Below are 69,737 nucleotides of genomic sequence, written 5' to 3'. Positions count from 1 at the left end.
GATGAACTGTGCCACCTGTGATTAGTTGGACAAGCTTTTTCGCCAGGCACGTGGTCTACTGGAAAGCGTGAGTGGCTGTATGTGAGAATATGCGCTTGCTCCTTTGCAAAGGGAACGTTCCATTTATGTAGGTAAATCCTATGAAGGATGGAGGGCATCTCTTAAACAGAAGCTTTGATCTGTAGAGTTCTGCTAGAAGCAGATGTATTTACTCCAAAGGTTGCCTGTCTATTTGCTTGTCATTTTTCTCTTGGTCCTCCTCAGCTGGACCTCGCTTTCTTGAGGGACTGCTTGGGATCTGTGGGTTGCAGTGATGCCTAAGTCAGGCCACTGTGCACCTTTTGCAAGAATCTTCTCGGCACCTCTGGTGCTGCACTTCCATCTCTGTTGCAATGTGAAAATTAACTTTTAAACTTTGAATTTTGTGTATGAGGGAATGAATTTAACCTACAGACAGAAACAAACAAAACAAAAAAGCTGCTTTCTGGTGGTGATCTAGGGCCAGAAATGGGCCAGTGAGCATTGCCAAATATGAGACAGTCTCCTGGAGAAGGGGTGATGTTCATATCAGGCTGTCAGTTACCATGCAGTGTCATGAGCTGCTTTGTGCTGGCTGAGCACTGTGGTGTTGACAGCTATAGAACCTTGAAGAAATGTCTCCCTGAAACTGATTTCTCCTTTCAGGCTGCTTCCTGTTAAACAGGATAGTTACAACTCCTATTTCAGTTTGCCTGGCGAAGCACTCTGTAAGTGAATGTGTGGAATTTGAATATGAGAATTTGAATATCAAATATAGGGTGGTACAGCAGAGATCCTGGACTGAATGAGCTACTGGAGATCTGCAGATCTGCATGGGTTGGGGAGTGAAACCCTGGCACCTGGGCACTAGGTGCTGATTTAGGTGAGTCACTGACTCTTGCACTGGAGAGATGAGTATCATGTTAGAGCACTGGGAGTACAGGAGCCCTTCATCAGAAGGATGTCTGCTTGTCAGACTTGCAGTTGTAGCAGCAGGAGGGCTCAGCAGAAATAAAAACAATTAACAGAGCCAGACAGCAACCCCTAGCCCAGACTTCTCTGTGTGTGCAGCCCATGTGGTTTCAGTTTGATTGTGGACCTGGACTGAACTCTTGGATGGTAGAGAGCAAGTTTTCATAAAAACTTGTTTCAATCTGGAGCCTCCAAGAATAAATCCTAAGTACATGTAACACGTACAAAGATTGGCGAGTCTGGTTTCCTCAGCTTTGCATTGCTCTGGGTGGTTCAAGTAAAACCACTAAATCAAAGCTGTTTGAAATAGGGAGTGAGTAAGTACTTGAGATGACTTGAATTCAGGCCAGTCTCTTCTGGATCCATGCTTTCAGGGTGCATAAAGATAAAAAAACATAGGGAGGACAGAGGTCTGTATGTTGTATTCTTTGAGATATCAAATTAATTCTGTCCAAATCCTATTGAAAAAGTGCTCCAACCGAAGTGCACTAGATGACATGCTTTTTAGCACCTTTAAGTGCAAAACATCATGGCTGAACAAACTAACTTCTGAAATGTGAGTTACGGTTATTATCTGACTCGCGCTCTACTTCATTCCTGTGCAGCCAGAGTAGCAATTTGATGTTGCCTGGGAGAGCGTTACTTGTTCCCTACTCTTCTCTTGCTTCCTTTTTAAGTGGTGTAGGGGATGATTTTTAGCCCTGTTTTCTGTGAACTCCCACTTTTTCTTTTTTTAGAGTAAAGTTAAACATGCAGCTGCTGTGCTGTGTGCAAGGCAAGAGTTCTTCAGGAGAAACCCTCACCTTTTGGGGGGTGGAGAGCACATTTTTCCACATGTGTTTTGGCTGTAGACATTTCTTTCTCATTGCTTCTAATGCCTGGTAAGCAGTTCTGTATAGCGTGCTGTCTGCGAAGTGGTCAGAGTAGTGAGTGGGGTGTTTGGGTATTTCTAGCCCTGGGGCTACGTACTTCCTTCATATGTGATGTAAGGCCTCTGTGTAGCTGCCTCAAACTCCGGTTCCAAATGTGGTGTTTCAGTGAAAGACTAGTCCAAATTGCTCTCTGTTCTTGCACCTTGTCTTGAATTTCTGTTTCCAAGATGTTTCCCGCTGCATGCTGAGCTCTTTTTCACTCAGTATGCATGCTCCATTTGTTTAAGTATTTAACCTTGTAACAACTAGATACTACCAAAACAAGAATCTGAGCTTCTTTCAGTGGAAAAATAGTGCAGACCTACACATATCAACAGTGGGGTAAAGAATAAAATTCCAAATCTGTTTCTACGTTTCGCCTCTGAAACCACCGCGGGTGTAATACCGGGAGCCAGGTGAATGCTTATGTGAAAATACGCCCTTTTGTTATGTTCCAGGTGCAGGTTTTATGTAACGCTTGGGGTTGGCATAGTTTGATATCACCAAAGATGTGGTTAGATCTCCTGCTCTGCATTCTAGAAGCTCAGCTTCTAGGAAGAGCTAAGTGCTTTGCCTGTCTGATTTAGTGGAAGAGATGGGAATAGCTGGGCTCAACTTAGAGGCTTGATTAGATGAACTTTTGAGTCCTGCATGGTGTTTGATATCCACCACCTCGAGAGGAGGGTTCTCCCCTTCGATCAGGACCAGTTATGGGCTGTTTGTGGGATGAGGTGTTCCTTCTAACCCTTAAAGGAGGGTTCAAACCCTAAATTGTGAGGTAGGCCTATATTTTTTTTTAAATGCTGTTAGCACCAAATGTTGTAACTCTAGGTAATTTATCTGCCCTCTCTTGAATTCTGTTGGGTTTTAACGACCTCACGTCTTTTTTTTTTTTTAGTTCCAGTTACACTTCTACATCTCTGCCTCTTAAAAATGCTTGTTTAACTTCTAATAGAGAAACTGGCAAAGGGCAGAGAAAAGCCAGATATTTGAGCCTGACAGGAAAGTTTAGGTTGTTTAGTGAGCTAAATGTGTATAAATAGTGAAGTCCTATATCTGATAATCAAGAATGTAGGAAGCAATTAGGATCACTGCACTTGTGGAAGAAATCACTCAGGATTTAGATTTCAGTCTAAACCCAAGTATTCTTATATGACTCTGTAGAAGAGCAAGGTCTGTTAAGGATATTATTGGTTTATGTAGCGTCAGGAAATCACGAAATATTGTGCCCACGCTTGAGAAAAAAAAATGGATGGATTGAAATGTTCATAAAGAACATATCGCAGAATAAAGCTCCGGCATGCAACCTTTGTCGTGAGGGCAGGCTAAATCAAGTATAAGGTAATTTGTATTTCGAAGTAGTAACAGGGAGAGAAAGCTTTTGAAAAATACACCCTACTCTGGAGGAAGGTGTGGCTTGAAAGTAAACTTGCTTTTGAGCAAACTCAGTTTAAGAAGTTAGGCTGCATATTTTAACAGAGAACTGCCTGACTAGCAGTTGGGAATCCCTGCTGTATTAGTAACCATCACACTAGTTTCTACAGCTTCTTATGGAAGTTGAGTTTTCTACAGCTTTAGGAAAACCATTGCATCTAAGAAAGGTATCTTCAGTTATTAGAAATAGAACAGCAGCAACAGTGACCAGAGGTGAGGATTACTTTCCATACAAAGAGCAACTGGATAAACTGTGACTCTTCCACCTGGAAAGCGATGAGTGATAGTTACCTTCAAATCCTGAATGGCATGGAAAGGTTAGAGGAGGAGCAACCTTTTTTTTGACTCTTCCCTTACAAGTATGAATAGGTTTTGAATGGAGCCAGCAGGTAGTAAGCTTAAAAACAAATAATGACTTAGTCCTTGATGTGTGCAGTTAGCCTGGGAAGCTTCTTGCCACAAGATGCTGTGAATTCCAAGCATCTCTGTGTATTTGAGGACACAAGGCAGCTCCATAGAGGGAGCTATTGAAGGTTACTAAATGGATAGAAACCACCTCTATCCCAAGAAAGCCCTGAGCTGCACATTGTTGAAGCCTGGGAGAGTATTTGGGGAAGTAAAGTGCTACTACGTGCTTACTTTCATACTTATGTTTCAGGCCATCACCAGAGCCAGACAACTACAACCTGTTTTGTCAGCACGGGAGCGGAAGGAGGGATACAAATAAAACTTGCAAAAAGACTGGCACAGCTTGTGTTCTAGGTTGGCTCTGTGCTGCTTGTGGGGTACTTCATGCACCTCTTACTTGCTGAAGGCATTGCCTGTGGGCTGTTGGAGTCTGCAGACTGTTGACTTGAGTTTGAAGAGAAATGGAGATTATTTCTGGAAACTACACATCTAGGAAGGGTGGTGTGAAGACAAATATTGTAAGCAGAGAAGCTGACTTTCTTCCTTTCTCTGTGGCATGTACTGTTCCTGCTGCTCTGAGATGGTACATGTTTTACTGAGTTACTGAGACTGTCTTACTGCTCATAGCCTAAGCCTTATTTGTGTGAATTTGCCCCCTTTAAAAGAGTGTTTCTTGCGTGGTAATGGACTGTAACTTAGTTTGAGCTAAAATGGGTGATAAGCAGATGTATAAACAGTACCATCTCTGTTCCAGAGCATTTTCAAACTAGAAATGTCATGGCCTACATGAGATTCATATTCTTCAGAAGTACTCAAAACACTAGTCTTATTTTAGGTCCTATCTAAACATTTAAAAATAACTCAAAAATAGGGCTCACTTCTAGATGCTTCACCCTTGAAAGTCTGGTCTTGCACTTGGTTTTAGATCCTTACCCAAATCTGCACAGGGCACAGTAAAAACAGCCCTAGTTGTTCCTTTGAACTTTTCCTTTCTCTTTCAGAAAGAGGAGAACAATGTAGGGCTATCTGTCTTTTTGTCCCTAGGGATGTGGTCTCTGCTGTTACTGTCCTTTTGTTTTGTTTTTAACCTTTTGTTGACTAACTTTGCTGCTTTGGGAACAGCTATGGAAAGGTGACCAGTAGCAGAGCTAAGATGACTTATATTCTTGGAGGCGTGCTCTTATGACTGAAAACAACTGAGTTGATGTATTTTGGGAAACTATAGTCCCTCTGCAAGGACACAGAAACTGACTTGTCTGCATTTCATATTCTATAGTGAAAGTCACTTCATGGACTTGTGGCCAGAGGTGCTCAGATCTCAGCTATGAGGAGTACAAACAGGCCTGGGGCTGAGACCAGAAGCTAGAGTGGAGTACGTACAGGGTTTGGACAAGGGTCATGTGGGGGAAGACTGGGGCTAGGTGGAGTGGGCTTAAGAAGTTCCCCTCTTGTTGGTTGCTCCCCTACCATCTTGATGTGTTGCACCTATTTAGTCAGCTGTTTGATGCAGGAAGAATTCTCTGTCCCAAACCAGAAGTCTCATCATTGCAGAGTACCAATGGACTCGGCTGTTACACCATTTAGAGAGCATCCTTCCTGCTTCACTCCCAATTTCTCACTTACTATTTTCATCAGCAGTTTTGTTCCAGCGATGCTTCTCTCTTAGCCTGTTCCTGTGAGTGCTGGACCTGTCTGCCATTCTCCAGGTAGTCTCTCCAGATTAGATTTAATTTGAAGCCATCTTTAGCCTGTATGATCTTTTCTAGTCCTAGCTGCTCCATGCTTTCAACTAGTGGCTTTCCCACTAAGCCCCAAGAAGGTTTAATTTAAAACATTTTTATGATGCTAAACTTGTCAGCCCCACTGTGGCCTCCTGGGTTGACATTAGATGGCCAATTGTTCAGTTTGGTCCACATATACATCTGAAGAGTGCTGTCTGAACCACATTTTTGTGGAGTTTTGATTAGTTACCTCTATTGTGGCAGAGTTGAACAGCTTCCTTTCCCAGAGGAAGGCACAGTCTGTGCTGTGTGGAGTATATAGCTGAAAATGAGAGAGGAAGGGTGTCTGGAACAGGGACAGTCTGCAAACAGAACTGTGCTGACCACAGGCTACGGTTTATCCTTCCAGCACAGGTGTGCATACTTTTTCCTTGTTCGCCTTACCAGCCTCTCTGCTCTGTCTAGCTCTTTCTTCCAGTGGAACAGCCTGTAAACTGATGTAAAGCTTTCAGTGCTGTTCCTAGCAAACTACTGTAAATCTGGTTTTCCTGTCTCCTGGGCACTTTTGCCCAGGGGTGAACCTGGCAAGGTAGCATACTCTAGAAATGCCAATTATACTGGCTGAAATTCCTGCTCATAGCAGTTTGCATTTCAGACTAACACTGCAGTTTATGCAGCAGACCTGTTGGTGCATCTCTGTGGCCCTAGGGTGAAGGTCTGGGCTTCCCTGAAAGGCGAAGGGAAGAGCCAGTCAGTCCTGCTCAGCCAGTGGCTGTCAGACTCTGCAGGTGGGAGGGTACTAAATCAGATGGAGAACAATCTCAATCGAAAAGCCTTTAAAATTCATGGCTGCCATGAATATGTAGCCTGTTCTGAACCTTGGTGCCTTTAGAACAACACCAAAGAAGCTTTCTCAGCCCTGAACAGGACAGGGAGCTCAAATATTTTGCCAGAAAAAGTTAGGATCTCCTCAGTCTGAGTGTACAGCTAAGAACAGAAGCTCATATTGCAAAGCCACTTGATAGTGTTAAAATTTCTGATGGTGAATTTTGCCTTGTAATAAAACTCCTTGTTCTGAATAAGGTGTGACTAGATGTCTGCCTGTTAACAAAGTGACCCGACAACTCTTGCAACAGATGGTTTATTTCTCCGAGTACCAAATCTTGCAGTGTCCTAGCTTCTGCTTCTGTTGCTGCTTAATTTTCGTGTTGCTCATTTTCAGTCCTCCAGCTTGTGGACCTGCAGTGGTATGAATGAAGTGCGTTGCCCGATTGCCCATGCACAGTAGTGGTCCTCCTGCCCCCATCTGTATGCAGTCTGATGCTCTGAATTTTATCCTTGAAACATGAACTTCCAAGTGTGGACAATGTGTGGGATGGAAGGCTGTGATTCTAGGCTGGGAGAGTATGCTGCACCGCTGCTGTCAGCCTGTGATTCCTCGACCACACACATCCTGAGAGCCCTTCATGGATGGTTCCTATGCCACCATTCTATGTTGGACTATGTTTGGAAGCACTGGATATCAAAGATCCCAGCCTGTGTGGGAGGGTCATTGCTTGGGGCTGTTGAGACTGGTGTGAAGTTGATCCTGGCTCTCAAGTCTGCACCCGGCCTGTTCAGTCTTCTGCAGTAGCACAGTGGGAGCTATTGTGTATTAATACACGTTTTGAGCAACTTGGGAAGGTCTCCAGGCTTTTTGAACAACATGGTGTGTTGCTGTCTGTTCTTGGCCTTATGAAAGCCTTGGAGTTGGTTTGCAGAGGTGGAAGAAAATGTCTGGCCACCTCAACCTGGATTGTTATCTAGCAGACCTGTGTAACCTAATTACCAGAATATTGAGCCTAATAGTTTGTAGCTGACTACTAATAGCCTTCCAGGCTTAGGCACTAATTTATGGAAGATTAATTGATCAAAGCTTCATTTCTGATAATGCTTTAAAATGAGTTGAGTAATACAAGATAGAATATACCCCAGCTTGGTTTGAAGGCAAACCACAAGCAGATTGTGGTAGTGATGTGGAATTCTGTTGATTTTTGCTGTCTCTTCTGGGTGGGAGGGGATAGGTGCTACTCATGTGGTTGCGTTGCATTAAATTTATTTGCATGTTACTGCCTGTATTCATGGCTGTAGCCACAACTGCTGACACTGTTGGAGTGATAGGAGAAGGCTTTCAAGACTGCTGTCAGGCTTTATGGTTCTCCAGAAGATTACTGGGGAGGGCAGAAAAGTGAATTTTGTTTGAAATGAAGGAAAACCCCAAGGAGAAGATTCCTTCCTGTCCACTCAGGGTGTTTTAATTCTTCAAAGAGTTGTTGTGGTACTAAAATTGAAGATTTCTGGGGCGTTGAGGAAATGCTGGTCCTTAGCAGGCCGGGGCACCCCTGCACTGCTCAGTGTCTGCGGAGTAGAGGGATTTATTCAAGGCAGGCTCCAGTGTTTAACGGTTCCGATTTGCATCTTGACAACTGGATGGTGGAGCTCAGGATGTGGTCCTTGTGTGTCTGCTTGTGGTCTCTAACACTGCTAGTGTGAACTCCTTTTGTGGTACGTTTCTTTGTTCTCCCTTCCACTGTGCAGTCCTGCAGGGCTGATGCCAACATAGAGACCGTGGTTTCCTCTTAGGGTGCAAGTGTAGGACTGCCTTCCTCTTATGGGAGTTTCGTGGGATGTTTGAAGCTCCTTTCCTTGCTTGGTTACTGTAAGGCCAGGCTAGATACAAAAGGACTTGCCTTAGGCATGTGGCCTTTGCCTTACAGACATGAGAGCTTGGTCAGGGGTCACGGTGCCATCCTCTGGGAAGCATGTGCTCGTTGCAGGAGGTCTCCTCCCTCCTTCTGGAGGGCGCTCTGCCAAGGAACATAGACTCTTAAGGCAGAAGTGATTACATTTAGAAGATCATGTGCTGTCCTGGCTGTTTCTGGATGAAACAGTTGGGCATTCCTGCTTTATAGAAATCAGCACAGAATATCTAAGGCAGCTAATGCAGAGCAGGACTCTGGCTTTCGTAGCCTGTAGAGCCAAAGCTGAGAACAGGAGGATCCTGGCTGAGGCTGGGGAGAGGTGCCCCTAATGATAGGGAGGGCAGTGTGGTTGGGAAGGCGTGCCCTGTTTGAGGTGGAGGCTGGTAAAATATGAATCACATCTGTTTGAAGTAGTGATGAAATCCCAGATGAAGGTTTTCTGTAATACCTGGCCAAATAGCCTAGTGTGCTTTAGCTTTCCTTTCTGCCTGGTTAGAACGGACAGTCCTGACCTACTTTTAGCAACAGCAGTTCTGTTGAATGCTGCCCAGTGCTTAGCTGTACGTACAGCAAACACGTTATCTGTTTTGTTCAGTCAGCGTCTGAGTGAGAAGTTTCCATCAAACATTTAGCAGACAGGGAAGAGCTGTTCCTGGAAGAGGGACTGTTGGTGCGTTAAACTCAATTCTGCCACTTGTATTCACCGTGGCTCTGGGCTTTGCTTTGCTTTCCCAGTCTGCTGAGGGTGATGCTTGCTTGCTTCACTGCTGTGTTGTGCATTAACTGTGGTGCTGTGCTGTCAGGATTCGGTTAGATGGTATCTAAATGTTAGCATGATAGATAATGCCTTTAGAAATAGTCAATGAGGTTAGGTTTCCAGCTTCCTAAATACGCAATTAGGCAGGGCTAAAGTTACATTCTTAATATTTAAAAATAAATAAAATCTATAAATGTGCCATAAAATAAGAAGTTTAAATAGAAGCATCATCCAGAGGCAAATTGCAAAGTTCTGTGTAGCTCAGTATCCTGTCTTTGACAAGACCCAGAAGCAGATGCTTAATGAGGGCTGTAAGAAACAGGGCATGTATAATGTGGTGGGTTTGTTTTGTTTTTTTTTTCTCCCCCGCCTCATTTGACTTATGACCATCATTAGGGCCCTCCTTGGCCAGAAGTTGTATCTAATCATCTGATCGCTACTACATCTATTCTCAGTTAATTTATATAATCCCTCTTCTAACTTGTTTATGTTTCTAGTCTCCATGACATCCTACAGCAGCGAGCCCTATGCTTTAATTATGCATTTAAAATGCATTACTTAAAATATTCTACATCCAGTGACAATGTCCTTGAACTGGCTTAGCGAAGTTGTCTAACTTTGGTGAGTGGTCTTTTTTTTCTGCATTTTAAGACATGGTAGTTGATTATTCCATGTTTTTCATCTTGACACTAGGTGATGTTTTGGATGTCTCAAATTTTCTGTATCTTCCCCATGGTTGTTTCTTTGTCCATCCGAAGTCCTGCTCTGCTCAGTCTCTCCTTATATGGAAGCTGCTCCATGCTTTTGATCATCTCGGTTGTCCTTTTTGTCATTCTGTCTCCTTTTTCAGATGTGGGAATCGGAACGGCCTGCAGCATTCAACAACGTAATGGTGATGCGTGTTTTCTTTCCTAATCGCTCCAAAGGTTGTATTTGCCTTTTTGCTTGATACTAAATACTGAACTGACCTGCCAAGTTTCTAAAGTTTTCCTGAGCAGTAGCAGCTAATTTGGGTCCTGTTGTGTTTATGTAATTAGAATATTTTGCATTGGTTTTGGTATTTATTGACATCTAAGATACTGTGTAGTTACTTAGGAACACATGAGTTCTGTTACTTTTTGCAGGCTTTTCTGAAGTTGTCATTTTTTTTTTTTATTAATAAACTTTGCCACTTCTGGACATATTCCTCTTCATAGATCATAGATCTTATGTGAACATATTGAACAGCACAGGCTACAGAATGAATTCTTGGCAGATCTCGCTGATAACCTTCCTCTGATGGGAAACACTTCCACTTTTGGTTTCCTGTCCTTTAACTACTTATTAAATCATGATAGGGACTGTAACTTTTATTCCACAATAGCTTAAATTTTTTTTCAAGAACCTTAGTTGACAGTGCTTTTAAAATCATTTTAGTTCATATTAAACACATTAAAAACCAGCTCTTGTGTCTCAGTTAACTGGAAATGGGAAATCTGGTCTTGGAGTCTCCTGGGTACTGCAGGGATTTCTCTCTGCTCCAATGTTAGTTCGTATTTTGATCAATGATTGGGTTCTTTAAGTGCTGCAAGCAAATTTCTTTCCACAAGGGGTGATGGGCTTAGATTTATGTAAATTTGTGTAGAAACAGTGGATTTGCTCAGCAGGGTGAATTAGATGGGTAAGTTTAGTGAGCTCCACTCTGCCAGCAGGGTTCTGTTACAGCTGGATTAAATCTGTCTAGATTCTCTGGATGTACTTTGCACATTAAAGGCTAAAGAAGGGGATTTTTTTGTTCTAACTAGTCTCCTGGAAGAATAATTGAATCACGTATAGTATTCGACTCGATACAAACTTGAGATGTAATGTGGCAGCTAGAAGAGCAGCAAGAGGTTCTCGGGCAAGTAAATGGAAGGCTGGTGGATTGAACTGGAGAAAGTAACGTTTGCTCTGTGTGCAGCCTTAGATAGCCTGTCCAGGTCAGGTGCTGTGAAAGGGGGATGCTCATCCAGGTCAGGTACTGATGCTGACAAACTGGAAAGGGGCTCAAAGAGCTACGACAAAAATTAATCATTTCTAAGTGAAGAAGCTCAGACCACCAGATGTGTCCATCTGAAGGATTACATGTGGCTGCAATCTGTGATTCAGGAATGCCCAAAGCTGCCAGGGTGTGTAGGGGAAGGATTGCCTTATGCTTGTCTGCCCTTATACTACTACTTAGGCATCTATTATTGTCTGTTGCTGGAGCCAGGGTTTCTGTGTAGGTGGACTTCTGAGTTAGAATAGCTGTCTTTATCTTCTTGCCCAAGGAGGATTAAGAAGGAGGATTAGTTTTCAAACTGTTCATGCAAAAAGTGACTAGACGCTTCTTTGACTTGGGAGATCCTGTGTCAAGCAGTTAGAGAAAATGACAAAGCATTTTACTTGCGGTAAATAACCCTCAGGGATCAGCTTGCTGGGTTGAGGTGGTAGTTTCTGTAATTTGGGAGTCCAAAGGAAAAAATCTGCTTTCACTGGGAGACTTTAGTCAGGAGCTTGTGGGCTAGAAGAAGAGATTGCTTAGTGGTGTTCTGTGGTTTGATTATGCAGAAAGTTGGACCAGATCCTAAAGGACTCTAATCTTCAAATGTATAACACTGGCAGAGAGTTATACTTTGGTTGTGTTAAGGTACTGAGAAACTTAATAGCTGACTTGATTTTCCTTTTTAAAAATGTATATACAATGTGGTACTTGAGTGCACATTTTGTTAGTGTTTGAGAAGATGGTAAAGTGAAAAGTCAACCCTCAATTTACAATGACAGAATATCTATGAAGAAAGCTTCTTTTAATAGCAAGCAGCTTGTGGTTGCTTTATATTCCTTGTAAATGTTTGTGTAGTTTGGCGTGATTTATAAAAAGTTCACTGTTTAACATTGTACCAATCATTAACTCTTCATTAACCATTTGTACTGGAAGCTTAAACTAATGTTTACAACACATTTTCATGTGTGCAAGAGAAAAGATCAGTTGTGGTAGAGCTGTTTAGGGGAAATACCTGCTCACTACCATCAATTAATTCCAGTATGGCTAAAATTACTGTTTAGGTAGGCCCGGGAGTATAGAAGCACTTTCTACAGTTTTTCCAAAGAACCCTAACGATGCACGAGCATCATTAAAATGGCAATAGTATCACAAAGTTGACAAAATATTTTGTGCAACATTATTTTAGTGTAAGTAATTCAACCCTCGTCCAGAAAAATATGTTCTAATGGTCAGCAGTAACTGTCAAGGGTTTAGAAAACATAATTTTCCCAAGTGTTTATCTAATAATGCTGTAGCCTGAAGGTACAGGTTTTCTGCCACCTTCCCTCACTGTTTCAGATTTGATATTTTGTCTTTAGAGGTCTTTTTTAAGTTATTTTGACATCAGCTTTGGTGTTACTCACATCTGGTATAACAGAGCTCCCTTGTCTGTGCCAGTCCTGCTCTGACAGGATGACTTGGACTTGGGATTCTCATTGGGATCAATTTTATTTGGAAAACAGAGGTTTGTGTTCATCTCTGCCAGAGCTGCTTGCTGCAAGTGTTCTTAAACAGCAGAGCAGGGAACTGGCCTGGTAGTAGTAAATAAGAGTCAAAAAAAGGTTTATTTATTTAACAGGAACGTCATCTTTCACAGCAGGAAACAGCAAGTCTCTGCTGAGCATAAGAAACTTAGAAGGGGGGCTGTAATTCAGGGCTTTTGTGCGGAAAACGCAGCAGTGGTCATCTTCCTACTGCTGGGTGATTTGAATGTGCTGGAGCACAAGGGTCATCGTGCAGCTGAAAGAATTATGCTTTCAATTTTAAAATCTTTTAGTTCTCTCGCTGTGGGTTGGCTCTGCAAATGATACAGTGGAAATTGCAGGTGCAAATTTCAGAGACCTACTTTCTTCCAAGAATGATTCTGCTGGGATTGGTGTTGAGAATGAAATGTAGCCTAGACGTTGGAACATTCTGACCTCTCCATGTTTGGGGGGTAGGATGTGGTATTAGGGAAATAATCTGTGAGGATTGACATAATCTTTGCCTGTTCGTATGCTGTTAAAATGTGTCCAAATGAGTTCTGAGTTTGTTTCTTTAATACATGAGTAAAGTCTCTGAGAGGGATATGTGAGGTCAGAGAGGTAAAAATAGTGCTACAGAAAACACGGTCTTATTTCAAATTCCGAGTAACAAAATAGTGCCATTGCTTCCATGTTATTGGTTGTTGTTTTGTGGATGTGATATAAATATTCTGTGGCAGAACTGACTAATCCTCTAGCCCTTCTGTTGTGATCCAGATTAAATAAATGAAACTCAGAAATATCTTTTGGATATTAATATTTTATAGTGTGTTAGGGACAATGTTCAGAGTATTGTCTAGAGCATTTTCCTATTTAATGGGAATTCATCAAAAAAATGGAATATTTAAAAAGAATCTTTAAGCCTTGGCGATTGCCTTCAGAATTAATTAAAGGCTACACACTTTTAGTGCAATCTGTCTGCAACAGCTGTGTTATACAGTGTGCACAGGAAGCAGAACGGTTCAGTAAATCCATAAAGAGCTCAGTAGTGTAGCCTGTCATGAAACCATCAGATTTAAATGTAGGTTATCCTCCTCCTTCCTGTCCTCCCGGAGAGGTTGTGATGGGCTTAACTGAAGAGCAAGAATAAAAAAAAGGCAGTGATGCCCATGTTTGAGAAACGACTTGGAAAATTGAATCAAAAGACACTGCTGCCTTTTTTTCCTCTTTTCATGTAGGATGTGAATGCTTCTAGCTACTGATAGACACACACTCTTGCTCTTTTCTAATGTGTGTTTGCTTACCTAGCAATAAGTGCAAGTTCATTTGCTAATGGCACTTCAGCGAAGAGCAACAAAAAGCGCTATGTTCGGTGTTTACCCATTGCACAGAGAGATTAGAACTAGCCTGCAGAACATGCTGTACTACCCTTTCTTCTTTTGTCTTCTCAGCTGCCCTCTGTTCTCCCAGGGTCGTGAGGACTAGATAGTAGTTTCTATCTGGAACACCTTTGAGCACTAGCTCTTATTGAAGTGACTTCTGGGGCGATGTTGGTAAGTGAAAGAATAGCTTCAGGTCAGAGCTTTGACCACAGTAAGATCTCCTTTTGATTACGGAATGAAGGGCCAGTTGCTTTTCCATCTCTTTCCAGGTGCTCCAATAGGTAAAGTGCTTTCAGTGAAACATTAGGGTTAGATTCAACTACAGATCAAAGAGCTTGTAAAAAAAAAAAAAAAAAAATATATATATATATCTGTGTTGCTAGAATAGTGTCATGCACGGGGTTTTAAGTTCAAGTACTGGTGGCATGTGTAAGTGTTAGTTCTGCCCCAGCAGTTGTCAGTGATGGTATGTGGTGGACAGAGCAGAGTCTTGCAGTTTGTAGGCATGACCCCCAGCCAGAAAGCCAGTGTTCAGAATTCATAAATCTGGAAGACACAAGCTGTGTAAGTGCTGGCATAGGAGGGTTGCATTGGCTAGAAAGAAGATTACAGATTCCTGTAAGTGGTGTAGTGTAATGATGTCTTGTGATCCTCAGCTGCTTCCAGATCAAAGACTCTCTTCTCCATGTCAGTGTGGCTCTGTCACTACATAGTCAAGCTCCCACTGTTGGATGGTCATCAGCCTATTGTTTTGTTTGCAGACATGTTAAGCTTTGAAACCGAGGAAACTCCAGACAGAGTTGCACAGCAAGCCATCATGACATCTGCATGATGGCTGTGCAGAGGTACCAAGGCAGTTGTGCAGTTAAGGAGTTCCTTGAATAAAATTTTCTCCAATAAAAATGGTGAGAATGCATAAAAAATAACTCGGATGTTGGAGTTGGGGCAAGGTATCCTCTACTGATATAAACCCAAGGTGATACAGTTGAGTTAGAGCTCCATCCTTCAGTCTACATGTATCTACTTGCTGGCTTTATAAATATCCCTTATCATGCTTCACAGATAACATCTCCTGCGTGATGAGGACATCTGTCAAGTGCTACAACGCACGCTCTCGCCGCCCTGGAAAGAGACTCGGAGGCTAGTTCAGTGCTGTTTGCAAATCTGAGTGAAGCAGAGCAGAAAACACTAAGTGTCCATTATCAGGACAAACAAAAGCCCTAGTGTGCACGTAACCTAAACGCAGTGCTGGTACGGTGTGAATTGGCGGCTGTATGCTCTGGGGGAAAGCTGCCAGCATAGAGACAGCATTCCTGCGTCCGGGTATATCCCGACAGTACTACTTACTTACCTATGATAACCATGTAAAGTGGAGCTTTTCCAGAGCTTCACAAAGCCTATATTTAATAATGTGTTGTATTTATAATACCTTCCATCCGCTGGATTTCACAAGTAAACTAATCCTCTCAACTGGTCTTTTGGTAGAGCAAAGATGCCAGTTTTACTGACAAAAGAGCTGGAAAGCAGATTTTTGTGAGGTTTGGTGGGGTTTCTTGCAAGAGCAATGAAATAAATAGTGGATCTAGAGTCTTACAGTTATTGTTCTCACCATTGCTGCTGTGTTTTCTGCACACTGTGTGCTGGATGTTGTACAGAACAAGTGGAAGGCCTAGTTTGTGTGGTGAGAACTTCGTGATCCAAGTTGGTTAAGTCCTGCAGTAAATGCTGGGGTAGTCTTATCTTGAAATGCTGCAGAGCTTTTTCCACTGCTGTGCTCTAAGCACTTCTGGGCTATTAGCACTTTGAGCTTACCAAGAAGATCCAGGAGGCATGATGCTGTAGAAGGGGAGTGATGATAGTTTTCTTAGCTTTAACTACAAAATTAACATCACCCCTGGGGAGCTGAGTTGCCAAAATGAGCACAGCAGATTACAGGGCAGTTCTGGAGGAGATGCTGTACCCATCAGCTCTGTTGAGCCCCCCGGCCCAGCTCGGCATCTGTGTAGATGTATGTAGCTTTGATACCTGGTCTGGCAAGAGGGAGGGAGGAAAGGGAATAGATTCACAGCTGTGTCACCACCTACTTCTCAATTCAAATAAGGTGGTACTTGTAGTAAATCATAAGTACTTGCAGCTGCTGCCCTTTCTCCATGGGGAAAGTGTTAATCAAAATATTGTGGGTACTTATTACCACATTTCCACCATGCCGTGGGACTCCCCATGCCATTCAGGACAGTTGTTCCCATCTGTGGCATGGCTTGGGTGCATCGTGGTGGATTTCAAGAGAAGTTGATCTAAAGATCCTCTGGAGAGGAGCAGAACAGGTCTGGTGGTTCCCTGGACCTCTCTAACACACACCCCAACTGGCCTTGCCTGCACTTTGGGGCTGTAAGAGACAGAGGCATGGGACAGGGAAGGAGTGGAGCACTGTCCACAGAGAAGGCATGTTTAGATCACCTTTGACAGTACTGGTAGAGGTGCTGTGGAGAGATGAGTACCAGCAAGAGACTTCTCCCCCAGAGTGCAATGACAGATGACCTGGATAAGGTGGTCTGTCCCTTGCCTGAATGTGCTGCATCTGCCCAAACAGATGAGGGCTCACCAGGGCTGGCTTGGCAGGACTCTGGGGCAGATGGGTGGCTCCAGGGGTGTGGCTGGGAGCTGCTATGACTGACTCTGGAGGTCTCATCCTGCTTGGGTGGATGATGCTCAGTGGCAGAGATGGAATGGGAAGGCTTCTTCTGAAGCACTAGTGGAAGAGTCTTAGACCCAAAAAAGGCTGTGATAATCATAAGTGATAAGAGAGGGAAGGATTAGTTATGGTATCTTGGTCAAATAGAGAGCAAAGGGGTTATGACTTTGCTCTGAATTGGATCCCAGCTACAGTTTATTTAAACAGTGGTCGTGCAGGTTGTCTTTGTCTTGGACGATCGTTTGTTTTACTGTGGTGTTGCTCGTAACAATGTATGTGATGTGCTGGCTGCCAGAGGAATGTGGTTCTGTCCTTGCAAACTTCCAATATACCATCACAGGAAAGAGTTGTGCAGGAGTCTGGTTAAACATGGCTTTTTCTGATGTTACAAGAATAGCGATAAACTTCGATGCCTGAAACACCTTCTGTCACAGCACAGATGGGACATTTCTCCTTAAGCTATGTGCCTGGATGGATGAATCTGTGTTTTGGATTGCTCATTCAGCAAGTTTAGTACAAGTCCTGGGCTTGTGAAGAGTAGCACCCAGCAGTCTCTGGAAAAGCCCTAAAAACATTAATTGTGGTATTCTAGCTTCTCCTGAATATGCTATGCCTGTCATCTTGATGTGGAGGTGATTGAGTGAAGTCTCAGATACTCCTAAAGGCTTATTTCTTTTAGTGTTTCTGCAAATGTCCGGTGTTGGCTCTTTGTGTCTAGCTCACTGCTTTCTGTGGTTATCCATGTCCTCTTTGCTTACCTCTCATAATAAGAGTGCTGTTGAAGGATTTTGATGAGTGTTAATCTGCATTCCCAGTTTATGAGGAGTTATAATAGCTTTTCCTTTCTTGCAGAGTGTTTACCATGCCTCTAGGAACGTTCCTCCTTCCTGTTCTCTGTTTCTTGGGAGCAGTGATTCCACGGGGACTACAGTATGTCACATTCTCACACAACGCTACAAAATTCCTCCACCTGTCTATGGACTTGGAATCTGGGACCATTTACTTGGGGGCCACAAACTTTCTCTTTCAGCTGACATCAGATCTGCTGATGAACAACGTGGTTCAGACTGGGCCAGTTCTGGACAGTAAAGATTGCCTCCCCCCGGTCTCAAAGCTGGAGTGCCCTCAGGCACACCACACCGACAATCACAACAAGCTGCTGCTAGTGAACACCGTGCAGAAGGAGCTCATTGTGTGTGGCAGTGTGCACCAGGGAATCTGTGAGAAGAGAAGTCTCACGTCCATCGACCATGTCCTCTTCCGACCAGAGAGCCCTGGTGACACTCAGTACGTTGCTGCCAATGATCCCAATATCACCACTGTGGGACTCATAGCCTACTCAAAGGATGAGGTCCCCTTGCTGTTCGTGGGACGAGGGTACACTAGCCGAGGAGTTGGAGGAGGGATTCCTCCCATCACTACCCGAAATCTCAGGGCCCACGGAGGGGACATTCAAGCAACAGACTCTCACTCCATTTTCTCCTATGAAGAAACAGCAAAACTGGCTGTGGGCCGGCTCTCTGAGTACAACCACCATTTCATTAAATCCTTCACTTACCGCTCGAGTGTCTATTTCCTATTCTACCGTCGGGACCTCAAGTCTCAGTCACGTGAGTACAAGACCTACATCTCACGAATCTGCCTGGATGACTCTCATTATTACTCATATGTGGAGTTACCTCTGCTCTGCCAGAGCAAAGCCAATACATACAGCCTCCTGCAAGCAGCCTATGTCACCCGGCCGGGAAAAGGCCTGGCCCAGGGGCAGCTGGACGCTGAGGGAGAAGTGCTGTTCGCAGCCTTCTCTGCCTGGCAGGCTTCTTCTGGCAGACTGAGTGAGGAGTCTGCACTCTGTGTCTATGCAATGGAGGAGGTGGATCGCCTGACCAACTGGACTAGGGATGTTTGCTACATGAGAGATGGGAAGTCGGAAGAAGGGACAGAAGTGGCGTATATTGAATACGATGTCAGTTCCAACTGTGTCCAGCTGCCAGCGGTAAGTAGCTTTGCACCTTTGCCAGGGTGAAGAGTAGTCTGCAGTGTGCTCTTGCGTTGCTTTGTGTCCCTGAAGTCAGCCTGTTTCCCGCAGATGGATGTTGAAATCTGTTTGGGTTAAAAGCCTTTGGGCTGAAGCTGTTTCTTTGCTGCTGCAGCAATGTGGTACAAGAACTGTTGCATCCTGTTTAAGTACAGTCTGTGTCCTTGCTGCTGCAGCTCTCTGTGCCACACGGGCAGGTTTCCTTGCAGAGGGAGATGGACTGTGTGTGGCAATGCGGAGGGTATCTGGTGTGACCTGGCCCTAAGGCATGTCTTATGGCAATACCAGGCAAGACCACTGAAGCTGCAGTTCAGGTTGTTCTTTATCAGTGTCTTTATTTCCCAGTCTGCACTGCAGGGAAGGAGAGAAGTGTGTGCATGTGCACCTGTGTGTTGGGAAGGGAATTTAAGGGGTGTGCTGGGTCCCTGTTGCTTATGGTGAGGTGCACCTCACAGCAACTTCCTGCAAGGGCACCCAGGAACAAAAAAAGAACATAACCAAAACAAAGGGCCACAAAAACCTGATTTCCTATTAGGCCTGCAAAATTTTGTGCCCAAGGAAGACCTCCTGACCTGGTAATTCTTTGTCTCCAGAGCTGTAAGAGGTGATAATCGTTCTTTAAATTCTATGGCAAAGGCATGATGGGACCTTGCAGGATGAAAATGTGAACTGAAGTGGCTGTGACCCTGAGTCCTTGCAGTCTGTCATCCACACTGGCTGGGTACTGTGATATCAGGAACAGTGCCACAAACACAGAGCAGCAGCGTTTTCCTGGGGTGGTGCTGGATGCAGTGTCCCAGCATGAGGCTCTGTGGTTGTGAGTAGCCTGTTTTCATCGAGGGCGTTGCTAGTCCTTAGCAGAACAGTGTGTTATCTTGTGTCTTCCTTCTGCAGAACAGACTGTCCAGATAATTGCTTCTTCCCAGCCTTGTGCTACAAAGAGCAAAGTGGTACCACAGAGCTTTGGAAGTCACTGAGTTTGGATGTGTGGTCCAAAACCAGTTTTAAAATAATGGGTTTTGTTTCAGTAGCTACAGCTGACTGTAGAATACTTGTGGGACAAGGGAAGGGTAAAGAGCAGACTTGAGCAGGACAAATGTAAGGTCAGGAGGAGTATGTAAGCATTGGGAAGCAAGAGACTGCCCAGCTTGATGTCCTGCTTTCACTGTATTTCTTAGTCATGCTCCATGTGTCCTTTGCACGTGGAAGGGATTACCACAAGTGATTTTTAGGGCAGCTCGAGGGAGTTAAATGTCAAACTGCTGCGAGCAGTTTAGAAAAATCCTTCAGTCAAAATGCTGTAGAGTCCCCCTGTACCATTTGATCCAGTGGAGAAGTGAGGGCACAGGGTGGGAGAAAAAGGCCGGTCTTTGCTGTGTGATTCCTGGCGCGTGATCCCAGTGTCCCAGCTGCAGAGTTTGGCACTATTGGGCTGACTAAAGTATGGCATCGTATTAACAAGTGTGTCCAACGATATGTAAATGTCCCAACAAACTTTGTCCTTCACCATTCAGTACGTGGTAGCGGTTGTCGTGAAGATTGTGTCTAACAACACGTAAGTGTCTGTGCCAGCTCCAGCCTGCGCCATTCAGTGCTGAGGGGAAGCGGCTGTCAATGAACATTTTATGCAGGAACAGTTTTAACTTGGTTTCAATGGTGGCAGCTTGTGCTGTATGTAAGAATAATGCTAATTAATTTCACATTTTTCTGCCTTCAAACCAGCCTGTGAGCAAGGTATGCCCTTTTCCCTAGTTAGCACTGCCTCCCATTTTTAGCCTATCAGGAGAGGCTGAGATTGAAATTTACGGTTCAATACAATCTCTTCAACTGGCTTGTTTTTTATAAGAATTTCAGAACCAGTTCGTTTGTTCAGTTTGCTGGAGATCCATTAGTCTTGAGATGCAGGAGACTCTGTAGATGCTGTTGGTGACTTGATAATTGGAAGTATGAAGTGTGTTTCTGCAAGGCCTGGGAAGGCTGCCTATCTTCTGTGGGTGTAATTTTCAAGGTACGCAACTTGTCCTTTTGCACCGAGCTTTTAGTCCTCTTCGTGCATAGACAGAGGCTTGTCCTATTGTTGCTTCCTACCTGTGCAGTGTAGGAAGCCACACCAGAATTTGAGGCAGCAGCTTCATCCAAACTTGCTGCGTCACAGTAGGACACTGGATGATCCCTGGAGTGTATTTTCTGCTATTCTATCAAGACGTTATTCACTGAAAACAGTTCAAACAGCTTCCTTGTAAATTTATATAAGCGCTTGATACAATTATCATGGCCTTAATCCTGTAGAATGGAACAAGTTTTCAACTCTTGACCGTGATTAACTGCGCTGCAGACAGTCCCTGTGAGGCCACAGGCAGGCTGTGGCAGTGCTGGGAGAGCTTGCGCAGGTCACGTTGGTTTATGATAGATAAACATTGTGTGTGAAGTGACTTGCCCTTGGCATCACATATAGGCAGCAGCAGTGCTGAGCACAACTGGGGTACAGCTATTTCTGACTTGTATGTGCTTTTTTTAAGTAAACTTTGAAAAGTCAGACTCGGTCGTGAGGTCATTAGGCTCCAACATTTTTTCTGAATTGATACAAAGGTTGCAAAAGATAGCTAGGATCCCATTCAAAATAAACACTTGAAGCTTTTGAGTATGGAAATTTGGCTGTGGCCCACTTCCTAATAAATGTTATAGCAACTGGACAGCTGGAGAAACAGAACTCTTTAAGTTACAAGAAGGTAGTTGGAAGAAGCTTAAGAATCAAGACAGCTGATGATAAAAACGTATCTGTGACTAAAAATGGATGATCGCTTAGAGGATGGTAAAAACTAGCAAATCATTAGAAGTTGTAACCTTCTCTGAGGCTTCAAGTCAGAGCCTTATGCCTAGTGTGCAGAAAATCAGTTACATTAGTATTTGAAAGGAAAACAATAAAGCATCAGAATTAAAGCAGTGTTAGTCTAATGGTCATAGTTTCTTGTGTGGAACTGGTGTGTCCAGCCTTGCTTCCCTCCTAAGATAGCCATACATTTGAGAAGTGAATAGAGGTCAGCAGGTTAAGTATATTTTCCCATGGCATTTCCGTGGACTTTGTCAAAAGCTCCTGATCATTTTCCGTTTCTCCAGGAAGAAATCAAGTGTTAAAAACAAACAAACAAAACTAAACAACCAAAAAACCACCAACAAAAAAACCCAGAGAAACATGAGGGGAGGGGGGAAAAAGGGCCAGGTTTTCCATGAGGTTGGTGAGATGTGGTGAGCAGATGCCTCAAGAATGCCACGCTGTGCTGTTATCACTGACTTCTGGTGGGGGCGGCTCCATTGCCTGGTGCTGGATGGTACCGTGCAGCTCAGTGCTGCCACACGCCAAGGCACGGACACCAGACAGAAGGAATATGTAACTCTGCTCACAAGGAGTCTAAATTCAGCCTTGTTGCCTGAGGCAAGAGAGGGAGCTGGGGTTGGTGTGGACTGCTCAGTTAATGCCTCTGCTCTGCACGCAGCTTTGTAAGAGTAATTAATAAGGGGCTGGTGAGGAAGGTAAAAATGTTATCCGTAAGGGATTTCATGATGAAAATCATTACTTTATGCAAGCCATATTGTTTGAAGACAAGCCACTGATCAATGAAAAGTGGTGGTTTTAATAGTAATTGTTGGGTGAACCAATCCTGCGTTCAGTCTCCAGAAGGATACTATAGAATTAAAGTGGACACAGAACAAGGTGTCAAGAAAGATATAAAGCAGCACAGAACTATCTTATATGCAAGATGAGTTTGTTACTTAGGAAAACGGTGAATCATAATGGAATATCTTCTCTCTACCCATACAAATGGTAAATAAGTTGGTGGTTCTCATTCTCTCTCCTTTAGAATTCAGTAAGTGAAGCTTTGGTGGGACTAGGAGGGATCTGACTGGAACGGAAGGGTGACTGTTTTTAAAAACACTGTGCTGTGGAGTTAATTTTCAGAAATCTCACAGGATTCAGATGAATTGAAGCGATGTGCAGAGATGGCTCTTGGTTTGACTTTTGTGGGTGTCTGGTGGTACATGCGCTACGATTTGTATGTGTAGTTAGTAAACTCTTTGGAGCACGCTGTGCTCCGCTCTGTGTTCATGTACATCCTGATACTTTGGGATTCCACTCAATCTTTGAATTTGTAAGTGACACAACAAAACCATGCTAATTGTTGGAGGCAATGCTTGTGACCAGGTGGTTTGCACTAGAAGCAGGAATTCTCATGTTTTTGTTTTGTTCTGAAAAATACAATGAATCTTCCCTAAAGCTGTGTCATGGCAGTGTATAGCTAGTAATGGGTTTTGGACAATTTAAGAGTTTAGTACATTCATTTAGTTGATTCATTTCATTACTGATGCTGAATGGGCTTGCTTAAATGTCTGCAGGATTCTGTCAGAGTACAAACAGCCAACATACCTAAACTATTATCAAAATTATCAAAAGCTGGTCTTTTAGTAAAACAGCTTAGAAGGGTTCAAAGCTGATTTAAGAGCTGTTTAACATCTTTGTTGGTAGTATGGACAGTGGGATTGAGTGCACCCTCAGGTGCACCTTTAAGGTCCTTTCCAACTCAAACCATTCTGTGATTCACTGCTGGGGCACCTGTTCAAGGAATTTGGGTGGAAGGGGTTAGTGGGAAATGTTAACGGTGCCAGTGTTCCTTGTATCCGTGGGGTTTTTTTTTATACTGATCTCCCTATTCTTTCCACTCCCCAAAAAAGGACACCCTGTATGCATACCCCTGTGGCTCTGACCACACTCCCAGCCCTATGGCCAGCCGGGTACCCTTGGAAGCAGCCCCCCTCCTGGAGAAAACAGAGGCCCGTCTGACAGCTGTGGCAGTGGATGTGGAAGATGGCCACACCATTGCTTTTCTGGGAGACAGCAGAGGGAGACTGCACAAGGTATGATCTGGGTGTGACAGGAAGCAAAGGGGATAAAATTAATCAGGGATGCTCAGGTGGAAGGGGAAAAAAGGCAATTTCTCTTGTCCCTTGGGAAGTCAGGTTCCTACTAGAGATCATTGCTGTCAGATGGTCTCTTCTCACACTGTACTGACTGTTGAGAATGTGAATGCCCCAAACAGTGGTCGTGTTGCCTTTGGTTACGTCTGCAGTGAGACAGCATCAGGGCTGGTGCATCCTACATAGCTTCTACAGCTATTGCTAGGCACATGCTCCATGTGGCTGAAGTCACTGCATTGAGATTTTGGTGGGAGGTTGAAATCCTCACACACAACAGTGGTTCCAGTTCGTTCCTGATGTAGGATGGGTGCCCCCAACTCCTGCTGTGATACTTTGCCTGCGTACGACTGTGACTCTCTTGCAGGTGTACTTAGGAGCAACGGGAGATGCACATATTTATGCTTCTTTAGCTATCCAGTTAAATAGCATGGTGAGCGGAGACCTGCTGTTTGACCAGTTGCAGGAGCACCTCTTTGTCATGACCCAGTCAATGGTAAGAGCAATAAAATCCCTTCCACAGAAGAGCTGAAAGCATTTGAGGTCCAGACAAACTGCTGAGGGGAGTGGGGGAGGCAGAGAAACAGTGTGTATAGCTAAGCCTGTGCTGGGCAGCAGCTGCCTGCCAGTCTGGCTTACAGGGATGGGGACTGGCCTTTCGCTAAAGCTGGAGGAAGCATGGAGGAAGTCGTGTTACCCTAATGTCCTGTTTGTGTGTGCGTTTCCCTCAGTGGGGCTGCATCAGCAGTGATGGAGGAATGTGAACTGCATGTCATAAAAGGCTGCTCTGTTGGCATGAAGACAGGGGACCGCAAATTCCTGGGTTCCTCTGTGTTGAGCAGGAACTGTTTGGACAACACTTTGCATCTCCATCTGAGCAGAAGAATGTGAGCCTTCTGGGTTCACAAGTAATGTGACCTGTCTCAGTTTTGCAAAAGATTAAAAAGAGAAAAGGGAGGTTTTGTGTAATTAAAACTGTGTCACTTCTCCTGTTTTTAATCAGTTAAAAGATTAAGCTGTTCTTCTGTAGGCATGTAATCTACAAAAAGCAGAAATGTGGGGGAAATATATTCAGATAGCAGAGGTGCGCTCTGACCGGGTATATAGTAACAGTCTTGCAATGAAAGGCGAGCTGTATGAGGAACTATGTGAGGCACCCTTCCCTCTTCTCCTGCTTTCTGTAATTCTGTCTGTGCCCAGTGGCAGCTGGAGGAGAGGAGACATTGTGATGCCTCCAGCTCATGGGATATTGGTGTCTGCTGAGTAAGAAATCCAGCCATGGGTACGTTATTTGAGAGATTTGTACACCACCACTCATATCGGCTCCTTGAGCTGGAAAGAAAAGGATCCTTCTAGCAAAGGGAAAAGCAGCCCTTGAGTTACTCTGAAGGAAAGAACAAGCAAAAAGTGAGAGCATGCTGGAAAACCACTGCTTCCCTTCACACCTCCCCCCCAGTGCACTTTGAGATGCTCAAATTTTGTAACACTTCAAAGGAGGAGTTGAAATCTGTGAGTGGAAGAAGATTAGGGAAATCTGAAATATATCCTTAACAGTAATTATTCCGTCAATTTAAAAATGTAAATTACATCATGTACTTAGCAAAAGCAATAGTTTGGGGATTAGAAGTTAGTATTTTAAAGTAACTGACAGTGTGGTAGCTGAAGCATAGTAGTGGATTAGAGAGGGCAAGAGGCTGAAATTAGCAAGGATAGTAAGTTAAAGCAGAAGTGTTTTGCAAGTAAAACTTACCCCTAGGTGGCAGAAGGTTTTTGTTCCACTTTGATCAAAGCTTCTTGGTCTACTCTCAATCAAAATAATAGTTCTGCCAGATAGAGCTGGGCAATAGTGCAGATGCGTTCAGAGGCCTCAGCTGGAGCTGCTGTCTCCAGCATCAGTCACCTACGTGCCAAGAGAGATCATCTCCCATGACAGAGTCCAGAAAAGCAAAAGAGCAGATGGTATTCAGTCTGCTATTCTTTGATCCATTTTGTTAAAATATAGTTTTATCACTAAATAAAGTCTCCTTCTTGCAAAAAGCGTCACAGATAACCCGTTAATAGCAGTACACTTTGCTTGCTTCAGTGCCTGTGTACAGCCTGATGCTTAGATGTCCTTCACCAATATGGAAATGGCCATTCAGATGGGCTCTGCAAACTTGTTCCTGTTTTTCTCTATATTTATGCCATACTGGGGATTAAGAAGTTCAGTGATCAATGTAGACAATGGGACTTGCTAGTTAAGCAGAAGAAGCCGTAGACCTGGGGCCTGTGTTGTGTGTGCTGTGTTTTCACTTGATTTCTTTCTCTGACAGGTGGTAAAGGTTCCCATACTGGAATGTTCCCTGTACTTGGACTGTGAATCTTGTCTGGCGCTGAAGGATCCTTACTGTGGCTGGTGTGTTCTTCGGGGACGGTAAGATAGATCCCTGTTCACCTGCAAGGATTTTGAAGGGATAGTGCTTAGGAATTGTCTCCACTCACTCTCTTCCTTGTGTCTCTGTATGTCTGTGTGTTTGGATTTAGTTTATTTTTAGTTCCTTTATGGAATACTCTTTCTAACTTATCATTCCTCTGTCTGCCTCCCTAAAACATCGCCAGCAGTCACAGCTGCACACAAGGGTGTCTTTCCATCACTTTTTGGATCTTTGGTCACCACTCCCAATGCTCCTGTCCAGTGGATTTCAGCCTGGTTTTAATCTGACTACGGCTCAAACTGCTTCATTTCAAATGTAGAGGAACTATCTTATCTCTTCTTCTGGTGTCACTCTCTTATTTAGCACTCCTTTTCACTTCTTGCTCCCTTACCAATGTTGTTTAATGAGACATGGTTTATTCCACATGTGTGTCTGCTTGCTGACTGTCTCCCTGTAGAATGCCATAGGAACTAGTTTATGACCCTTGAAGTGCCAAAAAGTGCCTACTCATCTGTATTTTGGCAACAGTTCATAGTATTATTGAAGGTGGTGGGAGGCTGGGACTTCCATGGCTTGTGTAGCAGCTTTCCCAAGACTCCACAAGGCTTCAGATAGCCAGTGTCAGCTTGGAAGCCAAACATGTCCTGCCTGCTAGGGCTGCACAGATCTCTCATAGGGCTTCTTGCTATTTCCCTGCAGGTGCAGCCGTCGCTCTGAGTGCTTGCGGTCCAGGTTGAGTGAGCAGTGGCTCTGGAGCTTTAACTCTACACAGCAGTGTCTGTCTGTCCAGTCGCTAACTCCAGCCAATATCAGCAGAGAGGAAAAGAGAAATGTGAGTGGTGATGATCCTCTGATGCTCAAGCACGTAGAAAGTTCCCTGCAAACTGAGGAGTCACAAGTCTTCTTGTTGCTTTCAGTGGGGTACAGAATAATGGAGCCTTCAAGCACATGTCTGCCTCACGTGAGGGATTTAACAACTTGGCTGTACTAGAAGATAATTTCATTGTTTTTTCCTATAAAATTAAATGTTCTTGCCTGCTAAGAGTTACTGGGTATTCTGGTATTTGAGTGGGGTCCCTCCTTGGCTTAGTATCTCTAAGGTGCCCATGTCTGTGGTTTCACAGTGTTTCTGACGCTTGCTGTCAGGAAGATTTGAAAGGAGCTACCCAAAATTACGTCTTCAGTCTGGCATCTGAGAGCTGGCAGAAAAGCTAAGAAGGTGCTGCAGTGTTTTGAAGTCTATAATTGTGTCAGGAGGTGGCAGGAACCTGTCTTTTGCTAGAGACATGGGCAAAGGGGGAAGTTGCCGATTGCTTGGTGGATGCCAAGTTCAGTCTGGGCATGGCAAGAGATGATGAATGGAGCAGTCAGTCACAGGAGGCATTATAGGAAAATGGGTGTATATGTAGATAACTACTTTATGGGGCTCCTACTTTGAAAAGATAGAACCAGAAAATTAGGTGAAATAAAGAATGTATTAGAGGGAAAATTATTTACTGGATATTATTGAATTGATAGATATTCCTGGCTATCTCGGACTTACCTTCTCTGCGTGAGGAAGAATTTTACTCATGTTACTTTGAAGATTATGAAAGCCCAGCAGTTCTGACAGAATCAGGAATCATGTGTCCTTCTCCAGATCCCAGCCAAGCGCCAGCTTTGCCAACAGGAGCAGGTCAGTGAAATGCTTTAAATGGAGCATGATAGCTTTGATAACATTGTTGGGAGAAAGTACATTGTAGGTCCATCCGATTGCCAGGATTAACAGCCATGAATGTATGTGGTCTGTCAGCAGGTGTTCATTTAATTCTGTCATAATATCTGTTTGCTTTCTACTTGTGTCACGCACATCCTGTGCTATTTTGGGCTGTTGCCAAATTCCAATGCCAAATTCTGGTAGTTGGAAAGGAGATCCTGCTTGAAGGGCTGTATGCAAATCTGAATATGATTTGAAATGCAGTCTAGAGTGGTGGCTGGTTTGGCAGCTTTGTCATAAATCTGGAGAAAGAACTCTCTTAAATACTGCTTTATTATTTAAATCAAACAAAATGCAAACCTTCTCAACATCTGTGTAGTAATGGGAGAGGGAAGTACGTGTAAAGAAAGGCAAGAAGAGACCCATAGTCCTTAAAGTTACAGATGAATCCACAATGCGGCATAACCTCAGAAAAGACGCAGTCAGCCTTGTGTTACTATGAAAAATAACTGTCTGACTATTGCTAATTGGCCACTCTAAAGAACCTGGAAAGTTCTCAGTTTATAGTCTTTGCATTGGATTTTACCCAACCTGTCAGTGTGAGCTCTGATGAGCTGATCTCTTCTAAGAGCTTGTTCATCTGAAGTAAAAGGCAGGTGCCAGTTGGGAAGCGTTCCACACAGTTCACCTAAATGGCTGAACAGATTTTCTGTGCAAGTATGCAGCTGGCTAATCGGTCTAAAGCAATCTCCATGAACATAACATGACAGCAGAACCCAGCTAACACACTCATTCAGCCTCAAACTCTTTCATTTTCAATATTGTTTACAATATTATTTTGTCTGGCTTTCACACTGCATTAGCCTGGAACAAACCAACCAGGTCTCCATTCAGGACAGTCAGGCACAGAGGGAAAGGGCTTCAAGCACTGCCACTACAGGCAGAGTGGGCAAGACTGGCTTCCCTGTTTAGTTCTGCAAATGTGGGCCTGAATTTAAGCACAGTTGTGAAAAATCAGTGTAGATAAAGCCACAGTCTAGTTCTTATTATTCCAGGCTTCAGATATTCTTACTGGCTCCTTTATAAGTCAGTCTTGCTTTTATTTCAAGACTCCATAGGTGCTTTACCTGTGCTACTTTCATATTGCATCTCTGAGGCTTACTTAACAAGTTGCTTCTGTTTTCCAGCCTGAACTTGCTAACGGGTGGTTTGCGTCCGTTTGATCTATTTGTGTTGTCCTTTTGCTTCCGCAGCTCTTCTCCCACTCAGTGAACTATGGCCAGGCATTCTTAGCACGGTTTTGCTGTGTTAACTGTGTCAACTTTTTTCTTCCTGTTCTTTTGTTACTTGGACTTCCTCTCCTTCACTATTTTGCTAGCCCTTCTTTGCACAGCTTCTGTGCTCTGTGAAGATGAATTTGAAGCTAGTAACCAGAATCATATGCTGTTTTCTAAATGAGGTCTCATCAGGGCCTTAGATACCAGCATTTTTCTATTCCTACTTAGAATACTATTCCCAGCTCACCAAAATATTTGCCTTTGTTTCAGCTTTGTTTTAAAGGTTGAATACCAGCTCATCTGTCACTTTAAGCTGTTGAGCTCCAAGTTGATAGCAGAAACTTTTACTCTCAGTTTGCAAGTGCTCAACCTCATCTTCTGTACTGTTGAACAGCATTATTGGCAGTCATGGGAAATCAGGGCCTTTTTGGAGAAAGAAGTATTTATAAATACGGTGTCATAGCCCTGAAATCCTGGGAAGTGTTAGCCCTTCCACCACTGCCAAATGCAATCACCTCTGTAATAGTGATGGCAGCTGACAGTACTGCAGTGACTCCTCCCTCCAGCTGCATAGGATACCCTTATTTTCTCCTAATCGTGGGTTTTCATACACTTCATCATTGGCTGTTTTACTGCTTCTCTTCTCATCCTATCAAGAACCCAGATTAGGCCTGACTGATCTTTCACCAGACATGTTAATTGCTTTGTTGTGAAGAGAGCTTGCTTGCAAGAGGAGGTCTGAGTTCTGTGAGAGGAACGATGGACAAGCTTCTTGTTACTTAATTTTATCGCAGACTGTCTTGGGAGAAGTGGCAGCACCTGGAGTTGAGCAGAGCATAGAATATGTTCCCATTATTTGGAGAACTAATACCTAACTCTAAGGTTGGGGGCATTCGTCTGGAACAAGATTAATTAGCTGTTCTAGTACTGTCATATGCAAAATATCTCCTTCAAGCTCATGCTGTCAGCTGCAGTAAGTTTTGACCATCTCTGCAGCTATTTGGTCCCTTAGAAAACAGTGATAGTCTCTTCCCAAAGAGAACTGGGCTGTCCTGAGGCTTGTAGTTGACATGAGACCTGCATTTAAAGCAGATAAGCCTTCAGTCATTGCAAGTGAGATTACAAGTCTTATAAACCTCTTCACTGACTCAGTCTGGACATAGAACAAAGCTCTCAAGGTGAGGGCAGTATATGAAGGGCATGTCAGTTCTAAGGGCTTGACAAGGAAGACAATTAGCTTTGAGCCTGGAATGGTATGTCTTCCTCAAATACGGAGATGATAGTGGAATTACAGCAGATAAAGATGGAGGGATCTTCAGACTAGTCTTTCTTCCCATGGGTTGGCAAGAATTGCCATAAACCACTCCTGACAAACTTGCCCAACGTGTTTTTAGTGTCCGTAGGATAATCCAGTGATTCAGATGCTAGAAGCATGGAAGAGAATCTGTCTCCATGTTTGACAGTCTTTCCTAAAACATGCTGTGTCTCTTAACAGTGTGGCAGACCTACAGTGGCTCCATTTCTAAGAAATTTTTATTTTCATTTTCAGATCATGTCACCATAAAGCTCGTAGTGCGTTTCCATGACATCTTCATTGCTTCTGTGGACTTCTCTTTCTATGACTGTGCTGCAGTGGCCCTGCTGTGGAAATCGGCACCGTGAGCACCTGCTTTTTCTTGCCTGTAGTTATAGTGAGGGTGGTTGTCCTTTCCTGGGTCATCTAGCAGCTGCTTTTCTATATTTGTTCCAGGTGCCAGAAGTGCGTGAGCAGTCTCTGGGGATGTAACTGGTGCATCCAGCAGCACCTCTGCACCCACAAAGCAGCCTGTGAGGAAGGAACCATTATCTACAATGAAAGGGTGCGTCTTCTGCTCAGTCCTAGTCCTATGTGCTATAACAGCCTCAGTGAGTTGCAGTGAGTCAGATCTCAGGTAAAAAAGCAGCTGTCAGTCACATCAAGCAAGGAGGTGAGCTGTTGAAGCATAGCCTCCCCTTGGAGCAACACAAGGCTCTGTGTTTCTGGGGAAATGCTATAAGATGAAGCAGATCACCCTTCTCCTGGGGTTCCCCAACCTGTGTTTTCAAAGAAAGGATCAAGAGCAAGCTGGCAGGGAGGCTGTGAGTGGGGAGGTGGAGCAGATGCCCAGTTTGTGGCAGCCACAGGTGGCCTTGCAGTTTCATGGGGGATAAAGACAGGCAGACCGCCCTCTGAGTGGGAAGAGGGAATGTTGCTGGATCTTCTGCACTGTGAGCGTTCCCCAGTCCCATCCCAAGAGAAGGTGGCATGAGATATGTAGCTCTCACTGAAATCCAGAGGGTGAAGCAGCCTCTTGTGAACACTGCTACAGGAAGTAATATGGAGTGGTTTTCTGCTTGGGCTTTATTGTTTCATTTCTTTCTCTCTTCTCACACCACCGTGTTGTTTTTCTCTAGGCTCAGATCCCAACCTCAAGTGTGTTTCCTTCTTCAGCAGCTCCCCTCACCAAGTCCTCTACCAAAGCCCCAACTGTGGCCACAAAACCTGTCACTCCCCCCGTGCGTGTGGTACTGAGCACTGTGCCCCCCACAGAGCCCAACCACGTCACGCTCTCCGCAGCCTCAGATATGAGGACTGAGCCTACAGAAACCCTGAGCTACACATACTTGACTCTCTCAACCGAAGCAGCCTCTCTCCAGGCCATCACAGAATCCCCTCTACCACCACCAGCAGACAAACCTGCTGTCACGCTGCCAGAGACAACATCTCCTGCTGCATCTGACCTCACCAGCCCATCCAAAAACATGGATCATGCAGCCTTGCCCACTGAAGGGCCAGCCACTGCCCCAGAGCCACGGAACACTGACCCACCCACCACCCTGGTGGGTAGCCCTCTGCACACATCTGCAGCAGCAGTAACACCTTCCCCTCATGCCACCAGTTTCAAGTGGCCTCTGAGTTCTTCTACCACAGAGGCACTGACATCTGCCATCCCATCTCCCCAAACCCCCAGCCAGGTGCCGGGGGGCCCTGCTGCCTCTGATGACTCTCTAGGACTGCTGGGAACTGAACTACCTGCTTCAGAGCTCCCACCATCAGCTCCCCCAGACTGGCTGCTGGAGGAGGGCCCGGAGCTCCAGGACACAGAGGACTGGATGGATTTGCTGCAGGCTGAGAATGACACATCTCCCTTCTCTGCTTCTACTCTTCTGTCGGGTGATGGTGATTCTTCAGAGAGGGATGTCCCTGACTTTCCCAGGATTCTCCACCCTGACCTTGACTATCAGTATGATGCCCCTGAGTTTTGGGAGGAGGTGAGTCCCTGGGCTTTAGAATTCACAGTCTGAGGCTGTAACACTTGGAAATTTTCATACAGTATGCTGGTCTAGTATTTCAGCACACAGAAGAAGTTGTGCTCTCTGTGGAAGCTGACTGCTGTAATGTGCAGAGTGACAGAGTGAGAAGTGGCAGCCTGAGGAAGAGAAATGTGTGTGAGATTCCCGGGTCTTGTAGAAATGCTGCTGGCTTGAAGGTGGCAGCTGCTGTGAGGTCCAGCATATTCACAGCTTTCTGCTGTTCACCTTGGGCTCTTGCATTGTTTTCTTGTAACTTCATAGTAAAGCAGCACAGCCACGCCTTTGTTCAGGCAGGGCTTGTTTCTCTGTTGGCACATTAGGCTTTGATTCCCTGTGTCAGAGCTGTGGGGGTCTCTTTTCTCTAAAGACCTGTGTTTGTTTTCAGAATGAAGAGCTTAGCTGGGGTCCAGATGCATGTCCCTGTGTGCAGGGTATCCAGGGATCTTCACTGTTTCCAGTCAACGTGGCAAGGAAGATAACCCTGCTGGGAAAGAACTTCCACCTCTATCAGGTAGTCAGCTCAACGCCCTCAGCATTGAGAAACTCTGTTAATGCAGAGCGCTGTTAGACAACCTGTTCACTGGTCTCCTAAAAGTACGTGTAAGATAGTTGTGGCTCTGCCTAGGTTTCTCCTGTTTGCAGAAACACCTAGAAGGCATGACCTACTTCTGTGAATAAAGAATTGCGTAGCTGTATGTATAGGTGGGTAGGAGGTCACCCAGAGAAAGGGAGAGTACAGGTGTGCACCAGCCTGCTGGAGAAGATCTGCACGTGTTTGGATTGTTGCACTTGTGCTGCACTATAGATGGTAGTTCTTGGAATAACTCCTTGCTGAATCTCTGCTGATTGTTTGTGTCTCCACAAGCTAAAGATAAATCATCTGTTCCCTTTCCTTTCTGGCATGCTCACATTAATGTGGCTATTGCTGTCGTACCTGAAACTTCTGCAATGGGGAAAACCACCCTTGAAAGCTGTGTTTCTTGAGTGTGCTTCTGATAAAAGTTCTCTTTGCTTCTCAATACAGAAGACTGATCTAGTAACCTCCTCGGAACATGCAGCCCAAAGACTAATTGTTACTTTATATGTTAAATCTGATATACTGCACTGCTCAGAGGGGCAGAGCTAGTTATAGATGCATAACCATCTTTTTTACAGGAAGTGTCTAAGCAATTCAGTGGAAGATTCAGGAGAGAGAGTGCACAAAAATACACTTAGTGTTTTTTGAGGTGCACTGCCCTAATCTGTGTACTCCAGTCTTAATTTCCGAGCTCGTGTTTCAGAGACACATAGAGGCGTAACTTCACAGACCCGCTGGTTTTCCTTTTAATTCCTCCTCCTATGCTGAGTTCTCCCTGCACTGACATACACATGCTCCCTTCTAGGTGTTTTGTTTTGTGTTGGTTTTCCTTTCATATATGGAGGCAGTGCTAGTATAGAGAACCCTTGAATATAGCATAGAGTTGGCATAACAAAGGGAAAGAGAGGAGCACACTGCCTGCCCAGTAAGTGGCTTGGTAAAAGGTACTGGATTGGAGAAGCAGGAGTACGCTGTCGTGTAGCAGGAAGCTCCGTGTAGCTGAGAAACAGTGTCATGCGTATCTCTTCTGCAGGACCAGCAGTGGGACTATGAGTGTGTCCTGAATTTGGAGGGGAGGACAGTGGTGATGGATGCTTACGTGGAAGGAGAAGAAACAAACCAGTCCCTCTGTTATATCACCTGCCAGATGAACCAGGTGAGTGCTTGGAATACGGTACCATTTCAGAGTTCACGCTGGTGCTGTTTCTGCTCAGCAAATCAGCAGGCTGGAAGGCAAGCTCTTTGGGGAAAAGAGCGTATTTTGCAAAAACATTTGTAGAATACTTAGCACTATGGGACCCTCATCTATGATGCTGCTGCCTGGCAGTACTGGTGTCTTCAACTTGGAGAAAGATTGTGCCATCTGAGCCGCACAACCTGTTGCTGTGTTTGCTGTAGTACAGGGTGATGCCATCTCTGAATCACCACTCGTTACAGCCTGCCAGGACAATGCCACTTCTACTTTAGCTTGAGGCACTGTTGTTCATGGTTTTCTGGATCGTGACTTCTTCTGTGATGGTGGTTCTTTTGTGAAAAGAAAAATGCTGTCAATACTAATTTTGTTCTTAGTGGTGGAAGCTAGTCTGAGAACTGTAAGAGTAACAGGCAAAATTAAAACAGCCGTATGTGTTTCTGGATGACGTGTGGATTTTACTTAGGGCAAGATTTGCAAGCAATGATGGTTTTAGTTCGCAAACTCATATAGTCAAGGGAGAGGAACAACGTAGGCTCTTGTGCACGAGCCCTGCGGACCAATTGTAATCCCACATCTTCAGCTCCACTGAAATTGCAGAAATGCCAGCCTGAGCAGTTTTCTGAGCAGGTGGCTTGTAGATAGGAATTAGCCGTTCAGGAATGCGGTTAGAAAGTTAGACAAGTATTGTTGTGAGCACACATTTGTTTTCAATGTTCATCCTAGTGAAGCAATGCCTGCTACTCCTTTCTAGAGCACAATTGCGACTCTGTGAGCTAGTGAGGACAGGCCTGTGCTCCCACTGCCCCAGCTAACGCGGCCTTGTCTGCATTCACGGGAAGCTCCGTACAGGCTGTAGTGCTGGTGCACTGTGCAGGGTGGATGCTGATGCTTTTTGCCTATTCAGCTGGCTCGTTTATGGCTCTATTAAGTCCTTTGTCTTGATGGTCTTTGTCTTTGCAGTACAGTTATACAGCGCCTCAACTCGAATTCAACGCTGTGGTGTTTGTGCAGAGGCGACGACACCTTCGAGTGGACAGTGCTGCAGATCTTCACGGTAGGAGTGCAACACCTTCCCAGCAAAAGACAGCAGATGAGGCGGAAGAGAACTGAGAAATCCTCCAACAAGGCTTTTTGCATCTGTACTAGTTCTACTGCAGGGAAACTAAGGGAAACGTACAGCCTCATTTCTGTTGCTTGTCACAGGGGAGGGAGGAGAGAGGGTTCTGTGCAAGGTGCCAGATTGCTGGATTATTCTGTGCCCTAGTGGATGTTTGCAGATGCCTCTGAATTTTTCTCCTTTGCAGTGACTTTTTACAACTGCTCTGTGGGACACACTGATTGTAGCCGCTGCCAAACAGCTGACTCAAAGTACAACTGTGTGTGGTGTGGAGGTGACAACCCCAGCTGTATCTTCAGGGGCTCCTGCAAGGAAAAGATAGAAGATATGTGTCCAGCACCTCTCATTCACTCTGTGAGTAGCTTCCCAGTACTGCACCGGGGACAAGGAGGGCTCCATTCTCTAGCTGAAATCAAAGGGCTGTGAACTCAGAGTGCTACTCTATAATACATTGGCCATCTGAAGAGCAAGTTAGTCCTATTGTACTGCGATCCTTTGGTGGCGTGAGGATGCAAGGGTTTTGTGCTGGGCTTTGTTTGCTGATAGAGAATAGTGGGGAAAGATGCATTTGTATCTCATGTGAGCTTAAACTGGCATGCCAGAAGGAGCAGAATCATTCAGGAGCTGGGAAAGGGTCCACAGATCGGATCCTCCAACTGTCCCGAGCCAGACCCTGAAGCAGGTTGGCCCAACTGAGCCTGAGGCAAAGGAGGGTGAAACCTAATGGCAATGGCACAAGGATGGGGAAAGGCATGACAGTTGCTGGAATTAATTATTTTTGTCTGTTTATTTTAAATGTTTCTTGCTAACTGCCACATGACAAGTGTCTGTAGCCATGTGTCCCTTTTGCTGTCAGCTTGTCCTCCCTCTGGTGGCACACAACATCCATGTGCTGCATCTTGTCTTAGTTTATCTTGGATGCTGCTCAGGGACAGAGCTTTGACGTTTGTGCAGCATGCAATTCATTGTCGTACTGATGCTGAGGGGGGAATGGTGCTTGCTGCTTCAATACTAGTAACATGTATTGGCTTGTGCATTCCCACTCTTCAGCAGAAATGCCCTGTGGAGTGGTCAGCGTGTTGATGAGAAGGCAAAGCAGGGCAGTCCTTGCATTAGAAGTCTATAGTGGATTATCACCCCGGGGGGGGACTGCTGGCAACAGTGAGGTATGGGAAAGAAGGCTCCAACTGTGGTGTTCTTTATGGCCTTTCATCCGATGAGGGTGCAACTGGTACTAGTCCAAGCCAGTAAAAGGAACCCATAGCAGTGACCTGACCAGGCAGAGTTTGTAATGGGGCAGCTGAAGGGCCCTGTGCTGTAGATCAGCTGCCAGACTGCAAAGGTCTGAGATACTGTGACATTTACACATGCGCGGATGTCTTTGCAGGTGTACCCCCTGTCTGGACCAGTGGAAGGTGGCACTAGAATCACCATCACTGGCTCAAACCTCGGGCAGAAACATCAAGACATTGCAGAAACTGTCACTGTTGCAGGAATTCCTTGTGCCGTAGATGCTCAAGAGTATGAGATCTCTAGCAGGTAGAGTATCTGTGAAACCTCCTCCCAGAGGCAGGCGCTGGCCTTTCCCTTAGCTGCTGACATGAGCCTGAGATGTCATTGCCTCTGCTGTAGCACGTATTGAGCCTTGCCCATTCCCCAGGGAGTGCCCCTGAGTAAGGTCACTGTCTGATTAGTTAGTCAAACGGTGACCTTAGAGAGATAAGGTTGTGTACAAGGTGATGACTAAACACTGCTGCCGTGTGCCGGCTATGCTACCAGTACAGAGCCCGCAGGCCAGCCAGATCAGGGAGTCAGACTTGGAACCATGCCATTTCATGGGTGTCTTTCCCAGCCACAGGGTGATTTCAATAAAGCAAAGGACATGGCTTGTCCAACTGTCACTGCTAGGAAAACATCCTGATCGTGTTAACACAGGGTGAGGATGGAAACATGTGGTTGGAGGCACGGCACAGATTCCTGCCTCTGCTTGAGTGGGCATGCCCCTAGACTGTCATTCTTCACTCACCAGCGAGACTTCCACCTCCCAGGAGCAAACCCAGTGAAAGGACTCTCTCAACCAGGGACAGAGGAGTCCTGGTGGGCCCTATGCCACTCTTCTGGTGGCTAGGAACACCTGGCATGTCAACCAATGCTTATAAAAGTAGTGGCTAGGAGGAGGATGGAAAGCAGGAAAGACCTGTCCTGCTGAATCCAGCTAATGTCAGTGATAGAGAACTGGGTAGCTGGTGTGTCTGGCCAGGGCAGGACCATGTAACAAGGCAGTGTAGTCAGGTGTTGAGAGGTGTGACTGGGGGGTACCTAGGAAGCAAGGAAAAAGGAATATTTGTGCAGTTGGCCTTTGGCAAGGCAGGTAGGTGGGAGCCTTGGACAAGGGAGAGAGAGGAGCCAAGCAACCAGCAGGAGAAGAGAAGAGCAATTGTGAGTAACCTTTCATCAGAGCTATCACAAACCCATTTTTCCATTCCATGGTACCAGTAGTTGTAGCACCCTTCCCTCTGGGAGCCAGGTAAGATCCTGCTGGGAAATGGTCTGCTGTGTTGAGCAGTGTTGTCCTGTCTGTGTGGCTTGTTTGTCTGGATCCATCTGCTTTCTGTTTTCATCCTAGAATTAGAGCGTAATCTTTCTGGGGTTAGCACTGTCTTTGTTCCGTATCTGTAAATCACCTGGCATCACAGGGTCCTGGCTTGGGACTGCACTGCCTAAGTTCAAATTCCTGAGCCTTTTTGGTTGAGGGAATATAGCTGTGAACCTGGAACCCACTCCTGAGCAAGGCTGAGATGAAATTAATCTCCTACTGTGTAGGAAGGCTGGGAAGTGTCCTGCAGGGTGCTTTTTCTGTTAGCAAATCAGTGCTGTAACATGGGATTCCTTGCTGCCCTGTTCTAAGCACAATCTGACTTTTCACCTCGTCAGCATCTCCCATACCAAATTATGGCTGGAAAAAGGGCTGGGAAGAATGGGTGGGTGCAGATCAGAGGAAGCGGTCTCAGAGGCCACTGGCTGAAGACCTGCCAGTAAACCTCCAGTCTTGAGTTTTCTTCTGCATCAGACACAGTGCTAATGTGTAGATTGACCACTGCTGGCCTGGGGTCACTCCAGATGTGACTGATTTGATCAGCTCTGGACCAACGGCAGAGTACTTGAACTGTTCATGTGTCTGTGATACAGTGGTCTTCAATCTTGCCTGTCCCAGAAGAAATAATCTTGGATAGGATGGGCCTGTTTGGAACCACCCCCTGCTTTTTTTTCTGCTGCACCTAATCCAGCTTTTAAAGGCGTTTCTCAATGTTCGGTTGTGTATTCTGAGCGTGTGATAGGCTGGAAGAAGGGAGCTGTGGTTGCTAGATGGTTTTAGGACATGATGCAATGGATACAGCTCATCTGCTCTTCCATGGTGTGACACTCTTCTTGGATTGTCCTGCAGTATCGTATGCGTCACTGGTGGGAGCTGGACAGAGAGATTTGGGCACATTGTGGTGGAAGTGCCTGGAGGAGGACGTGGAGTTTCTGGGCATATTTTCACCTATCAGGTAACGTAACTATTGCTTCTTTAATACCCCACCCTGTTCTTCCAGTATCTCTGATAAATGGCTGTCTATTGCATGAACTTACGGCACTGTACCGGGCACACTTCCTGCTCGTATTTTTATCTGATTTTTCTGATATTTGTGTGGTGTATTTTAGGGTTTTTTTTTCTCCCCCCTGCCCCCTCACGCACCCCCCTAAGAACAGCTGTACTGGGTAATACTAAAGATTCTGTAGTCTAGTGATTTTTTAAATTTTTTTTTTAATCAATGGCAAGTATTAAATGCTTAAAGAAAGAGGAAAAATACAGGGTACCTTTCTGATTGGAGATTTTTTTTATTGGTAGCATCTTACTAAGACTTCTGACTTTCCTTTTATTAATTTGCAAATTGCTGCTTGAACACACTTTTAGCTTCTGACCTTTAGCAGCTAGTGGCACAGTCCAAATTTACTGTGCACTGTATGGAGAAATGTTTCCTATTATTTTTAAACACATTTCTGACAACTTTTTGATATCTTAAACCCAGCAACTATGAAATAATACTTAAGTAGTTTTAGATAGAATTACTCACTTTTCATCCTTGCTGTGCAACTTCCAAGTTACATACCTAGTTGCATGTCTCCCTCTCCCATGGGAAGGGGAAAGAGATGTCTGAAAAGTCTTAGGCTATTCCATTTTTGGCTGTATAGAACCGTTTTATATAGTCGATTATACTTGTTCTTCTCTTGATTTTGGTTCTATTACCACCATTTAGAGGCAGGGTGATGAGAACTGCATACTATGCTCAAGGTACAAGTGCAAAAGGAATTGTTACTGTGGCATAAAAATCTTTTTTTCTTAATTCCTTCCACTTGGTGTGTTTTAGTTGAGATTTGTGCTTACAGCTGGTAGAGTTGTTACGAGTACCAAAGCACCCTTGAATGGGCAGGAGCTATTTTGAAACTCACAACTGTGTACATATGGTTGAGTTGCTTTTTGGCTGTAGTCTACCTGCTCCTTCTCACTTCATGTATCTTGCTCTTCATTTATCAACAGTGGCTTACTTATGCCACTCTGCCTGGTTCCTCTAAATTTTGCTGCAGCTCCTCAGTGGTACTAAGCTTTTGTTACTCTGAATAATTTATCAAATTTCATTTCCCCTTTCCACGTTACCTACAAATACGTTTAACAACACGTCTCAACACAAATTCTTAGGGCTCCCTGCTGCTAATCTCCTCATCTACTAGACAAACAGACAATTTATTTGCTACCTTGGTTTTTTCTAACCTGAGTTATTAATCCAGTTACTGATCTGAACAATCCCTTTGAACTCTTAATCCTAGAGTTTGTGTGAGGCTCACAGCTCTGCTGTTTGCAGCATCTGTCTGCCTTTTGAAGTCCATGGAAAGACTGGGCCCCAATTTGTGGTTCTTGCTGGTGTGATTGATCCCTCCTCTGTTGCCTCTGCTCCATAAGGCAGCTCCTGGAGCCTAGCTGAGGCCTGCCTGTGACTGGGATCTTTAGCTTCTATTTTCAGAGCACTGGAGGTCACTGAACGTGTTCTGCTGTTTTCTTTCCTTGCCTTATCTTTTGAGGTCCTTGTCACTCACCTCGTTTTTTTGTGGTTTTTCTTCTCCCCCCCCCCCCCCTTTCTAGAACCCAGAGCTGAAATCCATTGTTCCAACTCAGGGCCCCAAAGCAGGAGGAACCTGCCTTACGCTTCTGGGCTCAAAGCTGCTGACTGGGCATCCTAGTGAGATCAGCGTCCTGCTTGGAGACCTCCCTTGCCACATGTAAGATCAGAGCCTGACAATGTGCTGGCTGTGTGCTGCCCTGAGTTCTTCCCAGAGCCCTGCAAGGCATGATGCTGCCTGGCTCAGCCCTTAGCACAGGCTGTTGGAGCTCTGCTCTCCTCTGTGTTCCAGGAGACCCTCCCCTTAAGAGGCATGGCAGCAACCTCAATCATCTTACGTTCCTGCCTGTGTTCCCTTGTGAACAGCGTGACATGGCCTCTGTTCTGCATGTCTCTTTACAGGACTATACCACATCCTGACCCCATCCTGACAGCTCTGCTTTTGCTGATGGGGAACTGCAGTTGGTTCCTGCAGACTAACACTGAGCTGCTTGTTCTCTTGCACCCTGGGACACATAAACTGACAGCACTGCTGGTGAGAAGGTGCACGTGCCACGGTAGCACACGTCCAGTCTCTTCAGTCTGGACAATGGCTGTACCTACTTTCTGTCCACATGCTGCAGACTGACAACTGCCCAGCAATTATTGTTTGCTTATATAAAAGACATGACCTTTTAGCATTAAATTTAGGAAAATACCAGAAGAGGTTTGCAGACTATCTGCAAAGAGCAAGGCTCAGTATTATAAAATGTCTCTGCAGTGGCTGTTAATCCCTTGTTCTCTCTTCTGTCTCTCCAAGCCTCTCTGAGATGACGGAGGATCAGCTGGCATGCCAGACGAGTCCCAGCAACGTGTCCGCAGAACTCCCAGTCACTATCAAGTATGGGGACCAAGAGCGGAGACTGGAAGGGTCCCTCTTCAGATATACTGTGGATCCCAACATCACTTTTGCAGAGCCACCTAAAAGCTTCCTCAGGTAGAAAGACTGCATACTATGCTCAAGGTACAAGTGCTGTGTGCTGAGGCAGGTACTACAGCACCAGTGGCATCTGTTTGTTGAGTTGCACTTTGGAGTAAAGCCAGGCTTGTAGGAATGAGCATAAGCAAAAGAATGGAAGCACAGACAAGATAGAGCTAATGAATAATAGGTGGGTGAGATGAGCTACTTTTCTCTTTCAGTGGAGGGAGAGTGCTCAGAGTTCATGGATACAACTTGGATGTTGTACAGAAACCGAAGATCCGAGTTACGGTTTCTCCATCTGAACGCCGGCGCCGAGGACTGGGACGATGGCGCAGAATTGTCCCAGACAGCGAGTGCCCTGAGGATGCTCTGTGCACTGTCCAGCAGGTAGCGTGGCAAAGTGCAGTGTTGCTGAGGGTGCATAAGGGTCTGTGTGTTGCTCTGGAGAGGTGGACTGTCTGTCTCTAGGGCTTTACCCCTGCCCCCCCATTTGCTGTTATCTGCTTGGATCTTACCAAGAGTCTTGGCCAAGTGGAAGTGAACTCTGCCAGACCGAGAGGTTAAGCACTTTCACAAACGTTTCCGTGAGTTAGGTCTGCCTCTGCTTAGAGATGTGCAGGACTTGTGATGTGGGACAGAAAGAGCAGGGCAGCAGTGTGGAGATAAATCTATAGCTGAGCCAGAGAGCTTGTGTGGCTAAGCACGTCTGTGCTCCAGGCTCTTCCTTTTGCATAGTTCAGTCCATCTCTGTAGCCCCTGGGCTCTCTTTCACTCTGAGATAAAAAAGAAGACAGAGCTCAGTGAAATTACCAGTTCCACCAACATTTTCTGCTCTCCTGCTGCCAGTGTCCTGAGGTGGATCACTACAGAGGTATTGATGTGATCACCAAGGTCACAGAGCATGCAGCAGAATTTGCAAGGGTTGAGGGCATTTGGCAGCCAAATTACAAGAAGGATATTTGCATTGTTAGTGAAAATGATGGAGGGCTTCCTGTACCTAAACTGGGCCAATACGCTCCTGATGCACATGCATCAATAATAGCTGGTTTTATCCATGTTCTTAAGAAGGCATTTGTGGCTGTAGGGGAGAAAAAAAAAATTGACATAAATACTTTCACCAGATGTATAGAACATATCCAGCCAGACAAAGGAACACTTGTTGTGAAAGAAGCTTCTGTGAAGAGGCATTCAGGCTAGGAAATCAGCCTTGCATTGAAGTTCTTTGGTCCCATTCTGTCAGAGCAACGCGATCTAAAGCTGATGCCCCTCCAGAATTTGCTGACGGAGGAACGTCAGAGCTGTTCCCACTGCTGAGACCTAAGTACTTGCAACAAAACCAGTGCTGTGAAAACTTTCCTTAGAGGTACATGGGGAATTCCTCAGATCTTGGATTTTCCTCTGTACAATTAAGCAGAGTTTCTCTGGCTCCAGATGAGAGGAAGGCAGGCTGGCCCCAGATTGCTGAGGCTTGGGAAGTATTGCAAAGCTGCAGGAGAAGCATTAGTGTTTCGCTACTGATACTTTTGTTTTGCTTTTCGCGTTTAGTTTGAAGAACCATGTCATGTTAACTCCTCCTACCTGATCCTGTGCAAAACTCCAGCCATTAACCTGCTGTTGCGGAGTGCCCATATCAAACTGGAGTTTATTCTGGATAACCTAAGCTTTGATTTCAACTCATTGCATCCCATGCCCTTCTCTTATGAAGTCAACCCCATCCTAAAACCATTGAATGCTGAAGACCCTGCCAAACCGTATCGTCACAAACCAGGAAGCGTCATCTCTGTGGAGGTAACATGAAAACTAGCTGGAAATAATATTCCTTGTACGAAGTTGTTTCTAACATGAGTGTTTTACACTGGTATCGTGCAGCATCCAAGGTATTAAAGCATTTGGCAGGCTTGCAACCTGTCACAGCACATCTACTTTAGCCTATGAGAAATGGTACATAAGAAGAGGGAAAAGAGTGCATCAAAAAAGCCTCTTGAGCCCATAAATCATTCTTAAGGGCTTCATAGGGCTTGTGGAAACTTCTGTGCTTTTTAATTTTTAATCCTAATATACTATTTGTATATAAGATATTAGTACTAAATAAACACCACATCCTATTCTCAGCTGCCAGCTTTTTCATAACTTCCTAAAATTTCTCTAGAAGTAACTTACAGGTAAAAGACTCCTGGCTGTAGGGAAGACCTGTTGCCAGGTGCAGGTAGGAAAATCACTCTTTAAAGATGATATGGAAGGGCAGAGTGGCTAATATTTTTTCCTGTACCTAAGAGAAAAAAAAAAAAAAAATCTGAGGTATTTCTTTTCTATGGAAAGGTACTTCCTAGTCCCCTGCTCGTTAAGAGAGTTGATGGGTACAGCTGGAGATGCACTTTCTCCACTTGCTGTTTTTTGTGTGTGAGTAAAAACAGCGAGGATGTACTAGTCTAGAAACGTCTAGACTGCTGCTGTTGGTATTGAATGCATCTTGGAGAAGCAGGGCGATTTGAGAAGACTGAAAAAGAACTAGCAGGTTTTCAAAGACCAAGGAGGTTTATCTACCAACCTGTCAGGATACCCTGATAGAGCTCTGGGCAAAAGCATAAAAATGCTGCTGCAGGATTCAGCTTAGAAAGCATTGAAACATAAAAATGTAATTAACATCAGTCAGCATGGTTTTATTAAAAAAACCCCAAACCAGTCTTAATCCCTCAAAATAAAAGCAGATTTATGTAGCAGATAAGAACAATGGCATAAATGTGTTACACCTTTGAAAGGTATTGATTCACCTGAGTGCTTAGGTTAACTGACATAAGACTACCTTTTTAAATATATACACATTGCGTGTACATAGGTACATACACGTACAGAGTGAAGAGTTGAGCTTAGTCATGTTGTGTCTGAAGAGCCTTAAGATGACAGGTGATTTATAACTGTACTTGTGCAGCATGGTATGGGTCCTAAAGCTGCTAAATCATATGCAACTAATTTTTTAGTTTAAAAAAATGGGCTTCTGCAGACAATTCAGATGCAAACCTAGTCAGAGAAGAAAAAAAGGCCGCTTTCATCTGATGATGTTAGTCTTCTCTGGAGCCACGGAAATGCAGAGTTGTTTTTTTTCCCTAAATTCGATATGCTGTTCCATGTCTGTTTCAGGGGGAAAATCTAGATCTGGCTATTTCCAAGGATGAAGTAATGGCTATGATTGGGGAAGGAATCTGTGTGGTGAAGACATTAACAAGGAACCATCTCTACTGTGAGCCTCCCTCTGAGCAGCCAGCTCCACGGCACCGCACGAAGCGGGAGGGCACAGACTTGCTCCCAGAGTTCACGGTAGGGAATCAGCAGTACTGCAAGAAATCCTGTTGTTTGTTGGAGCACAAGCAAGAAGTAGTGGTGGAGGCAGGGAGTGGGATGGGAAGTGGAAGAAAGGCAGAAGCCCTGGTGTGGGGTACAGAGGAGGTATCAGGTTGGCAAGGAGCTGCTCTTATTCTCAACTCCACTCTTGCGTGCCAAACATTGCCTGAAAGCAAATGGTACGGCTGTATTCAGGAGTGGTGCCATGGGATAGCTTTGCTAGAGAGCTGTGTGTCACCTGTACCCATTCTGGAGATGCCCTGTGGCTTTGCATTTCGTTGCTGCACTAAGCTTATGTCGTAGCACTTGCATTCTTACAGGTACAGATGGGAAACCTGAACTTCCTCCTGGGCAGAGTGCAGTATGACACAGAAAGCCAGCTCACCTTCCCGCTGGAGGCACAGATTGGTTTGGGTGTTGGTGCATCCTTTGTGGCACTGATTGTTCTGGTCATCGTCTTCATATACAGGTGAGAAACTCTGGCATTGCAGGAGGTCTTTAAGTTCCTCTACATTATTCACTGAATGTGGCAAAGCGTGTACATTGTGGGCCTAAGGTTGGTCCCAGTTTTCTTTATTTTGTGACAAATTCTGAGCCCCTCGTGCTGTTGGATGTGTGAGGCGTTTTGCACCTGCTGGTCACAGCCTACACTGTGGTTCATTCAGAGCCCACACCTAATTGGTGCTGTGAGACACACCTAGTTTATGGAACGCTGTTTGGTATCCTGCAAAGATGATGTTCAGTAGAAATCACAACACCAATTGCCCTGGAGTCTTTGGCAGCAACACAACAGTTGGCAAGGACAATCCCTGGGCTAGGGTGACTGGGAAGAATTCTTCTTATTGCAGGAGGAAGAGCAAACAGGCTCTGAGGGATTACAAGAAAGTTCAAATCCAGCTGGAAAATCTGGAAACAAGTGTTCGGGACAGATGCAAAAAGGAATTCACAGGTCAGTCACTGAGCTCTTAAGTTCTTGCAGCTTCAGGGAAGCTTGAAGAACCACTCTCAGCCTTACCTCTCTTTCCATTCCCGCATACTTGTTTGGGTAGCTTAGAGCAGGCAATAACTTTATCCTGTGCCTGTGCATTGAAACATATAGCCAAATTCTTCCATTTTTAATTCTTCTCTTTAATTCAGAGCACAGTGATCTATACAGACCCCTCTAATTCTCCAGTTCATTTTCCAGACTCAGATGAAGAGCTAAAGGCCAAGACAGCACACTTGGAGAGATCTTGAGGACAGCTAGCCCAGTCTTTGTGTAGGGCAAGTTGAATTACACCCCATGTTCTGGGCCCACAAGCCTTGTAGTTCAGCTGCTTACGGGCAGTGAGCCCTTGTGTGGGAGACCTGGGGATCTGAAACTGTGCAGGTGACTCAGACTGTTATCCTCAACTAATGTGGGAAGCAGTGAGGAGCAGGAAATCTCTAATACTCTATCTCTAATGTAGGTAATGGCTGTAACCACAGATCTGTGCTGAACAGTAGCTTCCTCTTCATAAAACGGGAAGCCAGCCCCCAACTGTAAAAGAGAATAGTCACCAAATTAACCTTTTGGTTCCTCCCCAAGGCTGGAAGTTTCCTCATGCAGTTTGTCCCAGTGTCTAGTTTAGTTTTAAATGTCCTAGCAATGGGACCCCAGTGTGCCTCTTCCTGACAGAAAACAGCCTTCCTCCCCCTCAGTCCCGTCCTGCTAGCCCTGGTTCCTGCACTCACCTCATGCTCTGCGCCATCAGTTGTGTGATTGTGTAGTCAACCTCACGGGCATTTCCTTTCCCTCAGACCTGATGACTGAGATGATGGACCTCACAAGTGACCTTGTGGGCACAGGAATCCCTTTCTTGGACTACAAGTCCTATGCAGAGCGCATTTTCTTCCCGGGCCACCGTGAGTCACCACTGCAAAGGGATCTGGACATCCCTGAGTGCCGGCGGCAAACTGTGGAGCAGGGCTTGGTCCAGCTCTCCAACCTGCTCAACAGCAAGCTCTTCCTCACCAAGGTAATGTCCCTCTCTCTGCTTGCAACCTGCTGTAGGGTCAGGGCCACGTCGCTGGCAGCCGGTGGCAGTGTCTGTTGGAGTTCATTCCTGAACAGCTCCCTGCAGCACCACTTCTTCCAAGAGCCAGTAGCTGTGACTGCCTTGTTTTCAGCAGATTCACACGCTGGCTTATCTCTCCCCACCAGTTCATCCACACTCTGGAAATCCAGCGCACTTTCTCTCCCAGAGACCGGGCCTATGTGGCATCGTTGCTCACTGTGTCGCTGCATGGGAAGCTGGAGTACTTCACTGATATCCTCAAAACACTCCTGAATGACCTTGTGGAGCAGTATGTGGCCAAGAACCCCAAGCTGATGCTGCGGAGGTGAGTGAGCCAGCCATGGTCCCACTGCTAGCTCTCTGAGGGGACAGAGCCTTTCTGCCCAGCTGGCAAGCTCTGAAACTCCGGTGAGTAGGAAAACAGCATGGCATAGGTGGCAGCTATAAGACCAGACAACATGCATCAAACAGGAGGAAGCAGTAACAATGATACCTCTCTGTCCAGTCAGCAATTGGCAGGGCATATAGCAGGAAAGATGTGAAAAGAGTAGGAAGCTGGAGTTGCCTACCCCAAATTCCTCTTCTTTTGAAGCTGCTGTACATAAACTCTCTCCTTGTGTCAGGTACTAGGGCTCTGCCAAGTCTGCTAATCTCACGTTGCCGTTTACAGGTCCCTGGGCTCACAGTCATGTTTGGAAGCTAAACTGAAATATCTCTTGTTTGGATCCCCGTTAGCCTCCTGTCTGGTCCATCCTTCTGACCTGAACAAATTTCCCTTGTTTGAGACCTACCAGAGGCTTTCCTCTGTCTCCTGCTTGCTTGTCTCTCCACTTCTGTAATTTGGTGCCTCCTTCAGGCTGATAAGTGCCTCAAATAAGTGGTATCAAAAGCATTAACCTTACTCGTCTCGAGTCCTTTTCTTTTTTTTTTTTTTTTTTCCCTCTCTCTTGATCCTGTGTCATCACTTAGTGTGCCCTTTTCTCAAGGGGAGTGATGTTTATCTCCAAATCTATCCCTGCTCTTATTCCTGTCACCAACCTCATCCTCTCTTTCAGGACAGAAACAGTGGTAGAGAAGCTGTTAACCAACTGGATGTCCATCTGCCTGTACGCATTTGTGAGGGTGAGCTCTTTATCCCTTTGGAGGGGGGCGGGGGCACAAGAAGGGAGACAGCCACAGCTTTGCTTTGTGCCTCTCTTGTAGCTGAAATAGCGCTGGAGTCATCCTGTATTTCAGGGTGGGGAATGAGGGAGCTGGGCTGTTCACTGGGGACAGGGATGCTTAAATCAGCATTAATACCACTCATTGTTTCCAGGATATCTCACCAAATCATGGGGGACTCAGTGTAGCTCCTTTATCTTGAGACACGCTGGCCATAGGCTGGTCTGTGCATGGGGAGGACAGATTCTGATCAAATTCCTTCCCTGGAGAGGGGGTGGCAAGGAAGAGACTTTCAGATTAGTGATGCAGAGACAGAACAATGCTTTGGTCTTGTGCATCCACCCGGTAGTTAGCCCATGCACTTCCCCTGTGCGTGGAGCAGGAGCTGTTAGCAGAGGGTCTGTCTTTGCCTGCTGTGGCTTAGCTCTTGTGTCCTCAGTCCTGCTGCTCCTCTTCTTGGGTGTCCATGTTTCTAAGCCACTGGGCTCTGCTGGGAGGAGCAAGCCAAATTTCTCTCAGGTGAAACTGCTTCCTTTCTGTGCAGGATTCTGTTGGGGAGCCCCTTTACATGTTGTTTCGGGGAATTAAGCACCAGGTGGACAAAGGGCCAGTCGACTGGGTGACAGGGAAAGCCAAATATACCCTGAATGACAACCGCCTTTTGAGAGAGGACCTAGAGTACCGGACTCTGGTAAGCACCAAGTCTTTTATTCCCTCTGGGCTCTCCGATGCAACAGGGCTGAATGTCTCTGCTCCCATTATTGAGGCAGAAGTGTGGCATCTGCCACTGTCTCCTGGAAGCCAGGATTATCCCAGAAGCATGACGCCATAGATGAGCAAGAGCTCTGCTAAATCAGGCACTGTTGCCCTAGGCTGATAGAAGCAATCACCACAGTAATCTGGTGTATGTGCTGTGCTCTGTGTCTAGAATTAAGGGGATGAGACTCCCCAATGCTGTTGAACTGGCTTCTAGCTCTTGACACGAGACAGAGAACATAGTGTTCAACATCTGTGGTGTTTTCTGAAACTCTTCCAGTGAAAGGACTAGTTGTTAACTTGCCTCAGTGCCAACAATCAAAGGTATAAATGTGTCAGATGTAATCTTATCAGCTGAGTAGCTGTGACCTTTTCTTTTCTTCCCCAGACCTTAAATGCTTTGACACAAGCAGGAGTTGCTGCAGGAGGGGCAGAGGACTCCCAAGGCATTTCTGCGAAAGTGCTGGACTGTGACACCATAACACAGGTGAAGGAGAAAATCCTGGATCAGATCTATAAAGGGACGCCATACTGTCACCGACCAGACCCAGACACCCTGGACCTTGGTGAGCAGAACTCCTTGGTGCCAAAACTCAGTGAGGAAGAGGAAGAGTTTGTTTGCATTGGCGCACAGCACCCTGGCATGCGTGACGTTTGTCGTTCTCTGCTGAGCGTGCAGAGTCACTGACCAAGGATCTTGCACTCTGGCTGGACCCAACAGGGCACGATGCAGGGGCAGGAAAGACGCAGTTGGGTCCAGCCCGTTCCATGTCATGGTGGTCTTTGCCAGACTTGGGCTGTGGCAGTGGCCTGGGTAAGGGGATACAGGAAAAAAAAAAGTAATGGAGACTGTGTAGGAAGGGAGAATGATTTGAGTGGTCCACAGAGATGCCGTAGTCGTAGACTGGCTCCTCCTGCCAGTGAAGTTAATGGCAGCATCTCAGTAAGGTATGTCAGGGAGGATTTCGCCCGCGGTGGTTAATGAAAGATAGGACTTACACTGTGAGGGAAACCATCAGTTTTCCATCTTATTCATTCTTTGCCTGTTGATGAATAGTGGTGAGCAGGTACTGGGGGAATAGCAGCTAATAAAGACTATGGGTGCATATTTGTGGTTTGAATCACCTGCTTGAAGAGTCACAATCTGATAGAATTTGTAGGAATTTGGTGAGTGGAACCTGGAAGGCCATGAGGCTGCCCGTCTTTGTGCTAAGAGAGACTGTCCTGTGGCTGCAGGACTTGTTACAGGCACTTGCTCAGGTTATGTTTGTTGAAATAGCATGGGTAAAGGTTGACAAGGATCAGTGGGTGTGTAACAAGGTCAACCTGGTTGAAGCACAGCAGACTTCAGAGATGCCTCAAATTAACAGTTGGTCTTTTCATTTTCTGTGTTTTAATGGCTGTAGAGTGGAGATCAGGACTGGCAGGTCATCTGATACTGTCCGATGAGGATGTGACATCTGTTGTTCAAGGAACTTGGAAACGCCTAAACACACTTCAGCATTACAAGGTCAGAACTCAGTCTACCGTTGCCCTGTCTCTCCTCTCATCTTCTACACGCTGTTATGCGCTGTCTGTGGCTTTAGCTCCTGGTGGTTCACTTCCAAAAGGCTGGAGCTTTTGTGCAGCAGCATATTCAGATTAAGTCAGTGCTGTGGCCTGCACGCTGGCTTGAACAAGCATAGCCCCCTCCTTAACCTGTACCTGAGCTGTGGGCATGTAGAGCTTGGAAGGAGGTGCCCAAGTTCATGCCTGGTGTAATGAAGGTGATGCTGCTGGATCTGTTAATGTTCCAGTCCAAATCAGTTTCTGATCTATGAAGCAGCATCTAGGAGTGGAAAGAGGATTTCTTTAACAACCTTGCACCAGTGTGTCAAATCTTGTACCAATGTGTCGTACCTTGCTGCAATGTTCTAGATGTGAACAACCTCACTCCCCAAGTATTATCTTCTTCGTCGTACTTTGCACATGGGTTTTTTAATTGGTACAAGATTCTCCCACCGTCAGGAAAGACTGTGATGGTGCCCCAGAAATCCCTATTCTGTCCCTACTTCAAGTAATGATATAGTCTGGTTTGGTCTACGAGCACTTCCCTGTTGTGCTGATGACAAACGTGCCATTTGTTTGAATGTTGATTTTTGCTTGTGTGCAGGTGCCTGATGGAGCAACAGTAGCACTGGTCCCACGCCTGACCAAGCACATCCACAGGGAGAATCAGGATTACATCCCAGGAGAGAGTGCGTTCGATGTCCTGTTCTCATAAAATGATTTTATAGTACTTGCCAGTTGGTGGGACAATTCTTTTGCCATAGCCCCAGCTTTATGCTTCTATAGAAGGCTGATAGATGATTTGGACCCTTATAGGATTGTCAGAAAATTGAAAGCTTGGGCAGGTGAGATGAGAGAAAAGCAAAAGTGTGTAAGAGCAGGGGAAAGCCAGGATGAGCACGAAAATGCAAGATAAGTACAGTTCGTTCTGACTCTCTAGGGCTGAGCACAGTCTTCAACTTGTGGGAATGTCAATACCTTGAGGTGCTGAGCACGGCCCAAGGGGGGTGATGTGACATCAGGCAGTTACCTTACTGCCTGGCAGAGGGAACAGCTCCATGGGTACTCCTGCGGCACTAGGGACAATAGCTACAGGCTGCAGCTTAACAGTTTCAAGTTCGATGTGGAAAAAAAGCTTGTTCAGCAAAAGGGTGATACAGGCCTGGAACAGACCACTGGGCTGGTGGGGGATCTCTGTCTGGGGAAGTTTCCAAGACCTCGAAGGTTTTGGGTGGACAAGGTCAAGTTGTGCTGTGTGCAAAAGGCTGGATAGAGGCCTCCAGAGGTTGCTTCTCATTTGTGTTTCTATAATACTGTGAAATCTTGCTTCCTTGGGGCTAACCTGGCCAAGCTCTACTGTGAGAGAACTGACACTAATCTGTAAACAATTTCTTGTTTTAGAAACACCAATGCTGGAGGATGCAGATGAAGGTGGGATCAAACTTTGGCACCTGGTAAAACCAACAGAAGAGCCAGAGCTTCCCAAGCATCGGCGTGGGAGCTTAAGAGATCGGGAGCGAGCCAAGGCAATCCCGGAGATCTATCTGACACGTCTGCTCTCAATGAAGGTGAGAAGAACTGTAGAATGGTTTGGGTTGGAAAGGACCTTGAAGATCACCTAGTGCAAATCCCCAGCCATAGGCAGAGACACCTTCCACTAGACCAAGTTGCTCCAAGCCCCATCCAACCTGGCCTTGAACACTGACGGGGAGGGGGCAGCCACAGCTTCTCTGGGCAACCTGTGCCAGTGTCTCGCCACCCTCACAGTAAAGAACTTCTTCCTTATATCTAACCTAAATCGGCCCTCTTTCAGTTTGAAACCGCTACCCCTGGTCCTGTCACTACCCTCCCTGATGAAGAGTCCCTCCCCACCTTTCCTGCAGGCCCCCTTTAAGCACTGGCAGGCCGCTGTAAGGTCTCCCCGGAGCCTTCTCTTCTCCAGGCTGAACAACCCCAACTCTCTTAGCCTGTCCTCACAGGGGAGGTGCTCCAACCCCCTGATCGTCTCCGTGGCCCTCCTCGGGACCCACTCGAGCAGGTCCATGTCCTTCTTCTGTGAGGGTCCCCAGAGCCAGACACAGCCCTGCAGGTGGGGTCTCACCAGAGCGGAGTAGAAAGGCAGAATCCCCTCCCTCGACCTGCTGGCCACGCTGCTTTTGATGCAGCCCAGGATGCGATGGGCTTTCTGGGCCGTGAGCGCACGTTGCTGGCTCATATTTAGTTTGTCACCCACCAGCACCCCCAAGTCCTTCTCCTCGGGGCTGCTCTCGATCCCCTCATCGCCCAGCCTGTGTCTGTGCTTGGGATTGCCCCGGCCCAGGTGCAGGACCTTGCGCTTGGCCTTGTTGAACTCCATGAGGTTTGCACGGGCCCACCTCTCCATCCTGTCAGGGTCCCTCTGGATGGCCTCCCTTCCCTCCAGCGCGGCGACCGCACCACACAGCTTGGTGTCCTCAGCAACCTTGCTGAGGGTGCACTCAGTGCCACCGTCCTTGTCACTGACAAAGATGCTAAACGGCACCGGTCTCCATACTGACCCCTGAGGGACACCACTTGTCGTCACTGGTCTCCACTCAGACATTGAGCCATTGACCGTGACAGCCAATTCCTCATCCACCAGGTGGTCCATCCATCAAATCCATGTCTCTCCCATGTAGAGACAGAGCTGTTGTGCAGGATGGTGTCAAATGCTTTGCACAAGTCCAGGTAGATGACATCAGTTGCACCTTCCCTTCTCCACCAAGGCTGTAACCCCATCGTAGAACCCCATAGGTCCCTTGTGATATCTCGGATCAAACACCCAGAATAAATAGTTTGGAAGTGCAAGGCTTATATTGTGCTTGTGCACAGGAGATGGCCTTTTCTATGCCACAGCCCCTTTGTGGAGACTCAGTGCCACCTGATGAGGAAAAAAATGAGCTGGGTTTTTTTGAGGTTTCTTTGTAAGCTTGCCCCACATGCTGTTACCAGATGTATGTGCGTGCAAATGAAGTACTCATCTATTGACATGGCTTGTAGTCGGTAGGCAAAGTAGTGTGAGTCTTGTGCTATGTCCCGTTGGAAGGGGCTACAAGAGAGAAAGCAAGACCGGGAGAGCTGGCGTGATGTTGGGCAAAGCCTGCTGAGAAGCAGATATGTTTGTGACTGTGCCCAGCTAAGATCTTGCCCTTAAATAGCACTTCATATTCAAAGTGGTCACTGAAGAAATGACATGCATGCAAGCTTCACCTCTCTATCGAAACGATGTTCTCTAAGGCACCGCTGCTTGACCCTTCAGAACACCACCTGGTGTATCAGGAGGGGAAGTGAAGAACGCTTACTTTTTGCTTAAACTTCCAAAGCGACTGAGCTCTGGAAGAATAACCAGTAGCTCTTTGCCTGTCATCCGGTCCCTGGGAATAGGCCTTCTCCCAAGAGCAGCTCCAAAGTCCGTGGTGATGACTCTAGTTTGGGCTGTAGGTGTTAATTACAGCCAAGACCGAGTCCCTAAAATAGTGCAGTGCCCTAACGCGGTGCCACACCTGCGGGTGCGGGGGATGTGCTTTAGCGAGGAGATGCTTTACCTTGGCAAGCCTGGACTTCCCATGAGCAGACCCCCGTGTGTCCTGCGGTGGAGCTGGTGCAAATGCCGCCTCCTCCACCCCAGCAATGGTTCCCCACACAGGCCAAAGATCTTGGCGGCTTCTGGGGCACTTTTCATCCAGCTCCACATCTGGGCACGATGCAGCTGTGGCTTTTGTTTTGTGTCCTGCTCTTGGCTGGCACCTTTTGAGCAGCTCATGATGATCCCTCTTAAAGTTAGGGCTATAATAGAAGCATAAAAGCTAAAAAGTCGGAACACCTGAGCTTGGTTGTTGGGGGGAAATGATTAAAGTGCTTGTGGGCTCATTGTTTCTACGTGTGTGACGGGTGAAAGCCGCTGGTGAGTGTGTAAGTGAGTCTGGGCTTCCGCTGCACAAGCAGGACAGGACAACTGGAAGAGGTTTATTGTTCCAACAGTTTGTTATCAACTCTTGTAAACTGTTTCTTAGCAAGTCTATGAACAGCATTCCTAACAAACAGAGCTTAAGAGACCATTGAGTGGCTACCAGCTGCCTGCCCTTCTCTAGGACGTGTGGTGCTGGGGTCCAAGGGCATCGTCTGCATCTGCAGGGCTGGGGCTGCAGGTGCAGGTGCGGCAGTGGGGTGGCGTTGGCCTCTGCAGAACTACCAGCACAGGTATTGCAAAGCGTGGTGGAGCATCACCAGCATGCTGGTGGCCATCTGGGCTTTGGCTGCTAGGCCGTGGCAGAAGGAGGGTGGCAGCGGTGAACGTCTTGCTGCCTGATGCTCCGTCAGGCTCTGGAGTTGTGGGAGCAGCCGGTGGTGGAGAAGGGTGGGTGCTGTCGAGGCCGGGAGGTGATTCAGCCCGTCATCGCTTGGTGGGCGTGGTGGTCGTGGGTGGAGATGCCTGCCTGTCCCCCGCAGGCTGACCATCCGGGCTCCTGGAGGGTTGGCTGTCAAGCCCTTCTGGTGTATCTGGGGCTTCCCGTTTGATGCCAACTTTCCTCTTGCACCTTTCAAGCAGGTGGGGATGGTCTCTGTTAAAAATGGGGTTGTAGTAGTAGAGAACCTAAAAAAACCCCCAAAAGCAGAGGGGAAGGGTTAGTTGAGACCATTTCAAGACTGGAAAAGCCCAAGCTACAAGAACTAAGACTTTGAGGTTCAAAAGAGGAGCATGGGTGCCAAAAGGGACTCTGAGGAGTGTTTGAAACCTAAAGCTTAGGCTAAAACGTTACGCGACGGTTCTGTTCAGTCGTTGCCTCCCCGGGTTTTTGCCCTCGGGGAGCAGAGCAGTGTAGGATTTTCAAAAGCATAAGAAGTATTATCAAAAGCCAAATACTACTGTTTTTCAGCACCTTCACTGTGGCTATGAGCAGCCAAGTAATACTACGTCCTTACATGTGTCTTCTCAGCATTCAGCAGGTGCTGCAGGCAGGTTTCAGATTTGGTACAGCAAGACTCGTGGCAAAGACGTGAAAATAAATCGGGTTACACTGCTTAACGGGTTCAAACTAATCAGACAGAACCCAGCTGTATTTTATCTGCATTTCTGCTGGTCAGAAAGACTAAGTCAAACCTTCCTGAAAATGACCCGAGAAGGAAATGAAAACCAGAGCACTCGCTACCCTCCCATCTCCTCTATCGCAAGGCCTGATTTGACGTGAAGGTCCCTCTCTCCCCCAAGTCTGTCGTGAGCGCTAGCTGATGTGCAGGGCAACTGCTGTACCTTGGCATGAGCGGAAGCTGCTGCTGCTTCTGCCAGGAATTCAGGCAGGGAGGCAGATCTTTGTGCATCCCGACGGATTTTGGTGAAGCCATAGAGGTTCAGCTGCCGAAGGAAACTTTTCATCTTCTGCGTGGCAAAAACCCGCAGAGGTCCTCTCCTGCTCAGCACCTCGTTTTCAAAGAGCTTTTGGTAGATGGCCACACATTTTCCTCCCTCGCTCCACCAGGTGGACTGAAACTGCTGGCTTTCCAGCATTTTCCAAAGCTTCTGCGGAAAGCTGAGGGTGAAGAGTTCTCTGGCCTCAAACACACTCTGGGTGGCAAGAGGTGGGACTTGTCCAGCTTGGACATCCTGCTTCTTCCTTGTCACTTGTCTGGCAGCGTGACAGGGAGGGCCAGGAGAAGTCATGTCTGCCAATGGCCCCAGCTTGTCCTGGGCAGAAAGCAATGGTGTTTCTGTGGGCGACTGCTCCCGCTGCGTTTCTTTTGTCTCGGCTGGACTGATGTTTCCCTTGCCGGCTCTTGCCCCAGACAGCCGGGCCTTGTCCTGCCAGTCTGCAAGCAAAGGCGAACTGGCACTGGCTGACTGTGGGTGTCAGTGGGATATTCTGGCAGATTCTTGTGGTGCCCGTGGTGCGTAGTGGTGACATCACAGCGTCATGTCACAGTGAGAAGAAATTGCTGAAAAGTACTTGTTGCTTTTCACTCGCAGAGACACCGGTGGTGGGACTCCAGAGCCCAGGAGTCACTATAAGCCGTTTTGAACAGCTGTAGGCAATGAGAGGACCGTGCTGTGTCCCGTTGCATCCAGGAGTGGGTCCGCAGGAAGGCATGAGGATGGCTGCAGCGTTGGGCACCCCAGTGCCCTGTTGAGGAATTTTTTCTGCTAGGTACCTCTGACACGTGCAGAAATGTCCTTAGACACTTTCTTGTCATTTCTCTGAGATGGGGTCTGCAAGAAAACGTGATCCAAGACATTTTAAGTACCTAATTTGTGCAGCGTTGCAAATGCAGAGAGCAGCTGAAGTACCTCAGCCTTCTCTCTGCCAAGCAGATCCCTTAAGAGGTCAAAATCTGCTTTCCTGAAGTCCAGGGTAGTGAGCTTGCTGTGCCCCCTCCTCGCTGTCCTAAGGATCTTGAACTCTACCATTTCATGGTCACTTCAGCCAAGGCTGCCCCTGAGCTTCACATTCCCCACCAGCCCCTCCCTGTTGTTGAGAACAAGGTCCAGCACAGCACCTCTCCTCGTTGGCTCCTCTGTCACTTGGAGAATTATCAGCACATTCCAGGAACCTCCTGGATTGCTTATGCCCTGCTCTCTTGTCCCTGTCAACAGATATCGGGGTGGTTGAAGTCCCCTATGAAGACCAGGGCCTGTGAACGTGAGGCTGCTCCTAACTGTCTATAGAGGGCCACATCCACTCAGTCTTCCTTCCAGGTCGGATGGTCTGTAGCAGACCTCCACTATAATGTCACCTGTTCCTGACCTCCCTTTGGTCCTGACCCAACTCATCCACCCCTGGGCAGAGCTCCATGCACTCCAGCTGGTCGTTGACATAGAGGGCAACACCCCCTCCTCGTCTCTGCCTGTCCTCCCTAAAGAGCCTTTATCCTTCTGTTCTGACACATAGGAGCTATTGTACCACATCTCTCTGGTGCCAATAAGATCACAACCCTGCAGGCATGTGCACATCTCTAACTCCCCTTGTTTATTCCCCATGCTGTGTGCCTTTGCATAGGGACATCTCAGTTGGGCCCCAGTGAAACTGGAGTGGCTGGAATTCCTTTGTGCTGCTCTGCAGGTGCTCTCTTGCTGACCTCTGATGCCTCTCCAGGCTCTGGGCACCTGTTGCTGGCACTGGCATCAAACTGGTAGGAGTGGGACAGATTGAGGTTCCCCTCCCTCACACAGATTGTGTTGTGCTTGGGATCTTGCCCTCCTTCACATCCCCCTGCACATTGCAGGGATGTGTGTGAAAACAAAGAGCCCCTTTGCCTGGGTTGATGCACATGCTGGTTGTTTCGCCTCCGATCCCAGTGCTGCAGTGCCAAACTTCTGCTGACGGCTTAAGTTTTGCAGAGCCTTTAGGCGAGTGAGAAATGGGTTTATCCCTGTGTCTACCCCATGTTTGTCTTTCTGTGTCCCACAGAAAAAAGCAGGTACCCTGTGCTTCACAGCAGAGTTGCTCTGGCAGCAGTGTCCACTGGGCTGCCATGTCTGCTCACCTTCCACCCCACCCAGGGCCAAGAAGATAGGACTGAGCTGTTACCTGCTGCAGCAAAATGTTGCTAATATTACACACCAGCCATGTACAGATTCAGGCATAGCGCTTGCTCACATTCTCCTTTTTGCTTTATTCCAGTGTCATTGTTAAAAAAATTGACCCAGGAACTTGTGCCTCTGCTCTGTTCTCGGGAAAGGATCAGCTTTGGGCATCCAGGTTCCCCAGTAATGCCCGGCTTGCGGTAGTACCGTTCCTCAAGGGACAGCCCAGGCACTTGGCCAGGCAGTGCCTCTGTTCTTCCACATTTACTGAACTTCCTCTTGCTGCTGAGCAAAGCTCTTCTCCTTCTTCCTGTCTGGCTGAATACAGCTGCTGGCAGCCAGCAGTCCCCTTCCACTAGGCAGTCTCTGTGGTCCAGTGCCATTCCGTCGGCGTTGCAGGCTCTCTCCCCTGTCCCTGCAGTGGCTCCGAGTCCATCAGACTCCCCTCTGCCTTTTGCTTTGCTCATGAGCTTCTCCCTGGCCTCTGTTCAGGAAACCGCTGGGGCCTCCTTTCTCCTTTGCTGCTACTCCCTGCAGTGGAGGGGACGCAGCTTTGAAGCGGTGAGGGGAGGCTGCTGAGCAGCAGAGGGTAACCTCTCACGTGTGTCAGGCCTGGGCTCTCCCCTCTTCCCTGCCTGTGCTGACTCTGCCCTGCTCTGTTCTCCACAGGGCACTCTGCAGAAGTTTGTGGATGACTTGTTCCAGGTGATCCTCAGTACCAACCGCCCTGTTCCTCTGGCAGTTAAGTACTTCTTTGACCTGCTGGATGAGCAGGCAATGCACTACGGGATCGCAGACCCCGAGACCATCCACATCTGGAAGACAAACAGGTATGGTGTTCCTGTGGGCCCCGGAGGAGGCACTGCGAAGCTGTCAAGAGCTGATCACCTGCAAAGTGACAGCTGCCTTTGCCTGCTGAGGAGGAGCAAACTGGGAGTGCAAGGAAGCAGAGCATGGTGTGAAAAGGTGGTTTTGCTGGGCAGGCAAAGCTGGGAGATGCAGTAAGGGACAGAAGATCTTTCAGCGCCGTGGCTGCTTCCTTTGCTGATGCCCGGTTGCGCTTCTGTCTTCTCCTCAGCCTGCCCCTGCGGTTCTGGATCAACATCATCAAGAATCCCCAGTTTGTTTTTGATGTGCAGACGTCCGATAACGTAGATGCTGTGCTGCTGGTCATCGCGCAGACCTTCATGGACTCCTGTACCATAGCTGACCATAAGTTAGGGCGGGTAAGTACAGAGGGAGAAGGGAGCGTGGTCGGCACGAATAGTTGAGCAGCGCTGCCCCAGGAAGACAATGATGTTTATGTAGCACCACTGGGACAGCAGGCCAGGCCCATCCTTGCTCCCATGTGCCACGGGAGAGTGATGAGGACTACTGGGAAGAGATGGGGGAGGATCTGATTATTTTTTTTTAGCATACAGAAGAAGTTGTGAGGGGTGCTCTCTGTTTACAGTTTACAGCTACTTGGGAGACAGAGCTAATCTGTAGTTGGCTGTGGCAGACAGTGGAGGTCACAGGACACATCCTGGAGATTCAGGTTGGCCATTAGAAAAACTTTTTACCACCGCTACTCACCATGTGCTGAGGGTGGAACAGTCCTGCACAGTCACCAGAGATGGGATGAGCAGATCTCTGGAGGATTTCAGGAATCAGCTATGCAAACCCATAGCCAATGTGATCTCATACTGGTGATCACCCAGCTCCAAGTGGAAGGCTGGCCTACAGGGATTCCAGAGGTCCCTTCACCAATATGTCTCATGGTTCCTCAGAGTGCATTACTGGAAGGGAGCTTGGTCTTTAAAGTGCCTCTCCATGCAGAGGACAAAAATTCCTGATCCTGAATGAGTGACAGAAAATAGTGGTGATGGTGTTACGTGCTAAGGTTAGTCTGCAGCAAGGTGAAGGAGCTTTTTGTAATCAGTTCTGGTTTGGCTGTTCAAGGACTCTCCGATCAATAAGCTGCTCTATGCCCGGGACATTCCTCGCTACAAGCAGATGGTGGAAAGGTAAGCAATGAATGTGAGGAGTCCTAGTTTAAGCAGTAAGAAGGAGGCGAGGAGGAACAAAGCGCTAATTGCCTGTGTACCACTGTGTAGGTATTATGCGGACATTCGTCAGACCATCTCTGCCAGTGACCAGGAGATGAACTCTGCCCTGGCTGAGCTATCACGGGTAAATAAAATTGTTTCAGAAGTCACCCCGGCCCCTCACCTGTGCCGCTAAGAGAAAGTTAGTGATGCAAGGATGAGGTACTCCAGCTGGGTGTGCAGTTCTGCCCAGACGTACTGACCGTTCCCAGGGGCTGCTCTGCTTTGTGGCACCACAAGACGGGCGAGGGTCTGCCCAGCTAGCACTGGAGAGAGAAGTGTAGTGAAGGATTCAGGGCAAGGAGTATGGGGGGGGGGCTTTTTGGGTGTGGGTTTTTTTTTTTCCTTCTCTAGGAACTACTGGTGAATTCCCTTTCCTGTTGCTTTGTGCAACAGGCACGTTTGCTAATGAGTTGTGAGGACACAGAGTTTAGGAGAACAGTCTTTGGGTGTCTCACAGTTTTGTCTAACTTCCTCTTTTATTCAGAATTACTCAGGTGACCTCAATTCCCTGGTGGCTCTGCATGAATTGTACAAATACATCAATAAGTACTACGACCAGGTGAGTGTGTGTGTTTCCAGCAGGTATGAATATGGCCTTCTCCTTTTACTATCCAAACAAAACCCCCCAAAACTTAATAATTAAGAGCAGCCAGACTATTACTCTTTCATTGGCATGTGTCATAAGTTTGCTTTATTCTTATCCGAGAGGGAGGGAGGAAATCACAAAAAAGGCCTTATCTCTGACTTAGAGGCTGTTGGGATTTCGTGTACGCTTCTGTTTTTTTTTACTCCGGTATCCAAATACTCTACCTTAAAATGCAATGCAGCTCGTTCAGATTCATTTACTAAAGATACCATTGTCAGGTGAGAAGTGTAGCCTTCTCTTTGCACTATGAAGTTTATAAGTTATTAGGACAAATCTAGAATACTTATGTTGTGGTTAATTGGAGATTAATTACTCCATAGCCACTCTAGTCTCGAGGACACTGGATTCCAGCTTGGGCTCTCCACTGTGCGTGGCGTTGAGCTGGGTGACAGTGGTGTGTGCTGGAGAGAGGCTGCCAGTGAGCTCTGTCTCGTTGCAGATCATTACTGCCTTGGAGGAAGACCCAACAGCACAGAAGATGCAGCTCGGATATAGACTACAACAGATTGCAGCAGCCGTGGAGAATAAAGTCACAGATTTGTGACAGGCACAGACAGACTGCTCTCCCCTGGCTGAGCAGGGACAGTGCTCGTCCTGGCTATACACAGGGTGCCCTGCTGCCATTGGAACCAGACTCTCCAAGGAACCTGCGGGTGACGTGAACAGGGATGGCCAAGGCAATACAAAGTACAAGCGTCCTTGCATCTCAGAGAATATTTTTTTACAGGCTTTTCTTTTTAAAAGCAAAACAAACAAACAAAAGAACCAAACTTTGGTTTTCCTCTGGCAGACCGTCAGGGGGACCACACCGCTCCTTCCTACGGATGTTACGTGAACGTGCCAAGTTTCCACACAACAACGTCGTTGAAGAGCCTGGTGACAGCTCCCAGCCCTGTGTCTGTGGAGGCCTCGGCCTTGCACGGATGCCCTTGCCGGTGCTGCCAGACTCCCCTGCTGCAGCCGCTCGCTTCAGCGGGGACGCAGGAGGCTTCCCCCAGGCTGTGCTGACCTCTGTCCCCAGCCAGCGAGCACTCCTGCAGCATCCCGCCCGAGAAACCTCCTTGCAGCAACGTCCCCGCTGGTTCCGGACGTTGCATGTGGAAAGGAGAGTGTCCGACGGCAAAGGTCTCCTGCTCCCCAGTGTGCTGGTCTCTGACAGCTCGTGCGCTCGGATGTAACGTGCTCACCAGCATGCGCGCTTGCCCAGGGGACTGTTGGAAATGGACAGCACCGCCTCGCCCTTTCCCTCGGGACACATTCAGCATGTGAGGGTCGCTGCCTGGCTCGCCTCAGTCTCCTTTGACCCAGCTCGGGATCCGCCTTCCTGGTTCCTTGTGGTCCGAGGTTGCCCTGCTCTTTAGAAAAGCACAACAAATGCCTTGTGCCACTTCCCCTTCCTCTGGTCTCTGGCTGTTCTGCTGCTCTGAACTGGACTTGTAAATACCCTCAGAAAGTTAATGTATTTAAATGGTAAAGGAGAATGTTTAATTTTGTGGCTTTGAGACAAAGCTTTTCTCGGAGGAGTATCTCTGTGCACTTCTACTGACAAACGTCTGTCAGCACTGGAGCAGTTTTCTCCACTGCTTTGTCTGCAGGGATAACTCGTAGATGTTTCCGTTGTCGTAACAGCAGCTTGCTTTTCCCCGCAGCTCGGTTCAAGGCTTAGCTGTGTGCTCTTCTGTTAGGCTTGCCTTACACCTTACTCTGTTTCACTCCCCAGACTCTCCTGTCGTGGCACATAGAGGGGTTATTTGGTGAGCTGTGAGCTCAAGGAAGCCATGAAGCACAACTCTGTTGTTCCCAAGGAGCGTCAAGTGTCCTGCAAACAGGAATGATTTGTGCGAGGAAGGAGAGGCTGGAGCCGGCACAAGCACAGTTAGTTGGCAGCTGTCACTGGGCAGCTCCTCCCTGGTCCCTCCTCGGTTCCTGCGCCTTGTGAACTGAGCGAGCTGCCCTTCCGGGAGCGAATTCCTATTTATAAGGGTGACCTACTCGTTCTCACCCCCCTGCTGCTAATTCCACGCTGATGTCCTGCGTGCCTGGGGCAGGCAGACAGGTCTGACTCCTCTTGTCACTTCCCTGAGGTGGTGATTGTGTGGGCCAGGAGGGAGCAGAGCTAAAACAGGGCAGGATCACGTCCCTACCTCTCTTTACGTGGCATAGAGCAGTAATTCCAGGCCTGTCAGAGCAGCCCTGTGGCTTCGTGCGAGGGCTGTGCTGTTGCAAAACCGTTCTCTGAGCAATATAACAACAGGCTAATGCTGGCCTCTGCCTACAAAGCCAGCTCTCTCCTCTACGGTGACCCTCTCAGCAGCATTCCCAGGTACTCTGTGCCCAGAGTACGGCAAATGTCCCCGTGCCACCTCCTGTACGGAGCAGCAGGTGAGCTGGCTGGCTCCTGCCTGGCAGAAAGGGGGGGAGGGGGCAGAGTTTGCCTCTCTTCCTCCAGGTGGGCACCAGTTTGGGTCTCGTTCTTGCCTGACCACCCATTTCCCCAAAGCTTACGGGAACTTAGCATCTCTGAAACCTCTGTCTTGACCAAATCCGATTAAATCAGCCCAAAAAAAAGCTGGGTGGAGGAAAGGACTGGCAGGTGGGAGAAAGCAGATAGGATGCACGTTAGTAAAGCCCATTCCCTTTGGAACTGCAGGAGGCGATCCCTTGGTTTGAGGCGGGTGCAGGTGCGGTGGCAGAGTAGCGTTGTCCCCTTGTGTGTTGACGGACGGACTTTCTGCCCCAGACAGCACGACGTGGCACACGGCTCCTCCAACTGGCTGGGTGTCTGCCCGGAGCCACGGGCTCTCTGCTGGATTTATGGCTCTGCAGGCTGTTACTGTCTGCCCCTCGTTTTGCAGAATTATCCTTGTGCTTTCCCAGAACAGGGTGGCTTGGGGCTTAATTCCGAATGCAGCTCACATCAGCAAAGGGAGGAGGACGTGGTGGCTCTCCTGGAATTGTAGTGACAGAAGTGCGCGTGTCTCTGCCTGTGTGGCCAACTTTGGCCGTAGGGTAAGCGGGCTCCACGCCCTCTTTGCTTCTCAGGAGTGCTGGATGTTGGAGATGATCTGCTTTCTCTGCACGTATCTGTGAAAGTCTGCTTTTATCAGAGCAATAATCAAGACTTAAAAATGGAGCTGAACGTAGGTGATTGACTTATTTAACATCCCGAGCTTGTCCTTGCAGAGCTGGACAGGAGGCACTGCCCAGCGCAGGTGCCGTGAGGGTGGAAAGCTGTTAGCGCCCATCCCTTCCCCTCCGTCTGTCCTTGGTGTTCTAGACAGCGGCATCCTCCTCCCCTGCGGACACGCACTGAAGGCCCCTCGCTGGGATCAACTTGGGTGTTTAGGCATGGCCCCTCTTCTCTCCGTCCATGCCCCTCTCCTGTGGCAAAATCCATTACTACGACAGGATTCTGTTGCATTTAAATTTGCACAAACCAGGTTTTTGTTACGAAATTCCCTCTTGCAGGGAAGACTTATTTATTTATTTCTCACGATCCTTCCAAGTTTCTTCCAGTCTCTGCCTGATTCCATGACCAGCTTGTCAGACACTGTGGAGAAGGACATTCCTCCTCAGGGACGGAAAACCCTCTCTGGATGTTCCTGTTTTCTTACAGGCACCAAGTTCTGTGGGTACCAGCTGAGAGAGCCCTGCCCCGGCGACCACTCCCCTTCGACAAGTGCAGCAAGGGGCTGTCGCTGCTTCCATCATTGTCTCAGAAAGGTGATGTTCTTGCTTGGCAGGCGTCAAGATTTATTTAGCACTGTGGTCAGAGACAGAAACCTGCTTCCACCGTGGTCTGGATGAAACGCTGAGAACCGATCAGTATTAAGATAAATATCCGTTAGAGTATTTGAATGTCTCTGCTGGGGGCACGACTAAGCGTAGCTGGCACCCACGCCGTGTAGATGTGAGAGCGCTTCCGTTCATCTGGCTGGGGGCAAGTTTAGGCTGTACCTGGAAGCTGCCTTTTTTTTTTTTTTTTTTTTTTTCTTTTGGTAGAAATGATGGCTATTTTTGTTTTAATGAAAACAGAAGGTTCTCGGATGCTGCTGCCCCGGTAGAATGCCGCTGCTTTTTCAGAGTGTGCCCCGGTGCAGTAAGATGCTGCTTTTTTGGTGCCTTTCTTGTCGGGATGATTCTTCTGGTTTCCAGAACACTCAGTGCGTTTGCTCTAAGTCTTTTTCTTGGTCTCCTGTCCTGGTGACTCTGCCCTCTCCCAGCCTTGTGATTTGGTGTCTCTCTGTCTGTTACGGTATGGCCTGACCTGCGTTTATGCCCTGCCACACCTTAAGTTCTTGCTCAGAGCACCCGAGGTACTGTTTTTCTCAAATTGGAATTAATAATTAATATAAAAAGCTTGAAAAAAATCTGAATTTTGTTACATAGTGTAATAACTGTTTGTAGATACTGTTCTGAGATGTAGGAATCTATTGGTGATATAAGAGGTTTTGTCTGTAAATAATCAGTTTAGAGTCAAAATGATTTTAATAAAGAGAATTCTTACACAATAATTCAATAAATTTTAATATACAACCTGCGTGTCATGCTTGTGTTGCATGATGATGCAATTGCCTGGAATCTGTTCCCCTCTGTTTCCTCCTGAAACTGTCTGCTCCTCAGCGCCAGGACCTGGGAGCTGTGCCAGGACCGTGGGGCTTTTCCCTCCCATTCCCCCTCCACAGTCTGTGAGACAGCGGCTGTGTTTCTTCGAGATCACCCTCTGCCCGCTTCCACCGCTGGCTCCTCCATCCTGCTTCCCCCAGCTCCCCACCATCCCTGCCTGGGGCTGGGTGGGTGCCGCTGGGGCATTGGCACCTCGCAGCTCCAGCAGGTTTCCCGCACCGGGTCGGTGGGGAAGGTGCAGTTTATGTCGGTTGCTCTTGTCCACCACCTGGAGGCAGGAACCAGCCTTCCTGAATTAGCGAAACGACTCAATTCTTAAACTGATTGCACAGGCTGGCTCCTGGCCCATCTCGCCTGTCCCTCCTGCCACCCCCCTTCCTTCACCAGCAGAGTTTTGGCTGCAGCCTGCTTCTCCCCCCTCTCAGCTGTGTGATGTCTCCGCTTTAGTCCCTCCTCTCGCCCCTCTGGGTGTTCTTGGTGGCCTTGTAGGGGTTACAACTCCCTCATCCCTGGTGCTCAGCCCCGGCCCCCTCCCTTCTTATTTTTAGTGTGGGGAAGGCAGGTGAGAGGAGAGGGGCACAGGGAAGGGGAGAAGCTTTCCGGGAGGCCCCGACCTCGCTTTGGCAGCCTGGATCTGCAGCAGAGCCACTGCTCAGCAGCGTTTAACCCTTTGCTTCAGGGCTGGGGCTTGGGCTCTGCAGTCTCAGTGGAAACCCGAGCCAGGAGCCCTGCCGCCACGCTGCTGGGAGCAGTGGGGAGTGCTGGGCAGCCCCACGGGTCCTGGGTCTGGGGCCGGTGCAGCAGAGGAGAAGGATTTCTGTTTCCATCTCAGCAGAGCTGTGAATTTTCCTCTATAAATAGTTGCTGTGGCGCTGCTGCAGGCTGAGGGACCTGCTGCCAGGGGAGGCAGGCAGAGGCCAGCAGTAAAGTGAACCCAGCGCAGCTGTCCTAGGTCTCCTGCTATCCCAAAGCCAAGGTTGTTCCCAGAAGTGGTGCCGTGATCCGATACCCTGCCCCGCTCCTCACCGCGATGCAGAAGAGCTTGGTCTGCTCAAGGACACCCCTCCTGGGCAGCGCAGACTAAAAGGAGAGCAGGACCAGCTGGTATCTCACTTTGGGGAGCTCCAGAATGAGCCAGCTGACCAAGGGAGCGGTGTGCCCTGCCTGCGAGCTGCTGGGCGGTAAGTCTGTGCAGGGCTCCCGGGGCTCAGGGCCCCGCGCGCCGACGGGGCTGCTTTTACGCTGCGTGTCGAGACTTGCAGGGATGCCGCGCTCAGCGAGGGCTTGTCAGGTCTGTGCTTGTGCAGAAGATGCAGGTGCGTGTCGCTCTGGTGAGCTCTGCGACTCCAGAGGTCCAGGCATTATAAGGCACGACGGGTGGTGGGCAGCTCCTTACGCTGTTCCGTGCGGGCCAGGTGGAGTTGTCCAGGCCAGAGGCACCGCTCCCTGCCTGTGGCTCTTGCAGACCAGGCAGGAGCAGGATGGTTTTGGGCTGAAGTTCTCTGACCTGGTCCAGGCCTGCAGCAAGCCGGTAGGTTCTGCACAATGTAGCTTTGAATGACAAAAGCAAACAAACAGTTGTTTTTAACATACAGATGTCAAGCCATTGAAGGATGTTAAAGCATTAATCGTCCTTTATCCCAAAGCTTAGACGAGCACGTTTCCCTCTCCTGTACCAAGGATATAGCTCTACATCCTTTGCTGGTGCATCCACGTAACCAGGGTGGATGGAGGTAAAGTCTCGCGCCCTACGGACAGGCCTGCCTACCCTCCGCAGCAAGGAGGACACCAGGGCTGGTGAGCTGCCCAACAGCTCCCTCAGCCCTAGTGCTGGGATGTGTTTTACGCTCTGAGTCTGTCTTTGGGTCCTATTTCCCACCGAAGTCTCCTGTCAATTGTAACAATCCGCCTAGGGAAGATGCCGTTGAACTCGCGTCTCCCCACACGCTTGAGTTTTCCTTTGGCAGGTGAATGGTGAGCGCCATAACAAAGTCTTTAAGGCTGTTGCCTGGCTCTCAGGTCAGTCCCTGCTGTCCTAATGGTGTGAGTGAAGAGGGCTTGGGCAGATTCTGGTGGTGCAGGAGCTTGCGAGGTTGCTGATGTGCTCAGTCTGTGCACAAACAACAAAAATTTTTATTTCATCTGTGTTTCATAGCTAAGGTATTAGTAAGTATTTGCTGAACAGAGTGACCATACAGACATGCAGCATCCTGGAGGCTTATGCCTAAAAGAGGCTGATTCTGAACAGTGTAAATCTTACGGTTAGAGGTGTAAAAAATACAAGGAGGGGGAGGGATTTTGAGCACCTTCCAGGCTGCTGTATGGGCTTAGGTGAATGAAGCAATGTCAGTTCTGGCGATTTGAGTTGTCTCTGACAGGATCAGAGTCTCGAGGCCAGTCTGACCCTTAATTAGAACCTTGCTGGGTGCCCAAAGGCGGGCTGCGTCTCTGGCTGCAGTGCTGGGAGAGGAGCATCAGTGCGTGGAAAGAAACTTTGGTCTTTTGAGGAAGTCAGCCTCCGTCTCAGCACCTGGAAGATGTTTCTGTCCCAGAACAACTCCCTGTCACGTGGCTCCCACGGCCACCACCGCCGCCAGCCCACTATACCTATTTCTGAAAATCCTCCGGTGCAGACAAGCTCCTAGCTTTAGTGACCCGATTTGAAGGATTTAAAGGTCAAGAATTCTACCCACGCTAATGGTCTGCTGGGGTTATTATCACCCATCATGAGCTCTGGTGAAGCGTGTTAACCTGGAGCTTTGGCTGTACAGCAAGTGACACTTCCAAATTATAAAGGGCTGGGCTGGGAGGACCCTAGCTACAGCAGCTCACATCTATATTTCCATTAGTAACACAGGCTCTGGGCTGCTATTTCAGGTGACGGGTGCTGAAGCCAGTTCTACACTGGTGCTGCGGGGAGGGAGAGAGAGCAGTTGCATCAGTCTGTCTGTGCTGTCTCGGTGTTTGTACCTTGGGCTGTCATAGTAACAAACCCTGCAAACAGCCTCCCTCTCTGTCGCAGCCTCTCGTGGGGCCTCACGGGAGGGTCAGTGATAAACCCGCGCTCCAGCCCCGGGCTGGGCTGCAGACGGATGTGCAGCGCGGCAGCGCCTAAGGTGCAGGTTCTGCTTCGCACCCATCTGGAGCGTGAGGCTCCTCCTGCCACCGAAACCCCAGACGTGTCCCCCCCTCGGCTGGGACGGGGACGGGGAGCTGGTGCTTTCCCCGGCTGTGGCCACAGGAGGGGATCCCACTGTCCCTGCTAAGCCCCTGAAGATTCACACTGGGCCCAGGGAAACCTGAGACCCCCCCACCTGGCGCTGGCCCGACAGCACAGCACCAGGATCCCTGCCCGGCCCCAGCCTGCCAGCATTCCTCTTCTGAACTCTTAAAATAATCTGTGTCTCCATCAAGTGCCAAAAGTGTTTGTGACAGCCCAGCTCCAGGGGCTGATGAAGTGGATGGGAAGGAAGAGGGCACGGGGACAGCAGGGGTATAAGAGGGAATCAGTGCGCGCAGCACGCAGCAGGGGTACGGCTGCCTGCAGCTCTCTACCTCTTTGAAGGTGTAAGGTGCTGAAGGTCACACCACTCTGGTTTCCCACTGCTCCATCCCCCCGTGCCGGGATCTGCTGTGCCACTGGGCCATGGAGGAGCGGGCGCAGGAGGAGGTGCCGGCAGCCCAGTGCACAGGTCAGTCCTCGGGCGTGCAGCTCCAGAGCCGAGATCGTGCCCGGCCGGAGAAGGCCGCTGGGCCCTGTCTGGCTGTTCCTCGAGGAGGACGGCTGTCCTCGCCTGCTCGTTCAGTTAAGAGCACTTAGAGGTGTCAGTAACGTCTCTCGGTGATGGTCCCCACAGGAGGCCACCACCCGGTGCGGGAAGGAGAGGTGTTCAACACGCAATACCAGGCTCTGCATAAGCTGGGCTGCGGCGCCTTTGCCACTGTTTGGCTGTGCCAGGACATGAGGTGAGGGGCTGACCGACTTTTGGGGAGGTGGGAAGGGGTGGCTGATTTCTTGGACAGGGCCGGCCCCTCTCGCAGAAGCAGCAGAGCGCAGCTACCTGCCCCGGAGCACATCGGCGTCCCCCAAGCACAGGGCAAACCTGGCCGCGAGACTGGTGGGGTGCAATGAGCAGGGCCGGTCCCCGGAAACCAAAGCACATAAACGAGGTGGGATCAGCCCTTGCTCTGCGCTGGCTCTTCTCATTTAGACCCTGCGGGGTCCATGCTCTGCCTTTTCCTCTCCAGCCCCTCGCTGGCCCCTGGGATAGCTGTGTTGCCAGAGGCCAGCAGCATCGCCGGGAAGGATGCCCACAGGCCTGGTGTGCTGCACGCCGAGGGCGAGGCTGCTTGTAGGAGGGCAGCACCCCCCCTGGGGAGCCCAGGGCTGGGTGACCGGGAGAAGGGGAGGTGCTGCTGGTTAGGGCCGCTCTGGCACGCCTTGGCTGGCAGCTGTGCTTCGCTTCCCAGGAGGAAGAAGCAGGTCGCTGTGAAGGTCCTGAAAAGCAGGGAAGGCTTTGCCGAGGCTGCCCAGGACGAGGTCGCTCTCCTCCGCTGCGTATGTATATTCTGGGGCTCTGTGCTTTGCTTCGCGGGGATGGCCGCTGAGTTGGGGTCTGAGTATGAGCCTCATCATCCCTTCTCTCTCCAGGTCTGAGGAGTTAGGTGGGGAAAAAGAAAAAACCCCAAAAGTTAGGGAATTCATAGAAATCACCCTGGCTCAGCA

The 69,737-nt window shown here is 47.5% G+C and overlaps 2 protein-coding genes across 3 annotated transcripts in view; both read left to right on the top strand.

Annotated features, from left to right (window-relative positions):
• The first annotated feature begins 17,402 nt into the window (after positions 1–17,402).
• Positions 17,403–60,929, top strand: PLXNB1 (plexin B1). 2 transcript variants are annotated; one of them, XM_086470630.1, is made up of 36 exons: positions 17,403–18,536; positions 23,307–23,489; positions 23,914–24,042; positions 25,859–25,959; positions 26,660–26,792; positions 27,479–27,635; positions 30,483–30,591; positions 30,684–30,792; positions 31,367–32,224; positions 32,652–32,777; positions 33,877–33,999; positions 34,999–35,092; positions 35,343–35,509; positions 36,543–36,694; positions 38,601–38,706; positions 40,338–40,474; positions 41,114–41,290; positions 41,494–41,662; positions 42,821–43,063; positions 44,414–44,590; positions 44,935–45,083; positions 45,463–45,563; positions 46,394–46,611; positions 46,797–46,975; positions 47,706–47,772; positions 48,356–48,502; positions 48,956–49,133; positions 49,974–50,077; positions 50,720–50,804; positions 51,517–51,683; positions 58,319–58,479; positions 58,728–58,875; positions 59,591–59,655; positions 59,746–59,821; positions 60,224–60,298; positions 60,825–60,929. In XM_086470630.1, the coding sequence occupies exons 1-36, from the start codon at positions 17,403–17,405 to the stop codon at positions 60,927–60,929; spliced, it is 6,609 nt and encodes a 2,202-aa protein (XP_086326756.1). The 2 variants fall into 2 exon arrangements, with proteins under 2 accessions (XP_086326756.1, XP_086326757.1); XM_086470631.1 differs by lacking the exon at positions 31,367–32,224.
• Positions 60,930–66,140: 5,211 nt separating this feature from the next.
• Positions 66,141–69,737, top strand: part of LOC104350226 (SRSF protein kinase 3) — a 12,448-nt gene continuing 8,851 nt past the window's right edge. Inside the window, exons 1-8 of the mRNA XM_086470336.1 lie at positions 66,141–66,192; positions 66,427–66,542; positions 66,979–67,030; positions 68,426–68,542; positions 68,584–68,703; positions 68,869–68,977; positions 69,260–69,421; positions 69,482–69,569. Of these exons, the coding sequence (XP_086326462.1) occupies positions 66,141–66,192; positions 66,427–66,542; positions 66,979–67,030; positions 68,426–68,542; positions 68,584–68,703; positions 68,869–68,977; positions 69,260–69,421; positions 69,482–69,569 (816 nt within the window). The remainder of the gene's footprint in view (positions 66,193–66,426; positions 66,543–66,978; positions 67,031–68,425; positions 68,543–68,583; positions 68,704–68,868; positions 68,978–69,259; positions 69,422–69,481; positions 69,570–69,737) is intronic.

Source organism: Leptosomus discolor, chromosome 9, assembly GCF_034619465.1.
Source record: "Leptosomus discolor isolate bLepDis1 chromosome 9, bLepDis1.hap2, whole genome shotgun sequence".
Classification (NCBI taxonomy): domain Eukaryota; kingdom Metazoa; phylum Chordata; class Aves; order Leptosomiformes; family Leptosomidae; genus Leptosomus; species Leptosomus discolor.
This window is presented reverse-complemented; position numbering and strand designations above follow the sequence as displayed.

Coding starts and splice junctions, on each gene's coding strand:
- PLXNB1 (XM_086470630.1), top strand. CDS start 17,403: ATGCCTCTAGGAACGTTCCTCCTTCCTGTTCTCTGTTTCTTGGGAGCA. Junction 18,537..23,306: donor ACTGTGTCCAGCTGCCAGCG/GTAAGTAGCTTT, acceptor TCCCCAAAAAAG/GACACCCTGTATGCATACCC. Junction 46,976..47,705: donor CCCAAGCTGATGCTGCGGAG/GTGAGTGAGCCA, acceptor CCTCTCTTTCAG/GACAGAAACAGTGGTAGAGA.